This window comes from Rattus rattus, chromosome 2 (genome assembly GCF_011064425.1).
Source record: "Rattus rattus isolate New Zealand chromosome 2, Rrattus_CSIRO_v1, whole genome shotgun sequence".
Taxonomy (NCBI): domain Eukaryota; kingdom Metazoa; phylum Chordata; class Mammalia; order Rodentia; family Muridae; genus Rattus; species Rattus rattus.
The window spans coordinates 185,520,958-185,581,891 of NC_046155.1; the positions used below are offsets into that span (position 1 = coordinate 185,520,958).

Below are 60,934 nucleotides of genomic sequence, written 5' to 3' on the forward strand. Positions count from 1 at the left end.
GGTTCTGCCCACGGGCTCTCCGCGGTGGCAGCAACCGGGAAGATCTGCGCCGCCTCTTCCGGGGGCCTCCGTGCCCAGTTTGCTAGAATTTTATTGAGTATTTTTTCGTCGATATTCAAAGGAGAAATTGGTTTGAAGATCTCTTTCTTTGTTGGGTCTTTGTGTGGTTTAGGTATAAGAGCAATTGTGGCTTCATCGAAGGAATTCGGTAGTGCTCCATCTGTTTCAATTTTGTGGAATAGTTTGGATAGTGTTGATATGAGTTCTTCTATGAAGGTCTGATAGAATTCTGTACTAAACCCATCTGGACCTGGGCTATTTTTGGTTGGGAGACTTCAATGACTGCTTCTATTTCCTTAGGAGTTATGGGGTTGTTTAACTGGTTTATTTGTTCCTGATTTAACTTCGGTACCTGGTATCTGTCTAGGAAATTGTCCATTTCCTGCAGATCTTCAAGTTTTGTTGAATATAGGCTTTTGTAACAGGATCTGATGATTTTTTGAATTTCCTCTGATACTGTAGTTATGTCTCCCTTTTCATTTCTGATTTTGTTAGTTTGTGCACACTCTCAGTGTCCTCTCGTTAGTCTGGCTAAGGGTTTATCTATCTTGTTGATTTTCTCAAAGAACCAACTTTTGGTCCTGTTGATTCTTTCTATAGTCCTTTTTGTTTCTACTTGGTTGATTTCAGCTCTGATTTTGATTATTTCCTGCCTTCTACTCCTCCTGGGTGTATTTGCTTCTTTTTGTTCTAGAGCTTTTAGGTGTGCTGTCAAGCTGCTGACATATGCTCTCTCTTGTTTCTTTATGCAGGCACTCAGAGCTATGAGTTTTCCCCTTAGCATAGCTTTCATTGTGTCCCATAAGTTTGGGTAACTTGTACCTTCATTTTCATTAAATTCTAAGAAGTCTTTAATTTCTTTTTTATTTCTTCCTTGACCAGGTTATCATTGAGTAGAACATTGTTCAACTTCCATTTATATGTGGGTCTTCTTCCCTTATTGTTATTGAAGACTAGCTTTACCCCGTGGTGGTCAGATAGGACGCATGGAATTATTTCTATCTTTCTGTATCTGTTGAGGCCTGTTTCATGACCGATTATATGGTCAATTTTGGAGAAAGTACCATGAGGTCCTGAGAAGAATGTATATCCTTTTGCTTTAGGATAGAATGTTCTATAAATATCTGTTAAATCCATTTGGTTCATGACTTCTCTTAGTCTGTCTATGTCTCTGTTTAATTTCTCTTTCCATGACCTGTCGATTGATGAGAGTGGGGTGTTGAAATCTCCACTATTATTGTGTGAGGTGCAATGTGTGTTTTGAGCTTTAGTATGTAGGTGGCCTTGTGTTTGGAGCATAGATATTTAGAATTGAGAGTTCATCTTGGTGGATTTTTCCTTTGATGGTTATGAAGTGTCCTTCCTTATCTTTTTTGATGACTTTTGGTTGAAAATTGATTTTATTCAATATTAGAATGGCTACTCCAGCTTGCTTCTTCTGACCATTTGCTTGGAAAGTTGTTTTCCAGCCTTTCACTCTGAGGTGGTTTCTGTCTTTGTCTCTGAGGTGTGTTTCCTGTAGGCAGCAGAATGCAGGTTCCTCGTTGCATATCCAGTTTGTTAATCTATGTCTTTTTATTGGGGAGTTGAAGCCATTGATGTTGAGGGATATTAAGGAATAGTGATTATTGCTTCCTGTTATATTCATATTTGGATGTGAGGTTATGTTTGTGTGCTTTTCTTGTCTTTGTTTTGTTGCCAAGACAATTAGTTTTTTGCTTTTTCTAGGGTGTAGTTTGCCTACTTATGTTGTGCTTTACCATTTATTATCCTTTGTAGCGCTGGATTTGTAGAAAGATATTGTGTAAATTTGGTTTTGTCATGGAATATCTTGGTTTCTCCATCTATGTTGAGAGTTTTGCATGATACAGTAACCTGGGCTGGCATTTAGTTCTCTTAGGGTCTGTATGACATCTGTCCAGGATCTTCTGGCTTTCATAGTCTCTGGCAAAAAGTCTGGTGTGATTCTGATAGGTCTGCCTTTATATGTTACTTGACCTTTTCCCCTTACTGCTTTTAATATTCTTTCTTTATTTTTTGCATTTGGTGTTTTGACTATTATGTGATGGGAGGAGTTTTTTTTTCTTGTCCAATCTATTTGGAGTTCTGTAGGCTTCTTGTATGTTTATGGTCATCTCTTTCTTTAGGTTAGGGAAGTTTTCTTCTGTGATTTTGTTGAAGATATTTACTGATCCTTTGAGCTGGGAGTCTTCACTCTCTTCTATCCCTATTATCCTTTGGTTTGATCTTCTCTTTGAGTCCTGGATTTCCTGTATGTTTTGGACCAGTAGCTTTTTCTGCTTTTCATTATCTTTGACAGTTGTGTCGATGATTACTATGGAATCTTCTGCTCGTGAGATTCTCTCTTCTATCTCTTGTATTCTGTTGGTGATGCTTGTATCTACGGCTCCTTGTTTCTTCTTTTGGTTTTCTATATCCAGGGTTGTTTCCCTGTGTTCTTTCTTTATTGATGCTATTTCCATTTTTAATTCCTTCAAGTGTTTGTTTGTGTTGTCCTGGAATTCTTTCAGGGATTTTTGTGATTCTTCTCTATAAGCTTCTACTTGTTTATTTATGTTTTCCTGCATTTCTCTAAGGGAGTTCTTCATGTCTTTCTTGAAGTCCTCCAGCATCATGATCAAATATAATTTTAAATCTAGATCTTGCTTTTCTAGTGTGTTTGGATATTCAGTGTTTGCTTTGGTGAGAGAATTGGGCTCCAGTGATGCCATATATTCTTGGTTTATGTTGCTTGCATTCCTGTCCTTGCCTCTCGCCATCAGTTTCTCTCTGGTGTTACTTTGTTCTGCTATTTCTGACAGTGGCTAGACCATCCTGTAGGTATGTGTGTGAGGAGTGCTGTAGACCTGTTTTCCTGTTTTCCTTCAGCCAGTTATGCTTTCGGGCATGTAGTCTTTCCTGTCTACTGGTTTTCAGCTGTTCCTGTGGGTCTGCGTATCCTGAGTCGACCAGGCAGGTCGCTTGGAGCAGAAAAGTTTGTCTTACCTGTGGTCCTGCAGCTCAAGTTGCTCTTGTGGACTGCTTTTGATCTCTCTGTTAGGGCGGCAACCAGGAGAGCCAGCTCCGCCTTTTCCAGGAGTCCCCATGCACCGGGGTCCCAGATGGCGTGTTTTCCTCTGGAGTCAGAAATGTGGGCAGAGTGTAGTCTCTTCTGGCTTCCCAGGCGTGTCTGCCCCTCTGAAGGTTTAGCTCTCCTTCCCACGGGATTTGGGTGCAGAGAACTGTTGATCTGGTTCCTTCAGGTCCTGGCAGTGTCTGGAGGGCAGGGGACCTGCAGCTCTAGTGCCCCTATCTTTTGGTTCCCATAGCCCGTATACAGTTTCCTACTGGGCCAGGGATGTGGGTACTGGTGGGCACTATTGTTGGTCTCTCCCGCTCTGCAGTCTCAGAAGTGCCCACCTGTCTGGGCAGTGAGCTCTCTCTCCCAAGGGATTTGGGAGCATGAGCTGCGGGCTGGGATCAGCGAAGTTGGGGCTCCAGCTAAAAACCGGAAGTGTCCGGTCCCAGAGGAATTTTGCCTCTGTGTGTCCTTAGACCACCAGGCAGGTCGCTTGGAGCAGAAAAGTTGGTCTTACTTGTGGTCCCGCAGTTCAAGTTTGCTTGTGGGTGGTTGCTTTTGAGCTCTCTGTGAGGGTGGCAACCAGGAGGGCCTGCGCCGCCTTTTCTGGCAGCCCCCTGCACCGGGGTCCCAGATGGCATTAGGTGTTTTCCTCTGGAGTCAGAAATGTGGGGAGAGTGTATCTAGGTGGTCATGTTCCTTATTCCCCACATTGACTTCTGTGTCTCTAATTTTTGATAAGGGACCATTTTTAATATAATTGAGTGACAATGTTTCTAGATTTTTCTTTCTTTTTTTTGGGGGGGGTGGACGATCACATTAGTAACACATAAGGGTATGTAACTGATAGGTGTCCAGGAAAGCTTAAGGAATTTCATCTGGGCCATGTTTCACACCTGCTACCTTAGATATATTAGTGGGATTTCAGGTTGCCTGTTCCATCCCTTCTAAGAGAACCTGGTGGTACTTACTGTGTGACTTTCTGTCACTGTGTTGTAGTCCCATTTGTGGTCTCGATCTTGGCAGAGTGCATCAACTCCCTCTACCCTCTGGCCATAAACCACTCAAGCTATTCCAGGGAGTCCTTCAATTGCTTTTGCAAGAATCTGTTCCCTCTTTGATAGGGAAGACGGTACAAAGAATCTGCTGACAGTTGCCTCCACATAAGTAAATGATTTTAAACATTAGAATCAATTAGGAGAAATTAAGGAATATGAATATGTGCTGAAATGGGTATTGTAGATATCTACAGAGGAGAAAGTATCATTGTCTTAGTTTGGCTTTTATTTTTGTGAAGAGACACCATGACCAAGGGCAACTCTTATAAGAACAACATTTGAGTCTATTTTATACTTTCAGAGGTTAAGTCCATTATCTTCAGGACAGGAAGCATGGCAAAGTCCAAGCAGATATGGTACTGGAGATGTTATTTAGAGTTCTACATCTTGATCCAAAGGCAGCCAGGAGGACTCTCTTCCAGGCAACAAAGAGTAGGGCCTTAAAGCTGACCCCTAGTGACACACTTCCTACCTAAGACACCACCTATTCCAACATACCCCCACAGACATAAAGGTAACAATTGTTAGAAAATGTCTCTAAGGGAGCAAGGACAGAAGGACATGTCACTCCAGAACAAGGATCTGAGGAAAGGTATAGGGTTTTGAAAAGATGATGGGTAGTAGAAAAAGAGCTGGTAGGTTGATTAGATAGAGGGAGGTAGAGAAGACCTAGGTGATAGGACAGGGATAGATGCAGGCATTGTTTAAAAGATGGTTTTGAATTTTGTCCTAATGTATACTGATTTCTAACTATAAATGTAGTACAGCTTGATATTCTCACAGCATACATAGTAAAGTTTTTTTACACCGTAAGGGGTAATAGTAACAATTTAGCATATATTACACGTGTCTGAGTAGTTTTATATCCTAGTACATATACATCTCAGATGGAAAAACCAATGAGTAATAATTTATTTAGTAAATCCATCTTATTTTGCCGGCACTTTGTCAAACCCTCTTTTAAGAGGCATGATTTGTCTGGGTTTCATTATTTGACTTAAGCCGAGAATGCTGTCACTTCAGGGATTTCTTGAAACTATTTTGAGGTATGTACTTGCTGCCTTAATCACAATCCCTTCAGAATAGATCATTTCAGTCTGCAGAAAATTGTTACACAATACCATATTCTGCTGGTTTCTCCATTTTGTCTTCATTATGGTTTATTGGAGGATGAATAAGTTTACTAAAGTTTGAGCAAAGTTCAAAGATTCACTGAAAGTTAGAATATGAAGTTTAACAAGTAAAACATTTTAATAAAAATATTTCCTACATTGTCATTTTCTGATTTTCCCTTAGCATAAACTCTTGACATATTCTTAGATGTGAACATTACCCAAGGTTTTCACAAGTTTATGACCATCATATTTCTCTAGTTGGATGCTCAAATTTCATAAAGAACATGACTTCATAGAGAGACCTTCTCCCACTATGAATTTTCAGATGTTTTCTAAGACATGAGATATGTGTAAAGACTTCTCATAAATTCCATCTGTAAAGTTTCTCTCCTGTCTGGATTCTTTGGTGCATTCTTAGAGATGTGTCAATAGTTAAGGATTTGTATATTCACTAAACGTGTAACATTTCTCTCTTGTTTTCTCTGATGAGGATTCACTGCATTTATAAAGTTTCTTGAATGAAGTCTCTGATGTATTCTAAGATAGCTTTTCTGGTTAAACAATTTATCAAATTCTATACATTTATTTATTTCTTGTATGAAATTTCTAATAAGTTCTAATACAGTTTTTCCTCCTGTCAAGGGATTTGCTACATTCCCTGCATTTAAGGTTTCTCTCCTATATGAATTCTCTGATGAGTTTCACAAGTCAGCGTTTCTGGGTAAAGGATTTTTCACATTTATTACCTTTGTAAGGTTTTTCTCCTTTATGAATTCTCTGATGAATTCTAAGATAGCCTTTCTGGGTAAAAGATTTGTCACATTCACTACATTTGTAAGGTTTCTCTCCTTTATGAATTCTCTGATGTATTCTAAGATATGAGCCACTGGTAAAGGACCTCTCGCAATTACCACATTTGTAAGGTTTTTCTCCTGTATGACTTCTCTGGTGAATTCTCAGACTGCATTTCTGGGTAAAACATTTATCACATTCACCACATTTGTAAGGTTTGTCTCCTGTATGAATTCTTTGATGCATTCTAAGATATGAGCCACTAGTGAAGCATTTGTTACATTCACTACATTTGTAAGGTTTCTCTCCTGAATGAATTCTTTGATGTATTCTAACATATGAGCTGCTAGTAAAGGATTTGTCACATTCACTGCATTTGTAAACTTTCTTTCTTGAGTGAAGTCTCTGATGAATTCTAAGAGAGCCATTGTGGGTAAAGGAATTTTCAAATTCCCTACAATCATAAGGCATCTCTCCTGCATGAATTCTCTCATGAGTTCTAAGATGGTTTCTCCGGTTAAAGGATTTGCCACAAACACTACATTTGTAAGTCTTGTCTCCTGTATGAATTTTCTGATGAATTCTCAGGCTGCTTTTCTGGGTAAAGTATTCATCACATTCACTACATTTGTAAATTCTTTCTCCTGTATGAAATCTCTGATGAGTTCTAAGATGGTCTTTCCGGTTAAAGGATTTGTCACATTCACTGCATTTATAAGGTTCTTCTCCTGTATGAATGATCTGATGAATTACAAGACCATCTTTCTTGGTAAAAGATTTATCACATTTACTACATTTGTAAGGTTTCTCTCCTGTATGAATTCTCTGATGAATTCTAACACTGCCTTTCTGGGTAAAGCATTTGTCGCATTCACTACATTTATATGGTTTCTCTCCTGTATGAACTCTCTGATGAATTCGGAGATGGTCCTTCCGGTTAAAGGATTTTTCACATTCACTACATTTGTAGGGTTTCTTTCCTGAATGAATTCTCTGATGACTTCTAAGATATGAGCTACCAGCAAAGGCTTTGTCACATTCATTACATTTGTAAGGTTTCTCTCCTGAATGAGTTCTCTGGTGAATTCTAAGAAGGCATTTTTGGGTAAAGCATTTGTTACAATCACTGCATTTGAAAGTATTCTCTCCTGTGTGAATTTTCTGATGCATTCTAAGATTGCTTTTCTGGGTAAAGGATTTGTCACATTCAGTACATTTGTAAGGTTTCTCTCCTGTATGAATTCTATGATGTATTTTAAGTCCTGAGGATGTGGAAAGGGTTTTGCCACATTCTTTACATCTGAAACATTTTTCTCTTATACCAGCCCTGTAATGGTATTCACGGTAGGAAAATGTACAGATTGACCTAGCATCTTGGTTACATTCAGAAAGCATCTCTCCTTCATGAATTTTCTGATGTTTTCTAAATTCTGAGCAGTAGATAAAGGATTTGCCACAAAAACTACATTTGTAAGTATTCTCTTCAGTGTGGATTCTGTTATGCCTTTCAAAGTCTGATACATGATAAAAGCACTTACCACATTCTGTACATTTGTAGGGATATCCTCCATAATGGATTTTGTAATGCAGTTTGAGGTGTGACAAATGCAGAAAGGATTTACTACACTTTGTACATTTATAGTGCTTCTCTCTACTATGAGCTCTCTGATGCCTACTCAGGCTTGAGTGCACCTTGAAGAATTTTCCAGACTTCCTGCACTTGTGTGATTTCATTCCACTATTGATTCCTTTTTGCACAATTTTATAGTTAGAGAGAAAAACTTTATCATACTGTGCTTTGTTGTGTTCTCTCATTCCTATGTGCACTGTTTGATTTTGACTAGTGATGGAACACAAGTTTAAGCTGTTCACACAATCTTTATATTTGCATGGTTCTCTGGCATTCTCAGTTTCATGTCTGTTTGATGATTCAATGGAGGTATCTCTGTCGTTAGTTTGACAAGGTGTACTTTTCGAGGACTCATCAATCATTCTGCCACATTCATTCAATTTATTAGACTTCTCTTCAATATTCACATGCTCGGAGGCACTGTACTTTGTTTCTCGATCCAAGACTTCATGATGTTTGATACATACACGATTATTCTCTGAAAAAAAAGTGCAATTAAGGATGACAGTGATTAATGCATGAGTAAGAGATTCAATAATGGATGTTTCTTATACATTTTCTAAGAAAGATGTATTAGCAACTCTCAAGATAAAGCTCTCAACAGAGTTCTTTTGGTTTTCAAAATCATTAACTGGATGCTCAGAAGAAGCTCATATCTGATCTATAGCAAATGAATGGAAATGATAATTCTTATTTAAACATGGTACCTTATAGAAGATATGACAAATAAATGATCATGTAGTAAAAAACATTGAGAAAGGAGCTTTTCGTTGGATCATATAAGCACGGTTTCACTACTTGTTTATGTTTTAAGAGAGAGTATAGCTTTGGTCGCTTAAGAATATACTATATAACTCACATGATCATGGTATTCACCCTATATCCTTGCTTCTGGATTTAAAGTATTGGGATAAAGAATATTCTATACCAGTACTAAACATACAAACATATGGAAAAGGTAAATACATTAGCAAAAACTAAATTATCCTAACCAACAGTTCTTTCTCTATTTAAAATCTGCATTTGACAAAACCATCAATAGGAATCTTAGAGGGCAGCAGCCATCAGGGACCAGCAGCACTGAGTCCTGTCCTGTCCCTTCCCTGCCCTCCATTGCCTCAGCCACAGCTCTGCTCGCATCTCTGGAGGCCTCATGTCACCTGGTACAACCAGGTGAGATCCCCACGTCCCGAGTCTTCGCCTACTGTGATCCCCAGTAAGCCCAGCAGTAGTGAGAACCTCCCCACCTCCACTATGTTTGATGCTCCAGTCCACACCTCTATCTACAACCCCAGAGGCCTGCAACCATCATGGACAACAAGATCTGTCTGCATCCCTGAAGGTCTGCTACCATCTGTGACACCAGTGTCTCCAACCCAAGATGGCCTGCTGTCATGTGGGATTACCAGTTTTGTCTGCATTCCTAAAGGTGTGTTGCCACCTGGGACTAAGAACTCTATCTGCAGTTCCAGATTCTGCTGCAATCAGGGCCTACCAGGCCTGCCATCACCAAGGACAATAAGATGGTGAAAAGCTAGTGTAAGAACATATTCAACAAGAGTTGGGGTTATATGGTACCACCAGAACCCACCTACAACACTAGAGCTATCTCTGGATATTCTAACATACCTGAAGTGCAAGAAAATGACCTGAAATCCGATCTTATAAAGAAAACAGAGGATTCAGAAGAGGAAATGAATAAATCCTTCCAAGAAATTCAGAAAAATCCAATTTGTTTCTGGGAAGAAATGAATAAATACAAAGAAATACAGGAAAATACAATAAAATGATAAAAGTAATGAATAAAACTGTTTAAGAGCTGACAATGACAAAAGAAGCAATAGAGGAAACACCATATGAAGAATCCAGGAGACAGAAAACCTAAGAAAGAGAATAGGAATAGGAACTAATTACACAAGCATATAAAAAATGGAAGAGAGAATCTCAGGTACAGAAGATATAATAGAAGAAATTGATTCGTCGGTCAAAGAGAACAATAAATATAAAAGTATTATGACACAAAACATCCAAGATACTATGAAAGGACCAAACCTATAAAGTAAGGAATAGAAGAAAAAGAAAATTTAAAATATGTCTTTCTAATAATCCAGCTGTATAGAGGGTACTAAAAGGAAAACTCCCACATACAGAGGGTAACTACACTCAAGATGTACAGACACTACTACCATCTACATCAAAATAACAGAAATTAACATTCACTGGTCATTAGTATCTCTCCACATCAATGGTAATCACTTCCCCAATAAAAAGACAAGGCTAACACAATGGATATGAAAACTGGAGCCATCATTCTGCTGCAAACAAGAAACACACTTCAGCAACAGGACTGGAAAAGGTTTTTCAAGCCCCACAAAACAAGCCAGAGTTGCCATTCTAATATTTAATAAAATATAACTTCATAAAAGTAATGAAAAGAGATGGAGAACTACACTTCATACTGATCAAAGGGAAAAGCTACTAAGATGACATCTCAATTTAGAACATCTATGACCCAAATGCAAGGGCACCCATATTCATGAAAGAGACATTACTAAAGCTTAAATTGCATATCAGATCCCACAGATCAATATTGGGAGATTTCAACACCTCAGTCTCACCAATGGAAAGGTCACTGAAACAGAAACTAAACAGAAAAGTAATGAATAAAACATGTTACAAATGAAATTGATTTAACATAGGTATAAAACATTTCACCTAAACACAAGAGAATATAATTTCTCAGCACCTCATAGAACCTTGTCCAAAATTGAGCATATATTCAGCCATAACACAAGCATAAGCAGATACAAGAAAATTGAAATAACCCCTTGCATCTTATTGGAATATCATGGATTAAAACTGCATTTCTCCAATAGAAAGCCTACCAACTCAAGAAAACCAAACAATTCTTTACTCAATGATCATTAATTCAAAAAAGAAATGAAAGACTTTCTAGATTTCAATGAAAATAAAAGCACAGCATACCCAGAGTTATGGGATACAATGAATGCAGTGTTAACACGACAATTCATTAGCTCCTTCATTAAAAAATTGGAGAGATCTCATACTCGCAACTTAATAGCACATCTAAAAGCTCTAGAACAAAAAGAACCAAACATATCCAAGAAGAGTAGAAGGTAGTAAACAATCAAACTCAGGACTGAAACCAATAAAGTAGAAATAAAGGAAACAATAGAAAGTATTAGTGAAATCAAGAACTGGTTCTTTGAGACTATCAAGACAAACCCTTAGCTAAACTAACTAATGGCAGACAGAATATTCAAATTAACACAATCAGAAATGAAAAAGGGAACCTAACAACAAACACTGAGGAAATTAAAAGAATCATTAGGTCTTACTTCAAAAGCCTGTAAAATTAGAAAAATTGGAAATTGGAGAATTTGGAAAAATCTAAAGGGAATGGACTATTTTCTGGATAGATTTAATTTTCTAAAGTTAAACCAAGATCAAGAAAACAACTTAAACAGTCATATAACCCATAAGAAAATAAAAGCAGTCATTAACAGTCTCCCCCTGAAAAAAGACTAGGGCCTGATGGTTATAGCTCAGAATACTACCAGACTTTTTATAATTTTTTAATTGGTTATTTTATTTATGTATATTTCAAATGTTACCCCCTTCTCGTTCCCCCGATCCCTGCAAACACCTATCCCACTATGTCAACCTTCTTCTATGAGGGTGCTCCCAAGCCAATCCCTCCTGTCTCACCACCCTATCATTCCTCTATGCTGGAGCATCATCCCATCCCATTGATACCAGATAAAACAATCCTCTATTTCATATACAGCTGGAGCCATAGGTCCCCCCCCATGTGTTCTCCCTGGTTAGTGCTTGAGTCCTTGGGAGCTCTGAGGGGTCCGTTGTTCTTCCCATGGGGTTGCAGACCCCTTCAGCTCCTTCAGTCCTTCCTCTCACTCTTCCATTCATGTCCCTGTGCTCAGTGTGATGGTTGGCTACAAGCATCCGCATCTGTATTAGTCGGGCTCTGGCAGAGCTTCAGGAGACAGCTATATCAGGCTCCTGTCAGCAAACACTTGAAGAAGACCTCAGAATATGGAAAGATCTCCCACACTCAAGGATCGACAGGATTAACACAGTAAAAAATGGCTATCTTACCAAAAGCAATCTACGGATTCAATTCAATCCCCAACAAAATTCCAACTCAATTCTTCACAGTGATAGAAAGCGCAATTCTCAAACTCATTTGGAAAAAAAAAAAAAAACCCAGGATAGCAAAAACTTCTCAACAATAAGAGAACTTCTGGAGGAATTACAATCCCTGACCTCAAGCTCTACTACAGAGAAAGATAAACAACCGCATAGTATTTGTACAGGAACAAACAGGTAGATCAATATAATAGAATTGAAGACCCAGAATTAAATCCACAGAGTTATGGTCAGCTAATCTTTGACAAAGAAGTCAAAACCATCCAGTGTAAAAAAGACAGCATATCTTACGTGTCAGTCTACCATACTTTTAAAGAAGTCTCAACACCCCTCAAACTATTCCATAAAAAAATACAGAAGAAACAGTGCCAAACTGATTCTATGAGGCCACAGTTATCTTGATACCTAAAGCACAGATAGACTCAAAAAAGAGAATTTCAGACTTATTTTCCTTATGAATACTGATGCAAAAATGCTCAATAAAATACTTGCAAATCAAATCCAAGAACACATTGAAAACATCATCAATCATGATCAAGTAGGCTTAATCCCAGGGATAGAGACGTGCTTCAATATATGTAAATCCATGAATATAAGAAAAAAAATCACATGATCATAACTACGTGCTGAAAGAGCCTTTGAGAAAATCCAACATCCCCTCATGTTAAAAGGCTTGGAGAGATAAGGGATACAAGGCATATACATAAACACAATAAAGGCAAACTAATAACAAATATCTAATTAAATGGAGAGAAACTTAATGCAATCCTACTAATTCCAGGGAGAAGACAAAGCAGTCCATTCGTTCCCTATCTATTCAATATGTACTTGAAGTTTTAGTTATTGTAGTAAGACAACTAAAGAAGATTGAGGAAATACATATTTGGAAAAGAAGAAGTCAAAGTATTGCTATTTGCAGATGATATGATAGCATACTCAAGCCCCCCCCCCCAAATCTTCCAGAGAACTTCTACAGCTTATAAACACCTTCAGCAAAATGGCTGCACACAAACCTAAATCAAAGAAATTAGTGGCCCTCCTTTATATAAACTATAAGTAGACTGAGAAAGCAATCAGGGAAACCACATACGTTAAAATAGTCACGAATAATATAAAATATATTGGTGTTAACTCTAACCAAGTGACCTGTATGTTAGGAACTTCAAGTCTCTGAAGACATACATTGAGGAAGATATCAGAAGATGTAAGATCTTCAATACCCATGGATTGGTATAAGATTAACACAGTAAAAATGGCTATCTTACCAAGAGCAATCTATAGATTCAATGCAATTCCCATCAAAATTCTAATACAATTCTTTATAGACCTTGGAAAACAATTCTGACCTTCATATAGAAAAACAAAACAACCAGGATAGCTAAAACAATCATGTATAACAAAAGAACACGAGAGGTATCACCATCCCTGGTATCCCCATCAAGCTACACTACAGAGCAATAATAATAACAAACAAGTTCATTGTATTAGTATACAAACAAACAGGCTGATTAACAAAATTGAATTGAAAACTGAGAATTCAACCAATACATCTACAGATGCTTGGTATGTATGTATGTATGTATGTATGTATGTATGTATGTATGTATGTATAACAAGGAGGCCAAAATCATATGATGGGGAAAAGGCAGTTTCAACAGACAGTGCTGATGTCTGTTTGTAGAAAAATGCAAGTACATACAAATTTATCACCCTTCACAAAACTCAAGTACAAGTGGATCAAAGACCTCAACATAAAATTGGATACACTTAATCTAATTAATTGAAAGGAAAGTGGAGAATAGCCTTGAACTCATTTGAACAGGAGGCAACTTCCTGAAGAGCAACTTCCTGAACAGAATACTCACAGATCAGGCACTAAGATCAACAATTATTAAACTGGACCTCATGGAACACACTTTTGTAAGGCGAAATGACACTGTCAATAGGACAAAATGGCAGCATGCAGAATGGGAAATGATCTTCACCAACCCGACATCTGACAGATGACTAATATCCAGGCCGGTCTCTCAGTGGAAGGATAAAAACACTATCAGACCCACAAAACCTTTGACTCAAAATCTGTCCTGCCTACAAGAAGTGTAGGGACAAAGATGGAGCAGAGTCTGAGAGAATGGCCAACCAGTAGCTGACCCAAGGTAAAACCCATCCCATGGGCAAGAAGTAATCCCTAACACTATTAATAACACGATGTCATGCTTGCACACAGGAGGCTACCATAAGTGTTCTCTGAGAGGCTTCGACCTAGCAGCTGATGGAAACTAGGCAAAGAACCACAGCCAAATATTACACAGAACTAAGGGAGTATTGTGGAGATTTGGGGGAAGGATTGAGGGACGTGGAAGTTGACAAGTATATCAACAAAGTCAACTACCATCGAACCTTGGGGGTTCTCAGAGATGAAAAATGAGCATATGCAGGCTGGGCAGTGTGCCCTTTCCCCTACATATATAGCAGATATGAAGCTCCATCTTCATGTTGGGCACCTGGACAACTGGAAGGAGTGTTGACATTGACTTTGTCATCTGCATGAGGATCCTGTTTCCCCTAACTGCTACCCTGTCTGGAGAGGATGTGTCATTCTTAGTGATTTGTTGTTTCAGGGTGGGTTGGTAACCAGGGGGGCACCTCCCCCTTCTCAGAGAATATGGTACTGTATGAGGGGGACGATGGGAGGAGAGGGGAAGTTTGCGATCGGGATGTAAAGTGAATAAAAATCTTAAAATATAAATTAGAAAAACCTTAAATAAATGAAGTTCAATGCAATAGTAAATTTAAAATATTTCCATTATTATGTATACAATAATATTATTTCCATTACTGAACATTCAATATCTTTGAAATTTGAAGTTTTGATTAAAAGCTAGATAAGGGATTACACAGAACATAGCACTGGTCACTCTTCCAGAGAATGTAGAGCTATGTAAAGGAAATACCATGAAAAAATTATGTTGCTAAGTTTAACTTCCCTTATTCTAGGAATCTCTAGATATTTTACAGTTTATATTTTCACAAATTAGGTACATTCAAAGGATGAATGTGGAATTCTACAGGAAGAGTATTCTTACCTACAAAAAGTAGATTGTTGTAATTCTCCAACATCACGTCCATGTACAATGTCCTCTGAGCATGGTCAAGACATTCCCATTCCTGCTGTGAGAAGTCCACAGACACATCCTTGAATGTTAACAGATCCTATAATAAAATTACATATTTACCATGCGGTGCTGGACAATAATGCTTTTATAGGAAAAAAAAATCTAAAGAACAAGAGATATTTTGTGATATAGGTGAGACACAGCAAACATTTAAGAACAAAAGGTTTCTATAAGTCCTGCAGAGATGTGTCAGAAGTTAAGCATTGCTACTCTTCCATGGACAATGCATGCAATCACTTATTAGTGTTTACATTCACAAGGTCTCTCTCCTTCATGAATTTTCTGATGATTCCTCAGACCTGAGTAGCAGATAAAGATTTTGCCAAAATTTGAAAAATTTGTTTTTAGTTTGGATTCTATAATGTCTTTTTTTAAAAAAGATTTATTTATCTTATTAATATGAGTATATTGTCACTCTCTTTAGACATACCAGTAAAGGACATTACACATATTACAGATGGTTGTGAGCCACCATGGAGTTGCTAGGAATTGAACTCAGGACCTCTGGAAGAGCAGTCAGTGCTCTTACCTGTGCAGCCATCTCTCCAGACCTTATAATGTCTTTTAAATTTGTTTAAAATGTTGTTTGGTTCCAAACATCCTCATGGCACTAAGCAACAGATTTTAAATCTAGCTCCATGTGATCCAGTCCTCTCTTCTGAACTCTACAGGGTAGAGGCCATCATAGCATACATGCACACATTCAGACAAATATACTGAAATACAAGAAATTAAATTCTAATTTATTTTTAATAAAAGATACTTTCTAAAATACTCATAGGCTTTACTGTATTTTTCTATCTCACTGAAAACAGGAGGGCATAATAGTCATACAATCAGCAAATGTTTAGGGAATATTACAAACACATTTGAGGTCTAGATGCAGGAATGTACCTTTATGAAATATGTGCTAACATCAAACAGCAGGTACCAATGTCATTAATGGTAAAGTTATGGTGAGCAGAATTATGTTTCCAAATTCTCCCAGGGTCAACTTTGGTCAAATATGGACACTAGAACAATACTGTCTTCAGGCGGGTTTAACCTGACTCTATTCTAAAATACTCTTTTGGCATCTTGAGGCTTAGGTACAATACTGCAACCTTTCTAGAACAAACAGACAGTATATGGAATGCAGAATTTCTGGTGAATTAAAAGTCAGAGATTTTTTTTTAAACAGGAATGTAACATCAGTTTACTTATCAAATACTCTAAACAACACATAGAATTAACTATTTGTGAATTTATTTTATGAGACTACATCACAACCACAAAGTAAGTAGAAAAACCAGCATTAGGCAACATTAAAATCATTCAGTTTTCTAAACATTGACATAAAAATATAGATAATAATTTTATAACTTCTGTATGATCTATTACAACAGAATTATTAGCTATGCATCTGGAAATAAATGGTGTATATGGCAATAGGTGCAGATGATGTTATCTTTGATCAAATCAAGTTTTAAATTGAGAATCTTTTATGAATTTTGAATACATTGTTCTGCTCAGGAGATTGAATTGAAATTAGTATCTTACAATTCAACTTTATTTTTTCTTCAGTATTTGATCTCATTTGTATAGCAGGATTGTAAATTACACAGATAAATATTAACTATAATTCTTCCTTTGCTTTTCTAAAACTCGAACATAGAAGGTTATATAGTGATTCTGTGACAAATGTGCATCAGAATGTAAACCTACAGCCTGGAGAAAAGACTAGGAGGCAAAGGCACTTGATGTTTCTCCGTAGAAACCTGATTCAATTCTCTCTACATATATTGCAAGCCACTACAATTCTTGACTTTAGTTTCAAAGGTTTGGTGCTGAATACAGGGATCTAGGGGTATAATGCATCATGCAGTGTACATGAAAAACTGCAGATCAACACTTATACTTAAATAAAGTATTATTGTAAAGAAAAATAGAAACATCATTACATTGCTAAGAATTTTCCTCTACATAATACGTAGATTCCACAAGGGGAAAAACACGAGTGGATGGAGTATTCTTCCTCTTAAAGAAATTAAGAGAATTAAGAAGAACCTAGGTTTATGCTTGAAAATTGATGGCTTATGCACAGCACCAAGTCAATACTCTCTAGAAATTCCTTACTAATATAGTTCACATGATGTATTATAAAGTTGGAGACAGTAGTGCTTATGCCAAATATGAAAAATGAAACAAAGATAATAGAGAAAATACTCATCTGTGTATTAAATATTTACCATTAAACATTGAGCAGAACCTCTCCTACGTCAAACAGATTTCTAGTGTCAACCCAACCATGATTACTTTGTAACAACAAAAAAAAAATCACAAAGAAAGACATCATAATACTGCAACCTTCTTTACCTCACTGACAAATCAATCTTATGAAAGAGCAAGCAACATATTCTTTCGAAATATCACCTGTGTCACTAGGAAGTTGAAATGTTTACTATTAGAATTAAAGACAGAGTTGCTTATCATTCTACTCTTCCAAAAATTCTTTTTTATATATTGTTTAATGATGTCCATATATTTGCAGATCAGCATTCACAAACCTGTTTCAGGAAACATGACCACTCCTGAAAAGCAATTTATGTGGCACAAGAGACATATCTTCCCCACTAACATGCAAGGATACAAGTGTATCCTATGTAGAAATTGCCTGTAAATATATTCTTTGAGAATCATTTAGAATAGATAATTTTCAGAATCCCAGGTATCAAGTCCATGGAAATTTATGTCCTCACAGTATAAAATCCAGTTTAAATATAATGGGAAACTGCTGCAGTATATAAGTGAAAGTTCTAAAGTCATTATTGACTATCAGGAAAAAAACATAGAAAATACACTTTAGATAATATTACCAGATGTAGAGAATGAAACTTTTGAATGGGTTTCATAATAAAAACAACTTTTAGAGAAAGAAGGACAGGACACTGACCTGGGGATCATTTACCAAAGCAGGATTCATTCTTCTTATTGCTCTTCTCCAAGTTTCTGTCTCAGGAACAAACACAGGAATTCTTTCTTCTTAAAACTTCATATAAAAATGTCAAAAATACAAAGCTAAAATTAATGCAACTCTGCCATGAATAATGGCAAGCACAGACATAGGAACCAAAATGATAATAGAAAGCTTAACTATAATGTGAGGCTTTTTTCTGACCTCAGCTGCCACCAGGCTAATACAGAACATCTGGTGCAAAACACAATTACTTAGGATTATTACTGGGAACTTATCTTCCAGGAACTAGAGTCATAGCCAAATGCCTACTGGGCACCTAGGATACATTAACCAACAAACCAGGGAAGAGTATCTGATTTTTCCTTCACATTACATTTCATTCTACCTTGCAGATAGAGTACATTGATTTTACATGTGTGCACTGTTGTCTTGGAATAGAAATAGATCTTTTATCTGCCAAATACCATAATTTTTTTCAAAAAATAATTGTCATAAGATCTAGTTACAGCAATTTTAATCATCAACTACAAAGGGTTTGCAGTCATACCAAGATAAAATGTATCTTTCTAATTTATTCATCCAATCAATGTGGATCTGTTTTCTTTGTCACATGCACATCTTTGGTTGAGAATATTGATCATGTAAAATCCACATCAATGTATTGATAGAATATTACCATTCAGGCCACACATGTCTTTAAATGGACAAGTGTTCATGTGCTGTTTAAGCCAGTGTGATTCTCCGTCTTTCAAATGTTGTTGACTTTTTAACACAGTTATAGGTACTCTTAAATGTATGTATCTGCATGAGAGCAGAGAGTGGAGTATTAGTTCCTGAGACCATAAGAATATTCATTTCATGATGGCTTTAGCAAGGGTCAATTTACCTCCACAGAATCTCAACACACAGGTTGAAAACAACAGGTGAAGTAGCTAATTATCAGCAAGAGAAATAGGATCTGTCTTCTCTGAATGGTGTTCCATGAGAAGGTCAGTGGAAGTCACAAGAACAACACATAACTTGACGGCAGTGAAGACATGAAAATGAAATTGCAGCAAACTTAAAACCTCCCAGGGACTACAGCACATCCAGCCAACTTTCATCAGAGTGTATGTATGACCTTCAGGATCTTTGAAACTCAACTGCAAACCACAGCACTGGAGTGTGACAATGATTATGTCGTTCAATGTGTTTGGTTTCAATGCATTTGATATATGAACAGTATAGAAGAGTTTGCTGGATGTGACTTAGGAGAAAATTAAGATGCAGCAAATAATTGAATTTCTTTTACTACGCAGATGCCTAATCCAGTTTGCTGATCATGAACTATTTAAGAGTGCCAACATGTCCTTTCTACATCATGCCTGACAGATCAGTGAGGAGGTTTGAGATCTGGAGGCCTGTGGTTATATCTTAGAATGAGAAAACTGTGGCATTTAATACAATTCACTTTCCTCTCATGGCAGACTTCTTTGTTGATGGGATGCTGGATAACAGCACTTCTCTGTACTCTTCCACACTTACCGGGGATCCTCATAAAAGTCACTGGTATGTATCTAATTATATATATATCAGCATGATGAAACTTCTTTTGCCACGTTACATTGGGCACAAGACGTTCTCTACCTCTGGACTCCATAAATACAAACAACTTTATCACACAGAGGGATCACCTAACTGTTCCAGTGTTGACATGGGGTGTCAGCATATATAGGATCCATATCACACTGGAAGTGACATGTCTATGTTCTTTCCTGTACTGTTATCTTGAATCCTTAAGGAAAACATCCAGATTAGTTCTAGGGTCTTGTTTTAAAAGTAAGGGTTATTTCTTTAAATTTTATTGGGAGGTGTATTTTTGCCTGCATGTATGTCTGTACACTTGATGCACTCAAAGACTACAGCCTAAGAGGAGCAACAGATACATTGGAACATGAGCTCTGGAAGGATGCAAATTCCCTGGGCAGTGACAGAAAACTGAACCTGGAAACTGCAACAGCAACAAATGTCCTTAACTGTTGAGCCACATCTTCTGCCCTTTAATTGTGTTTTAATTTGCTACTTTGCAGATATAAATAGGTGATCGGTGAGACAGAATTCATAGAGCACCAAGGACAGTTTCTTGGAGTGCCTGGATGAGTGCCAGCTCAGGAAAGACAATCACACAGAAATGGGGTGACAAAGACACATTGGCAGCAAGAGGTTTTTTCTGGCTGTGAAAGATTTCCCAATATTTGTGTGCCTGAGGACTTACAAAGCTGAACACAACTCAATCTGAAATAGGATATAGAAAGATATTAGTCACACCATGGAGAAATTAACACAATTCGAGACTTAAATATAATTCAATGATTCAACAGAGCAGAACTGGTTCTGTGCAAAGATTAAAATCCTGACAAAGCCTTGTGCACTTAGTGGAAACTAAAAGAGTGAGCTTATATGAATTAGAACTACAGACAAAGAGAAGACACTACAATGTAAGACAATGATGGGGCACTGGGCAGATCCTATCTAGATTCAGATTCTTTGGGCTACAGTCCCCATCTGCCAGGCAAGGCAAACCAATGGTGTCATAGTGGCAAGACTATTTTGTGGGTAACAGAAGGCATTCTGGTACAATCTGAGGCCAGTTACAATGGGGGGAAAATACATTGGTTACACTGGAAACCTGGCCAAAACCAACAATAAGAAACGTCACAGGTCCTAGAAAGGAATCCTCTACTGACATTGGCTTCATGTACAAATGGTCTGCATACCCCTGTAGCTGGGTGCTGCTTTCAGTCTGGGTTAAAGTAACATGGTTTTCAATAGGTAACAGTGATTTTAGAGACTGAAAATTATCAATTTCTGAGAACAACTGACTATTCACTGTAAACTCTATAAAGGGAAATCCATTATTACCACATGTAATATTATTCTCAGTGGTAAACTGCCATTTTACCAAAAGCGATCTACAGATTCAATGCAATCCCCATCAAAATACCAATCCAATTCTTCAAAGAGTTAGACAGAACAATTTGCAAATTCATCTGGAATAACAAAAAACCAGGATAGCTAAAACTATCCTCAACAATAAAAGGACTTCAGGGGGAATCACTATCCCTGAACTCAAGCAGTATTACAGAGCAATAGTGATAAAAACTGCATGGTATTGGTACAGAGACAGACAGATAGACCAATGGAACAAAATTGAAGACACAGAAATGAACCCACACACCTATGGGCACTTGATTTTTGACAAAGGAGCCAAAACCATCCAATGGAAAAAAGATAGCATTTTCAGCAAATGGTGCTGGTTCAACTGGAGGTCAGCATGTAGAAGAATGCAGATCGATCCATGCTTATCACCCTGTACAAAGCTTAAGTCCAAGTGGATCAAGGACCTCCACATCAAACCAGATACACTCAAACTAATAGAAGAAAAACTAGGGAAGCATCTGGAACACATGGGCACTGGAAAAAATTTCCTGAACAAAACACCAATGGCTTATGCTCTAAGATCAAGAATCGACAAATGGGATCTCATAAAACTGCAAAGCTTCTGTAAGGCAAAGGACACTGTGGTTAGGACAAAACGACACCAACAGATTGGGAAAAGATCTTTACCAATCCTACAACAGATAGAGGCCTTATATCCAAAATATACAAAGAACTCAAGAAGTTAGACCGCAGGGAGACAAATAACCCTATTAAAAAATGGGGTTCAGAGCTAAACAAAGAATTCACAGCTGAGGAATGTTGAATGGCTGAGAAACACCTAAAGAAATGTTCAACATCTTTAGTCATCAGGGAAATGCAAATCAAAACAACCCTGAGATTTCACCTCACACCAGTGAGAATGGCTAAGATCAAAACCTCAGGTGACAGCAGATGCTGGCGAGAATGCGGAGAAAGAGGAACACTCCTCCATTGTTGGTGGGATTGCAGACTGGTACAACCATTCTGGAAATCAGTCTGGAGGTTCCTCAGAAAATTGGACATTGAACTGCCTGAGGATTCAGCTATACCTCTCTTGGGTATATACCCAAAAGATGCCCCAACATATAAAAAAAGACACGTGCTCCACTATGTTCATCGCAGCCTTATTTATAATAGCCAGAAGCTGGAAAGAACCCAGATGCCCTTCAACAGAGGAATGGATACAGAAAATGTGGTACATATACACAATGGAATATTACTCAGCTATCAAAAACAATGACTTTATGAAATTTGTAGGCAAATGGTCGGAACTGGAAAATATCATCCTGAGTGAGGTAACCCAATCACAGAAAAACACACATGGTATGCACTCATTGATAAGTGGCTATTAGCCCAAATGCTTGAATTACCCTAGATGCCTAGAACAAATGAAACTCAAGACGGATGATCAAAATGTGAATGCTTCACTCCTTCTTTAAAAGGGGAACAAGAATACCATTGGCAGGGAAGAGAGAGGCAAAGATTAAAACAGAGACTGAAGGAACACCCATTCAGAGCCTGCCCCACATGTGGCCCATACATATACAGCCACCCAATTAGACAAGATGGATGAAGCAAAGAAGTGCAGACCGACAGGAGCCGGATGTAGATCGATCCTGAGAGACACAGCCAGAATACAGCAAACACAGAGGCGTATGCCAGCAGCAAACCACTGAATTGAGAATAGGACCCCCGTTGAAGGAATCAGAGAAAGAACTGGAAGAGCTTGAAGGGGCTCAAGACCCCATATGTACAACAATGCCAAGCAACCAGAGCTTCCAGGGACTAAGCCACTACCTAAAGACTATACATGGACTGACCCTGGACTCTGACCTCATAGGTAGCAATGAATATCCTAGTAAGAGCACCATTGGAAGGGGAAGCCCTGGGTCCTGCTAAGACTGAACCCCAGTGAACTAGATTGTTGGGGGAGGGCGGCAATGGGGGAGGATGGGAGGGAACACCCATAAAGAAGGGAGGGGGAGGGGATGTTTGCCCTTAAACCGGGAAAGGGAATAACACTCGAAATGTATATAAGAAATACTCAAGTTAATAAAAAAAATTATTCTCAGTGAAAATTTCCAAAATCATTAGTGAAATAAGACTCTGGCAAAACCAATTTCCTCTTTACACTGTCAATTGAGATGCACCTCACCCTTTGCTCAATCCTTCTAACATCTTTTGCTACAGTCTCCTCTGTCTTTACCACTTAGGGCTCTTAGCTGATTCACCAGTGAGCAGATCTGGCTGAGCAGGGGTAAACCTGCATATGGAAAGAAGATTCTTCAGAAAGCACCTGGAACTTTTCCAGAATAAAATGAAAGATGCTAAAACCTCCAAAATGGTAAACATGAAGGAAAGAGGAAATATCATGAAAAATGTCCTTCTCTCTGAAGATTTCACTTTCTTTTATGATATTTGAGGCTCATTTAACCACAGTTCACACACATGTAGAGTTATTTTTCCCAGGAACCCTGAGGAAGAATGAAGAACACTGAACAAAACCTGTTCTGACCCATAGAATCCAGACTGCTGCACTTCTCCAAAAGGAGGTCTCTGAACAAAAGCTCTGAGTGCTGGGTTTAGGCATTCCCAAACCTGCAAGAAGTCCACAGTCACAAACTCAATGTCAATAAACCATGACATAGAAAACAACAACAACAACAACAACACCCCAACAAACCAACCAATCAACCAAATAAACCAAGACCCAAAAAAGCCAAAAGCCTAACATCAGTTTGGAAACAGTGTTTTTCTTCTACCAAGGATACATTTTTTTCCTGATGTAAGTCAGCAATCTTAATTATTCAAAATATGCTTTCTAATTTTGCTCAATTTATAGTGATTTTGTATCTATAAAATTACATGGCTTGATATCATTCTCTTTTAGCATGCATACTAAGCTGGGCTTGTCCTTGTTAGGTCTCAAAAACCTCAGGACAAATGGCTGAGGTGCTTACTGCTATATTAAATTAGACATCTTTGGCTAGGTGCTTGCTCCTGGTTCCTCTCCTGGCCTTCTCCTCTCCCCTCCTTTCTCCATATATCCCTCTACCTATCTTCTCATAGTTCAGTTCAGTCCGAACCCTTGCAGCTGCCTCTTGCTGTATTCTCCCTCATACTGTAAAGCCCAAAATTAACCTGTTAAGTACTATCTCCTCAAGAACGAATAACTTCCTTGAATGCTGGGAGTTTTAGTTCTTGGAAAATTAACAAACCTGCATGGGAAAGTAGGGTGGCCAATAAATTAGTCTTCATAAACTCGTATAGCACATGCAGAAGTTTCTCTCTTAGTCAGGATTTAATATTTAATAACACTTACCCAAATGATAGTATTAGTTTTTCCAAGGCAAATCTAAGGATTAACATAATATACAATAAACCTTCTCTTCAACCATAACTTTGGAGCAGTCATGAATTCAGTTTTCATTCAGACCTAAGGTTTAAGACTGATAACTCAGCATATGAAGACCCATTTCTGAATGCTGTATTCATATCAAAGAGTATACATATGTCATATGGTCAATAAATGGGGAGTAAACTGTGTTGAGTAAATGTTAATATTTACAGCCATAACTATGGTGCTTCGTAAGGTATATTTTCTGATTCACTCAAACCTGTACTGGTTCCTCAAATGACTCATTATCTATAAAGTTCTCTGGGGATACCTATTTCTTTGGTCCAAGGACACTCTCTTGAAAAGGCAAGCAGTATATCAGGGGCATATCCTGCTGATACTGGGATATTTTTATGGGTGGGGAGCAAAAGCTAGAATGTTCCCCAAGTCTGGGCAAAGCGAGCACTTTTTACTTGTGTGGTAATTTAAACAGGTTTGTTCCTTAGAGACTTGTGTGTTTGAATGCTTAAGCCATGGTGAGTAGCCACTCTTAGGAGATGTGGCCTTGCTGGAACTGGTGGGTGCTTGCTTGCTGAAGGAAGTATGTCACTCTGGGGTGGGTTTTGATGCTACCTATGCTCAGGCTCAGCATAGGATGCAAAGAGACCACCCTCCTGGCTACCTTTGAAGCAAGATGTAGAACTCTCAGCACCTCCTCCCGCATGCGGCCATGCATCTACCAGGATGATAATGGACTAGATCCCAGTTAATTGCTTTCATTTATAAGAGAACTTTTGGTTATGATGTCTCTTCATAGCAATCAAACCCTAATTAAGACAGAAGAAAGAAACTGAGGAAGATCTCAGAAGTTGGAAAGATCTCCCATGCTCATGGATAGGCAGGATTAATATAGTAAAAGATGGCCATTTTGCCAAAAGCAATCTACAGATTCAATGCAATCCCCATTAAAATTCCTACTCAATTCTTTATAGAGATAGAAAAAGCAATTTGCAAATTCATTTGGAATAACAAAAAACCAAGGATAGCAAAAGCTATACTCAACAATAAAATAACTTCTGGGGGAATCACTATCCCTGACTTCAAGCAGTACTACAGAGCAATATTGGCACAGAGACAGTCAGATAGATCAGTAGAATAGAATTGAAGACCCAGAAATAAACCCACACACCTATGGTCACTTGATCTTTGACAAAGGAGCTAAAACCATCCAATGAAAGAAAGATAGCATTTTCAGCAAATGGTGCTGGTTCAACTGTAGGTCAGCATGTAGAAGAATGCAAATCGATCCATTCTTATCACCATGTACAAAGCTAAAGTTCAAGCGGATCAAGGACCTCCGCATCAAACCAGATACACTCAAACTAATAGAAGGAAAAGTGGGGCAGAGTCTGGAACACATGGGCACTGGGGAAAATTTCTAGAGCAAAACACCAATGGCTTATGCTCTAAGATCAAGAATTGACAAATGGGACCTCATAAAACTGCAAATCTTCTGTAAGGCAAAGGACACTGTCATTAGGACAAAACGGCAACCAACAGATTGGGCAAAGATCTTTACCAATCCTAGAGCTGATAGAGGGCTAATATCCAATATATACAAAGAACTCAAGAAGTTAGATTCCAGAGAGCCAAACAACCCTATTAAATATGGGTACAGAGCTAAACAAAACATTCTCAGCTGAGGATTATCTAATGGCCAAAAGGCACCTAAAGAAATGTTCAACATCCTTAGTCATCAGGGAAATGCAAATCAAAACAACCCTGAGATTCTACATCACACCAGTCAGAATGGCTAAGATAAAAAAACTCAGGTGATAACAGATCCTGGCGAGAATGGGGAGAAAGAGGAACACACTCCTCCATTGCTGGTGGCATTGCAAACTGGTACAATAACTCTGGAAATCAGTCTGGAGGTTCCTCAGAAAATTGGACATTACACTACCTAAGGACCCACCTATACCTCTCTTGGGCATATACCCAAAAGATGCTCCAACATATAACAAAGACACGTGCTCCACTATGTTCATAGCAGCCTTATTTATAATAGCCAGAAGCTGGAAAGAACCTAGATGCCCTTCAACAGAGGAATGGATTAAAAAATGTGGTACATCTACACAATAGAGTACTACTCAGCTATCAAAAACAATGACTTCATGAAATTCATAGGCAAATGGATGGAACTAGAAAATATCATCCTGAGTGAGGTAACTCAATCACAGAAAAAACACATTTGGGATGCACTCATTGATAAGTGGATATTAGCCCAAAAGCTGAAATCACCCAAGACGCAATCCACAGATCACAGTAAGCTCAAGAAGGATGACCAAAATGCAGATGCTCCCACTCCTTCTTAAAAGGGGGAAAATATCAATAGGAGGGGATATGGAAGCAAAATTTAGAGAAATAACTCGAGGAATGGCCATTTAGAGCCTGCCCCACATGTGGTCCATATATATACAGTCACCAAAACTAGATAAGATTGATGAAGCTAAAAAATGCATGCTGAAAGGGACTGGATATAGATGTCTCCTGAGAGACACATCCAGAGCATGTCCAATACAGATGTCAATGGTAGCAGCAAACCACTGAACTGAGAATAGGAACCCCTTGGGGGAAATTAGAGGAAATACTGAAAGAGGTAAAGGAGATTGCAACCCCATAAAAACAACAATGCCAACCAACCAGAGCTTCTAGGGACTAAACTACTACCGAAAGATTATACATGCCCTGACCCAGGGCTCCAAGTGCATATGTAGCAGAGAATAGCCTTGTTGGGGCACCAGTGGAAGGGGAAGTCCTTGGTCCTGCCAAGTTTGGACCCCCAGTGCAGGGGAATATGGGGGGGGCAATAAGGGGGATGTATAGGGGGAATACCTGTATGGGGGGAGGGGAGGGAATGGGGCCTTAAGGACAGGAAACTGGGAAGGGGAATAACATTTGAAATGTAAGTAAAGAAATACGTCTAATAAAAAAATTAATCTAAAAAATAAATAAGTTTAAATCTCAAAAAACAAAACAAAACAAAACAAAAAAATCCAACCATTCATTCTAGGTCAGGTCCAAAGGCGAGGCCACAGTTATGCACCATGATTAAAGCAAATTCCTATGCAACTGTTGCTTTAAACTTATAATGAGCTTATAAAATGAAATATTTCTTGGATCTTATTATCAACACCTTGCTATACTCCTTTTTTTGTAACATTTTATCTGTGAGGTAATTTTATAAAGAATTTTTGTCTAAGAAGCTATGAAAAGTCTGAGACAAAAATAAGCATGGCTTTTGGGTTCTGTTCCATCCACCAAATGTGTATTATGTCAGTCAGTCACTCAGTCAGTCTGTCTGTATGTATGTACTTAGGTATAGGTATATGCGTATAAGTATGCATATGCACTTGTGAAATTTATGAAGCAGGTGGTAATTACAAGTTAATTTTGTACACAATTGTGTCTATGTGTGTTTGTGTGTGTGCATATTCATGACTTTCTATCCCTTTATTGCTGGCCTCTTAAGAGTTAAAAGATTCAGAGTTTCTTGACAGGGACTCTTGCTCACCCCAAGGAGTTAAGTTTCTTTTTGTAATCTGCTACTGCTATCAGTAAGAGTTAATTGTCAGAAGAGAAACTGAGTTGCCAGAGGATATAAGCCCTGGCCCCAGGAGAGCAAAAGAGAATCAAATTGCCAGAATCTAATAGTTTTTGTCCCCCACCCCCATATTCCTGACCCTCCTGAGGCCACACCTAATCCCTTTCCCCAGTTTACTTGTGAAAGTCAAAGCTGGTTTTTGACATTCTAGCACAGCATGGGCTGTGTAAATGGGAACTTTTCATTTTTCTCTTTAATTTTTTATAACATAATGTGTATACATCACAGATGAAAAATTAATGGAAGGCATTATGTAGTAAATGTTACTAATTATAGCCATATCCATGAAGCTTGCAAAAGGACATGTAGTGATCCAATAGCATCTCCAGTTGATTTTTATGTGATTTATAACTAAAACTTTTTTAGCACTACCTTTCACAGAGTCTAGATATCATTTTATTGAATAAGTTAGTATACAGCACAGAAGATGGAAAGGAAGAGTTAATTTAAATGACATATGCTTTGTTGTACCCAAAATAGAAAAGAAAACACTGTTCGAAACATCAATACATAAATACAATGCAAGATTATGTTTGAGAGAAAATTCTTGCAAGCAGAAGATAAATGATAAAAATAAATTGAGATGTCTCAGATTATAAATCTCAATCTTCCTAAGACTGTAAGATATCCACAGGAAAATGTGTGTCATCAATATGAGCAGCAGAGAATCTGCTCACAATTCTGCTCCATTTCTGCATGTCTACCAGCACCACAGCTCCTGTGATGTGGGCAGTTCTAGAGCCACAGATTTATAGTAATTACCTCTGCACTGATGAGTGGTGACTTTCCCAAGACATGCCACATATCTCCTACAACTGTGGAGAGTGTTCAAGTCCCGAAAGTCACAAGTCTGTTCCCTCCATCCCACAGAATGAGAGAGAATACTGGAGATTCCTCAGGAGAGGTCTTTTTTCAATCCCTCAAAGTCCTTGGGGCTTCCCCAAGTCCAACCTACAATGACTGTGTTTAAAGTTATATTTCAGCTTTTCCTCTGTCCAGGCCAAGCAATTCCTCTAACCCTAACCCAAATTTTTCATTATACATCCTGACTTATCTCTCCCACTCTGTCTCAGGCAGACGTTCACATAGTTGTCAAGATTCTCTGGACCTGCTTGACACAGTCCCAGCTACCCCACAAGCATGCTACCTGCCTAGAACACGCTGGATCTAGTAGGATGCTGTACCCCAGTACCTGGCCTCCAATCCTAGATTCTTACTTAGCCTTTAAGTATAACATCTCACATTGAGATGACAGTCTCCTGACCTAAAACCCCACAGCAAAAGACAACTGACTGGCTGGATGCAAAACAAATGACAAACATTGGTAGAATATCCCCACTCTAAATCAGTAATGTAATCCTAGTGCTCTCTATATAATGCAATTGGAATGAAATTCAAGATGCATAACATAAAACATAATTTGAAGACTAAGGAGGCTAAAGGACATAAAGATGAAGTAAGGACCTGAATTCAGGGAGGACAGGAATAAACTTATTGGAGGGTAACAGAACACCAGTAAATGGCTGAGGAAAGTGAGAAAATGAAAACAATGCAAGATATGAACAGAGGTAGCAATCTAAGGAATCCTCAACCTGAAATGAAACGAGAAATAAAGAACTCTGTAAGCCTGATGGTAACTCAACAGAGAGCCTGTCCACCATGATATAGAACATAGAAGACAAACATCAGAGTTCCAATACAAGCCTAGAGGACTTAACCAAAGAAATCATAGGTGAAACAATTGAACAAAATTCTTGCTGCATACTTGCAGCAATATTAAAAAAGTGTAATCGAAGCCCGACACAGTAGGTAGGTCTTTCATCCTACCTCTCAGGACAGAGAGGCAAGCAGGTCTATGTGGATTGGAAGCAAGCCTGGTCTCCATATGAGCTTATGGTACAGTCAGGCCTACAGAGTGAGAGAGACTCTTTCAGAAATAAACAGAAAACCCAAATAAGATATTAAAGATATGTTTTCTACAGTGACATTAAAAGCCTCTAAACTGTGTCTTCTGGCACAATAATAGCATGGATATTAAAAGATTGATTATGTTGGTTTAAATGAGAATGTCTCCCACTGGCTTAAGTATTTGAAGTTAACTTTCCATCTGGTCACAGTGTTTTAGGAAATTTAGTTATTGCAACATTACTGAATAAAGGATGACACTGGGGCTAGACTCTGAGAAAAAATATCCAGAATCCATTTAGTTTTCTCTTTCCCTCCTTACTTAACTGTGGGTGAGGATGTAGCCTCTCAGCTTTCTACCTCACCAACATGGCTACTTGCTGTTAGGCTGTTAGGCCTCCCTACCACGATGGATTCTTATCCTTTGGAAGCATTCCCCAAAGTAACCTCATTCTTCAACAAGTTGGTTACGTTGCTTTATGAAAGCAGCAGACAAAAGAAAACAAATAAAGAAATAAAAAAAAAACCTTAAAACACTTATCGCAAACCATTTTTTGATTGGATTCAAGGTCCCCTTTCAGAAGGAGAATTCACGTCATGTTTTGAAACTTAATCATGACCGGTTAGCAACATAGGTCATGAGTACCAGGGAGCCTGTGGGGCAGTGGACCTTGCCAGGTAGAGAGGGTCTGAATCCCCAGAAACTCAGGGTACACACCTGAGAAGGCAGGTGGCTCCCTGCTTCCGGCCAGGAAACTATTAAGAAACAACAGGAGAGGTGCTGGAGAGATAGCTTAGTGGGTAAGAGCACTGACTGCTCTTCCAGAGGTCCTGAATTCAATTCCCAGCAACCACATGGTGGCTCACAACCATCTGTAATGGGATCCTAAGTCCTCTTGATCATGTGTCTGAAAACAGGTAAAATGTACTCATATACATGAAATAAATAAATCTTAAAAGAAAAGAGAAATCAATGGGAAGGGCACATACAGTTTAATATTCTGCAGAGATACTAGACAATTCCTATCAAAGTCTATTGTCTTTCTATCAGGAAATGGGAAAACTGATCACAAAAGGAAAAGAATATAAAGGAACAACTGAAGGCTTCAAAGTAAAAAGATTATGATAAACATTATGCAGTACTTTTCCTAATTTCACAGTATGCTTAAACGTAGTAATGATATTTATATAATATTGATATGAACCCCCCAAAATGATACAAATGAAATAAGGATGTCATCATACACAAATACTAATAAACTATATTTTGTTCTAGTAATATTACATAGGAAGTCAGTAATGTGTACAACAGGCTAATCATGAAGTGATTTACAGTAGAATAGTCCAGAACCATTTCTATAGGACCAGAATGTAGAAAAAAAACAATCTCATGTGTCTTTTATTTTTACTGCTTTTAAAATCTTTAGTATGTTTTTATTTTAGCTTATGCGTAGTAGTGCTCTGCATCATGTATATATGTGCTCTCTTTGTGCATGGTTCCTGCTGAGATCCAAAGAAGGTATCGGATCTCCTGGAACTGAAGGCACACGTAGTTTCCAAACATCCTGGGGATGCTAAGAACTGCACACAAGTCTCTTTAAGACAAGCAAGTACTATTCAACACTGGGGCATCTCTGCAATGCTCCTCCCATCCCATTTCCACCATCCCTGGAACTGCTCATTAATCTTACCTCAATTCCTCCAAAAGATACATGGTCCTTTCGCTACAGTTTTTCTCTACCTTACAGAATTCTGTTTTGGTTCACAGAGGAGCAGGTTTGGCTTATCAGTTAGACAACCATACAAGAAAAGCATTCTTCAGAATTAATTAGAATTTCTAACACATTACAGTGTCAGTAGAGAAAGAGGAATCTACAAATGAATCTCCAATGGCTGTACAGTAGAAGAATATTGAAAATGTCTGTAAGCATTTTCAGTTAGCACTGACTTGAGTTCCACCACTTCCAATTACAGATCAAGCAAACTTAGCAAGCTGAAATGGAACTCAATGATGGGGATGACAATATTTTACACTTCTGAATTTCTTAATCTATTATGGAAGGAAGCTTTACACCTCCCAAAAGCACAAACATGAAGAACACAATGCACATTTTTCCCTCTGAGGATTTGATGTTACCTTGTGACAGGTAAGACTCATTCACACAGAGTTCAGAAACTTGCACAGTAGAATTCACGGGACTCCTGAGGAGGAGATATGACACTGTAAAGGATCCTCACACAGAACCAGGCTGCTGGGATCATGCAACATTCAGTCTCTGTACAAAATGCACTAAGCAGGCTCTTTACTTTGCCCCTTTCATTGAGAAAAGTATAGAGCCACAAAAGTGTCATTAAATACTGTGAGTTTATGAGTCAGCAGTTTCACTCCTGTAATCTTTGCATACAGGTGGTAGAGTCAGGCAGATCTCCTGTGTCTTAGGGATCCTATTGCTCTGATGAAACACCATGGCTAAATAGCAAGCTGGAGGGAAGTGTTTATTTGGCTGACTTACTTACACAACACTTTTCATCACTGAAGAAAGTCAGGACAGGAACTCTAACAGGGCAAAATCTGGGAGGAAGGAGCTGACACATAAGCCATGGAAAGGTGCTATTGATTGGTCTTGTTTCTCATGACTTGCTCAGGCTGCTTTCTTATACAACACAGGACTACTAGCCCAAGGACGACACAATCCACAATGGACTGGGCCCTTTCAAATCAATCCTAAATTAAGAAAATGCCTATAGCTAGATAATATGGAGGAGTTTTCCCAATTGAACTTTCCTCCTTTCAGATAACTCTAGTTTGTACGTCAAGTTAACATAAAACTAGCCAGCATAGCAGCTGGGCTGTCTCTATTACTCACACCACTTGTCTCCAGAACTGCTGCATCTAGTGTGGTTACACAGTGTTACTACTACCACTTTCCTTAGGGATAAAATAAGATAGCAGAGAGAACATGCAGAATATAACACTGGTCACACTTCCAGAGAACACAGAAAAATATAAAGCAAGCACCCTGATAGGATTATGTTCATAACCAGAATTTCCCTCATCTCTAGGAGTTTCTAGACAGTGCAGAGAGTTCACACATATACACAAAGCAGATAAATACAAAGGATGTATCAGGAAGTCTATAAGAAGAGCATCCTTACCAACAAAGAATAGATAGCTGCAATTCTCCAACATCACATTTTTGAACAATGCCCTCTGAGCACAGTCTAAACATCCCCATTCTTCCTGTAAGAATTCCACAGCCTCATTCCTGAACATTAACAGGCACTGTCATGGAAAATTACTCATTTATTATGTGTTGCTGGAATTGCCCTATCACTGCAGTTTTACGTTTTTTCTCTAGTTCAGATTCTGCAGTGTATATTAAAGTGCAGTTTGGTTCCTAGAACCCTCGTAGCACTACACATCAGATATTCCTCTTTTCTTTCTTAATATTTTAAGACAGGATTTTGTTTAGTAGCACTGGTTGTCCTGGAACTCTCTTTGTAGACCAAGCTGGCCTGGAGTTCACAGAGATCTGACTGCCTCTGACTCCTCTGTGCTGGGATTAAAGGTGTGTGTCCACCATTCCCAGCTACATAATAGATTTTGTCTGTTCCATGGGATCCAATCCTCTAATCTTAACTTTACAGGATGGAGGCCTACATAGCACACATGTATACATTCAGCCAAATATACTAACACTCAAATAAATAAAAGGGAAATATAATTTTAGTAAAATTTATTTTCTAAAATATGTATATGTTGTATCTTCTTTTCTCTGTAAAACACAGGATGACATGATGGTCTCACAATCAGCAAAGATTCAGGGAATATAAGGTAAACATTTGAGGTCTAGATGCAGGTATGTACATCTTAGAATTCTATGTTGATCTCAAACAGATCCCAATGTCACATGTTAGATGGAAAATTATGATGAGTAAAACCGTGCTTCCAAATTCTATAGCTGTTGGCCTTGTTCAACTGTCTACACCTAGGACTCACCTGCCTGATTATTTTAACATGATCAGTTGAGATCCTGAGGCCTAGATATAAGGCTGTACCTTTTCTAGAAAGGAGGTAAAGTATGAAATGAAGAATGCATGGATGAATTACAAGCCAGAGATTTTTTGAAACAATAAGGAGTGTAACATCAATGCATACACAGAACATTACAAAGAACACATAGAATCAAATATATTGTGACGTTATTTTATAACAGTATCTGACAACCATGAAGTAAACAGAAAAGTTAGCATTATGTAGCATTAATATTATCTACAGTTTCCAAAAGGAGATACAGACAATACAGATAGATAATAATAATTTCAGTAATTCCATGAGGTTTTACCACAAAATAGTTAGAAATACATATCTAAATAGATGCATGTGTGACAATGCATTCTGAGGAAGGAAAAAGAGTTCCTGTGATCGAAACAAATGTGCTAAGTTACAAAAGAATTCTATTAACTCTTGATTAGTTATGAATATATTACTGCTCAACTGGAAACTTGAACCTTTTGATTTCAGCTCTATTCTTTTCATCAATATCTGAGCTCAATCATCTAACATATTTTAGGTTGCTCAGGTAAATCATTTAAGATTCTTCCTTCATTTTTCAAAAAATAAAACTCAGGGTTATAGTCTGGCTCCATCATGAAAGTGCACCGGAAATGTAAATGTAGGGGTTGGAGTAGTATCTCCAGGGCAAAAGGGCGCTCACTGTTTCTGAATAGAAAGTCTAATTCTCCCTACACTCAAGGAAACTTAGGATTTGGTGTGTCTTCTGTGCCATGGGTTTAGTGACTGTATCAGGGCTCAATGGGACTCATACATGAATACAATGCACATAAAAATGCAGATGTGCACTCCCATACTTTAATAACATTTTAAAGAAACAAAGGGAAGTCTGTCTAATATAACCTCTCTCAAAAATCTCTACTTGTAGAAAACATAGCTACACGGAAAGGACAAACATGGAGTGGGGAGACTTCCTCCTCCAAAGGATAAGAGAAGAAAGCCATTAGAAGGGACATTAATCAATGATTTCAAATAGATATCAAGCAGTATCTCTAGAAAATTCTTATAATCCACATGACACAATATATGTGGGAATGCCAGTATTGCCTTATGCAGGGCTATGGAAAGTCATACATGAATGAATCAGAACTGAAGAAGAAATGGTAAGTTCCTACAAACAAGAGAATAAATCAACCTCCTACAGTATAAAACTCGAACATACATCAAGCAAGTGCTAAGACTGAAGCAGGGAGTTTTCTCTAACAGCATCTGAGGACTGGACTGAGTACGGAATTTTCCTTTCCTTTAACAAACTTTAGGAGATTTGACTAAAGGAGATTAATACCTAGAATACAAAGAAGAGGAACACTAGAAAGTCATCACGCAAAGCTGGCTTTTATCTTATTGCCCAAAGCAGGGGAGCTTAAACCGCTGTATGCAAAGAAAAATGAAAGATCAGTTACCAGGATCTACACAGACACAGTTTCTATATTACACAGAAATGGAAGCAAAGTTAAGTTTACACCAAGAATGCAAAAGTATTTTAACACCTACAAACTAATCAATGTCACACACCAAAGATGAAGAGTCAGTAAGAGAAGAAAAATGACTATGTCAATAGATAAATGAACGTTCTCTGATAAAATATGGTATTTTCTGAGTATAAAAACCCTCAAGAATGTGAGAACAGACCAAAGATGTCAGGATTATAAAAACAAGCAGAAGCACAGCTAATGCAAACAGTTTTAAAAAAAATAGGACAAGTGGAATTACAGTGCTCTAATCAGAATTAATTCAGAGTATATCAGTGAGTACACAATTCAAGGTCAGGTAAAATCTTAATGGGGACAATATAGGATATGCATAAAAGTGGACCTTCTTGAGAGAAAAAACAGAACAAACACCTACCTCAGATTAGACTATTCATATTGTCTAGGAATATCTTGGACGGCCTGGTGGTAGCATTCATAGTGTCAAAAACTGCTATGCAGACTGGAGCTGGAGATAGTGGTATCAATGTCCACACCCAGCTACAATTGTGAACTACAATCTTAATCTGCTACGTGAGGCATGTCCACCGATGCCATAGTGCCAAGGCAATTTGTGGGTAACAGAAGGTTTTCTGGTTCAATCTGAGGCCAGCACCACATTGGAAGTGTGTGTGAAATACATGGGTTATAATGGAAACCTGGCCAAAATAAAGGTCACAGGCCCTAGAAGGAAATCCACTTCTAACGTTTGCTACATGTTCTAATGGCTTGATTCACATAGAAAGCTTGGTGCTTCTATCAGTCTATGTCAAAGAAACTTTGTTTTCAATGGGCAACAGTTATTTCAGAGACCTAAAACTAATCAAATACTGAAAAAAAACCTGACTGTTTTCTGTACAACATATAATGGGAAATTCATTTTACCACATCTAACATTATTCTCTGTGAAATTTTGCAGAATGATTTATGAAATAGAGTGTGGGAAAACCAACTTCATATTCTCCTTTTCTGTCACTTGAGCCCTACGTCACCCCTTGTTCAATTCCTCTAACATACCTTGAGTCTTTACTCTTTCTTCACCATCCGGGGTTCTTAGTTGATTCACAGGTGAGTAGATCTGTCTGGGCAGTGGGAGACCTGCATATGGGAAGGAGATGCTTCAAAAAGTATTGGGAACTTTTTATGGAACAAAAATGAAAGAAGCTTACATCTGCCAAAAAGATAAACATGAAGCAAATACAAAATAACATGGCAAATATCTTTTTGTCTGATGATTTCACTTTCCCACATAAAATGTGAAACTTAATCATACAGAGTTCACACACATGCAGAGTTGTTTTCCCAGTAACTCTGAGGAGGAGCAAGGAAGGCTGTAAGATAACTATGCTGACCAACAGAATCCAAACCGATGTACTTTTCCAAAAGGGGGTCTCTGGAAAACAGCCCAGACTACAGGGTCTAGGCAAGAAACCCACAGTCACAGAATTCAATGTCAACAAACCATGAAATAACTAACACTTTGCCCACATGTGATTTTCTTGAACTAAGGAGACATCTTTCTGATATAAGTGAGCAATCATAATTATTCAAAAAGTGCTTTCTATTTTTATTTAATCTATAGTGAGTTTTCTATTGATAAAATAGGGGGGGTCTGACATTGCCCTCCCACAGCATACATACTGGTCTGGCCTTGTGAGGTATCAAAGAAACTTTTAGGAAAAATGGCTAACGGAGGTGCTTATTAATATATCACAGTGGATATCTTTGGTTAGGTGTTGTTTTAGTACCTGGTTCCTCTCTTGTGAGCCTCCTATCCACTAACTCCCCCCCACTCCCACCCTCCAACTCATGGCCAGTTTAAGTCTGGATCCTTCCAGATACCTCTGGCTGTTTTTTCTCTCATACTGCAAAGCCCAAAGCTAACGCATAAGCACTACCTGCCCAAGAAACAAAAAAAAAAAAAAAAAAAAAAACTTCCTAAAATGCTAGGAGTTGTAGTTCTCGGAAAAATAACAAACTCTTAGGGTAATGTATATAGGTTTGTCCTTAGAAATCCCTGTAACATGAGACCCAAGTCCAAAGCTTGATCAGTATTTAATATTTAATGATGATTGCCCAAAAGGTGGTATGGATTTTTCTCAGGCAAACCTCAAGTTAACATAACCTACAATAAATCTTCTACTCAACCACACCTTAGAGCAGTCATGTCCTCAGTTTTCATTCAGACCTAAGGCTTAATAACAGTTGTAACTCAAATTGTAAAGACACCTTTCTGACTGCTATATTTACATCAAAGAGTGCATACAGCTAAGATGGAAAATAAATGAGTAAAGCTTTGCACCACAAAATTTAAAGTTTACAGGTGTATAACTATGGTGCTTTATAACATATTTTTGACTCAATTAAATATGAACTAATGCTTGATATGACTAATATCTGCAAAACTCTCTGAGGAGGCCTATTCTCCGGACTAGTGTGATGGAACTGGGGAGTTAAGAAAGCATGGATGAATTTGAATTCGAGCTTTGTAACTGCCAAAGCAAAGAGAACTAAGCATGCAAACTACAGATACTGCAAATGCTCTACGAGATTATTTTAGGGAAATATTCTGGCAACCATAAAATAAGTGAAAACATCAGGATAATACCCAGTTTGTAGGATCTCAAACTTCCTGATACTGCTAAGATATCCGCAACAGAATTGTAAGAGCAGCATCTTTAAGAGCGGCTGTGCAAAATACACTGCCGCTGGGCTCCCGCCCATTTCCCAAGTCCCCAAGCTCCTCTGACCTGGGAGGTTCCCCCTGCTGTGCTGCTGACCCTTTGAGAATGAGCCCCCAAGGCAACTGAGGCTTAATGGAGTTTTCAGGTAACCCAATAAAAGCCGGGGTCTTCCACCCCCACTTCCAGACCCTGCAGCTCCCCGAGTCCTTCAGGGAAAGGTGGAATTTCCTGTCACTCAAGCTTGCTTTCTTAGAGAGGCTCCTCCTGTACCCGCCCAACATAGTCCACTTCCGGTTAAGCGATTCCTTTTAATCACCTTACTAAAGGCTTTTTATACTTAATTAGCTTCCAATACTTCCCAGTTGGCTTTATTTTTTTAACCCCCTAAAGCCATCTGATCAGGCAGGGGTGTCCACCCATTAGTAACAGCTCCTCCCTCTCAGTATTGTGCATCCCGCCACACAGCTCTGGCTGCCAAGCTGAACTGAACTTGCGCTTTGCTCTGCCCAGCCTCCCCTATACTAGATGCCAGGATAGACCAGATTTGGATCAAATAGGATGATGCACTCGGTATCTGCCCTCCAACTTGGGTTCTGATCCCTTCCCACCTCGGAATACCAGCACCCTGGGCTGAAGGAAGGAATGGAGGAACTAAAGAGCAAATGAAGGAACTCTGATCTCTTTCACTCCCTCCCTCCCTCCCTCCCTCCCACCACTTCTCCCTCTTTCTCTCCTGATGCTCAGATCCTATTCTCCAAAGTAAAACAAAGATCGAACATCATTGCCTGTAAGCACTAATCTTATCTGTATCCCCTAAGAAAAGCAGTTTAAATATTCAATATAGAGAACTAAAAAAAAAAAAAAAAAAAAAAAAAAAAACAAAACAGAGTCATGTTCAAGGAGTTCAAAGCTTGTAAAGTATGTTAATAAACTCAAAATAGCAACAAAATGATTCATGGGCAAGAAAATAAAAGCCAATACCTGAAGGAAGTAAGATCAATGTAGAATATGAAAAAACAAAACAAAACAAAACAAAAAACCCCAAACTCAAATGAAAAAGATAAGAATGCAGTAAGCTAAATAATAATAACTCAAAGAGATTAAATGGGACACAGACTGACTTCAAGAGAAGGTAGAGGCACTGAATAACTCAAAGAAAATGATGAATGAATTAAAATAGAAGGCTACATGTGAATAGGCCTACTTAAAGGTAAAAATGAAATGCCAGCTGCACATTCATTATGAAATATTCTAAGTTTTAGACACAGTAATTCACCCTGGAAAGTTTGCTGGGGGCTGGATAATCATTACCATCATTATGTAAATGAAGCGACACTAAAAAATCATTTATATCCTTCCCACACAGACATTCACTACTACCAGTCAGATAATCTGGAAATATAATCTTAGCAATATTGAACTGGGAAAAGACATTTGAAGAATTCAGGATTTTGGCAGGAAATAGGGATCTCAATTGGTCAGTCTTCCCATTAACAGCCTAGTGCTGAATTCATTCTGAGTTATACAACTGTCACCACTAGATGGGGAAATTGTCCTTTAGTTAATTCAGAAAAAAAATTACAGGGGTTGGGGATTTATAAAGCTCAGTGTAGAGCACTTGCCTAGCAAGCTCAAGACCCTGGGTTCGGTCCTCAGCTCCAGAAAAAAAAAAAAAAAAAAGGAAAAAATTTACTCTTCTGGGATGATGCTAAACATGTTTTTATTTAAATGACACAAATTCCTTAAGAAAATTCAGTGATAATGCAGAAAGGTGGGGATGTCAGAGATGCAGAAAATAAGCAATGTTTATGGGCACTGTCATGAACAAGTCAGTTAGTTACACTATGCCATCTATAGCTCTGGGAATGTTAAGGAAGAGCAGGGAGAATGGAGTAAGAAGAAAAGGTCAGATGGGCATGACATGCCATTCTCCAGATTCCATACAACTATTGTAATCAGTAACTCACAGTAACTGTACTTCCTGAACTGACCTCATTCAAGACCAACCCTAGCCACTATCAGTCTCAGAAGGGGAGAGGGACACAGGGCCCTCACACTGACTGTAGCTATAGGTAGATTTTAGGAGATGGCGAATCACTGTGCTTAGTTGTGTCTCACCTGCTGAGACAACCAGCTTTCAACACATAGTTCCAAAGCCACAGTCTCACCGATGGTCCTGATAAATCATGATGTGTCACAAAACAAAATGAATAGAAATGAATATGAGAGTGAGAGAAAGGGAGAGGAAAGGTTAGTTGGAAGTATGGACCAGAATTGTAGTGAGTAAAGAATTACAGTGTGCACTACAAGAGTTATTCCATGCAAAATGACAACTAACAATAATTGATAATAATAACCACAATAATCTGTAATTTCATTTTTAATGTTTTTATCTGACATGGAATCAGGTAATATTATCTATATTAGTAGTCTGGAAGCCTTCCTTCAATTTTACATCCAGGAATATTTTAAGCAGCTTCAGGATTAGCCATTTTCTGAGTATTGACAGAATTCTGTGATGAGTTATTAAACTGCTTCCCAGATTTTTGAATGAGTGTGCATTTATTACTGCTTTAATGTTGTTGCTGTTAATTATCCATTTGTTGTATGTTGGTGTAATTTTGGTATGTGGTATGAATCAGGGTATTTGCCCTTTTAGAGTCTCCAATGTAGTAGTAGAGGTCCTTAACATCAGTAGGTGACAGATGTCTTTGTACATTTATGTCTACTGAATGGGTTGTGCAGTTAGCTTGGTTATTTCTCAAGTCAGTGGTGACAAAAAAGTCCAGTATAAATACTATTTGGGAGATGCAGGCAATATCTTTTGTAAGTTCCATCTCACCCCAATCAGAACGGCCATTACTAAATAAATTAGCTTTGACATGATTGTTAGGAAAGGGACACTATTATATGCTACTTATGGGAGTGTAAACTAGAGTAGGCACTTTGGAAAATTGTCTAGATTTTAAAAAAAATATAAAAACTGAACTACCACAGACACTACAATGTTTAGCAATTTGTAGATGTTTTCCTGATTGTTCTTTATAATTCTCTGTGTACACTGATACATGCCTGCATAGGCTTGGGAAAAGATATTACAGAATTACCATAGTCTTTTTACAGAGTCTAGCTAAGAAATAGATTTTTCATGATTATAATGAGGACCAGATTTCTCTGGTGTGTTCTGAGGTTCAAGCTGTGTTGTCATGATCATGACAGGTTAAGAGGCATCTCAGCTCTGCAAGGAGGTGGGAGCTCAGAAACACAAACCCAGAGCTAAGGTTTGTTCTGAAAGCTCAGGGTTCTGAGTCCATACCTTCCAAATGACAGGGCTAATTGTTTCACACTGTGGTGAGTTTTATGTTTCCCAGCTTGTATTTATGCACAACAAACAAGCAAACAAACAATATCACCAGCTAGTAGTTTCTGCATATGTGAGTGGATTAAATGCATTAGTGATTAATAAAGCATCTGAGATGAATTAAGGAAAGAAATGAAAGCCTTTTCCCTTGGAGTCATTTAACTGAGTGAGTCCACATTTGAATTCTCTACTTCATGCTCTCTGTTCATTCCATACTCTATCTATTGCATGAGTTTGAACCTTTGCCTTCCTGAAAGCTGTCTTGTGAATGAATCCCTCTGTCTTCTGTCTCTGTGTATGTGTCTTTTTGTTATCTCTATGTGTCTGTCCTTAACAAAGAGCTTCGCTGTCTTTATTGAACAGCAATGAAAGCATCACATGGGGGAAGGAATGGGATACTTTACAGAAATCTTAAAGGGAGTTTTTTTACAAGGGATTAAGTCACTGACTCCAACTGACCTTAACTGATCAAGATAACAAACTGTATTACAAGCATCACTGTTTATCAACCAATATTCATAAAGGCATATTCATTTTAGAAGTTTGCTTTCAGCCTCTATATTTGATGTTTTCAGTAAAAGATATACATCCTCATAGAATATAAGATATATTCTTATAATATTGCATTGCCACACTTATGGTTCTGCCAATAGGTAAGAAAACTACAGAGCAATACTCCTGGAATTCCTGTTATCTGTACTTTCTTGCAACATGTTTGTAAGAAAAATAAACATTAAAAAGGGCTATCTTATAAACATATGAAGACAATCTTAATGAATTCTCTAAATTATGGGAGAGGTAGAATCCCATTTGGATATCTCTTATCCAGAAAATAAGTTTCATGTACAAGAAAGGACTGAGTTTCATCCAATTGACTTCTTGGCAAAAGGAATCTAATGGAAATACCTAAACAATCCAGACTGTTGCTACCAAATAGGTTGCTCTCTACAAACTGATGGCAAGCCCACAATGCTGAAGATGAGACACACACAACTCACTGAATATGGAGAGGTCAAGCTGATGCCTGCATAACTCCTATGTTCTAATATCCTTGATTTGGGAAGGTATTTTGCAGACTACATAAAAGAAATGTGAACCCCAAGGCAATTAAAAAGCCTTTGATCTATAATCTGTTCTTACTGCAAAATATTCTATGGCAATGGTGGTACAAAGCTTTTGGGCGTAAACAATCAGTGTCTGGTTTGGTTTGAATCAAACACAAAAGACACAATTTATAAATGATGTATATCTGTATGTAATGTGTGTATGGACATGAGCAGTGCTCATGTAGCTCAAAGGGGAAACGGGAGCCCATGATTTGGAATGACAACTCGATGTAGACTAGTCCGGCCTCAAATACACAGGGATATACCTGCCCCACTGTTCTGAGAGCTGAGATTATAGGCATGCACTACGACACCAGCATCATTTGCCTACTTATAACTATACAATCATGCAATGTAATCACACTTATCTCTAAACAACATAATTTATATTCCAGAAAACACCTTTTGACTACATTTCCATTTATATAACATAACAGTAGCATCTTAATAACCAGAAATATCCAAAGCTATTTCTTATCTATAGGGTAAAGGGGGTCCTTATGGTCACAGATACGCTCTAGGGAAACTAAAAATGTAAACCACTCAGGGTTTTCTCTTCAATGGAAGTGATGTTTTCTGACCGAAAAAGAAGTAAAAAGGATGGAGTTAGCTACTTGGCGACCCGTGTGATATAAGTAGGGCCAGGCAGCATATGAATCTCCCAGAATATTATGCTTATTCCAGACTCTACACTGTTAAGGCATTGTTTCTCAGTCAATAGAATCCAACCTTAGGGGACATGTCACATGTACTTTATAGCATGGTGACCTGTGTTTATCCCGGGGACTTCTATGCTCTTTAGCTATAGAACTCACATTTGTTGAATAGTCACATGTACTTTACAATACTTTCAATGTAGTCATACCTTAAGTTTTATTGTGCACAGAGGATTGAGGTAATTGTTATCAGGAAAAATTTTCCCAAAATTATACTACACATATAAATATGCCTAAAATAAATCACCCTGGACTCTGAATCTAAAAGTTTGAACCAACACTGGCTACTGAGTCTGTAGAGTTTACTTTTGAGTTTTGTAAAAATGTCAATCCATGAGCTCACCCAAGTTCCAGACCTAAAATCCTACCAATCTCTCCCTGAGAAATTTCCACTCTGGAAAATTCTACCCTCATATAAACCTGCCTTCCACTCAGGTCTCTCCTGCCTCTCATCTGAGCAGATGCAGCCACCTTCCTATCCTTTTACCAATAAATCTCTTCTGTGTGGTTTGTTGTGTGCTGTACTCTTGTGATATATCTTGGCTCCTGACTGCTAGGATACCTTTCCCATCAGAGCTGTAACATCTACATTAGATGTCTCTCCTCCCCACTCCCTGGAGCTAAAATATTTGTATTGGAGATACCTTTTTCTTCAGAGCTGCAACACTTTCATAAAGTGTAATGCACAACCTAACCTCTGTCAGCACCATAATATTTAAAGAGTGCTGTTGAACTAGATTTCTTTCTTGTTTCACCTGATTATCACTCTACCACACTTAGACAAAGAACCATCTAGCCTAAACCTCAAACATAGTCCTTCCTTCTAAACAACACATTCAGACTTACACACAATCTTTCCTCTATTTTGATATTATAGCTTCGTGGTTTCTTTATCCATAAGGGACCCATATAGAATATTCTTTATTACCATTCAGAAAAATGTTTCATAGAAAATTGCAGTAAAACCCACCAGAAACTTGAGACTAGAACTTGTGGGACCCAAACACTAACTCCTGCAATACACCATTAAGAAGCAGCAATAACTTGAGCTGTCAGAGTGACTCAGTGGCCAACAGGCTCTGTCTGAGAAACAACTGTCAGCAGTTTTCAGAATCTAATATGTATAGTAAACACATTGATAGGCTATGCAGCTCTGTTTAGTAAAATGTTTGAAAAAGAGGAATAGAGGGAAATGGGTTCTACATGTCAGACAATAAAATATTTAGAAATAAAGGAAGCAGACCCATATATCTTCAGTAACAGCAAAAATCTGGGTAAGACAGAATGGAGACAGGTTGTGCCACACAAGAGCCACATAATTAAAGGCTACAGTATGGCTATCAGAAAAAGAGTATGGCTAAGAAACACTCTAGATAAGAGTTTATTTTTTATATATATATTTAGTTAATTAGGCTTTTTTAAAGGCAGGGTTTCTCAGTGTATCCGTGGCTGTTCTAGAACTCACTCTATAAATGAGTCCAGCCTTGAATTCAGAGATCCAACTGCCTCTGCCTCATAATTCTTGAAAGTGAAAGTGTGTACTGCTATTGCCTGGCTAAAGATTTATTTATTTTTATGTGTATAACAGTTTTGGCTGCATATATCCATGTTCCAAAAGTTTGTACATAGTACTATGCAAAGTCAGAAGAGGTCATTAAATCCTCTAGAACTAGACTCATGGACGGTTGTGAGCCACCATGTGGGTGCTATAAACCAAATCTCAGTCTTTCGCAAGAGCATCAAGTGCTTTTCACTGCTGTGCCATCTCCCCAGTCCCTAGATAACATTTTGGAAAAAGGGAAATAACACATTGCGTATTCTAAATATATAACATTCCTAGAAAAAATAGACATTACACTGATCTTGAATGTATTTACTAGAGAAGCAGACATTTTTTTTCGAATATTTAGCCTTCTTTCTTCAGATATTAAGGATGCAAAGGGCGTGAAGGAAGGCTTTAAAAGCTACACCAATGAGTATGAACAGCAATAAAGAAGACAGGTGGCTGAAGTAGCTGAAGGTAACAGACAATCAAACGCAAGACTATCAAACACAAAATGGAGAATACTGACCAATGATAAACAATGTCATCTGCTACAATGTTATTACACAAGTTTCCAAGCATGTGATGAAATCATTGAAAGAATGGTAGGGGAAAAATGGCAATGCTGAGGAATTTCCCCAACTAACATTTAGTGATGGATAATGAAGCCAAACAAAATATTTTTTACTTTTTGACATATTTTAGACATTAGCTCACTGCCATAGAAAGACCAATGAAGTTATTCCTTCTCTAGTCTCCCTTTTCACTCTAAGGATTTCCATTTATTTGTAGTTTATTTTATTTTTACCACTTTGTACTTTAGCAATCCTGTATAGGTCTTTGAGAAAATGCAAATGGTTTATTTTTATAGTGAATTGTTTACGTTAAAAGATATTTTCAAATTTATTTTTTTCTATTTTATGTATATCATGGTTCTACATGTATGTACATATGTGTATGAGACACATGAGTGAGTGTTAACCAGAGAGGTCACAAAAAATCATTTGAAACCCTAGATCTGGAGTTACTGATAGTTGTCAGCCATAATAGGTTCTGGGAAGCAAACCTGTGTCCTCTGGAAGAGGAACAATTTTCTCTTAACCACTGTTACCTTTCAAGCCCATGACAACAAATTTGGGCTTCCTTTTTCTAAACCTGATTGGTCCTAATGACTTCTGCACCTGCCCTGAGCCAGCTTCCTTTTTCACATCTGTCTAACAAAGGCTTTGTGGCTTTTCAGCACCTGGACATTCTATTCCAGCCTCTCCATAATTGTACTATTCCAGTTAGTAATTCATAAACTGTTATTCTTTATTCCTTACATGTGATCTTGTTATCATGTTCTACTAGGTAAAGGTGGGCTTTTCTGCTTTAGAGATATCAGAGAAGAAAGTTGCCAATGAATTTTGATTTTCGTGTCTGTACATTCTGCCAGCAGAAGTCTGTGAAGTTTTCTGTCCCTTCCCCTTGCTGGTACCTCGGACTGTTACATATTATGAATCTAATGTCAATCAATGATGTAGGAAAATTATCTAATTTCCTTTGTTGCAGATATGCTTTTCTATTATAACTGTCAACATTTTTCATGGGAGAAGACACATCTTTCCATAACATCATCTCAGTAATTGGTTAAAGAAGAAGCATTACGAATTTCCATTTAAAGAAAAAATGGGGCTTCTGATTTCTGCCTGCGCCTGGAATTCACTCTGTGCCACAACTCTCTGCATCCAGATCCCCCGGGGAGAAAGCATGTAATATTGTAAAAATGGCCTTCTTGCTCAAAGCAATCTACATCATTCAATGCATCATTCAATACAATCCCCATCATAATTCCAACTCAATTCTTCATAGAGTTAGAAAGAGCAATTTGCAAATTCATTTGGAATAACAAAAAATTAAAAAAAACATAAAAAACCCAGGACAGCAAAACCTATCCTCAACAATAAAAGGACTTCTGGGGGAATCACTATCCCTGAACTCAAGCAGTATTACAGAGCAAGCGTGATAAAAACTGCATGGTATTGGTACAGAGACAGACAGATAGACCAATGGAACAGAATTGAAGACCCAGAAATGAACCCACACACCTATGATCAAATGTTTTGACCTATGTTTTGACAAAGGAGTTAAAACCATCCAATGGGGAAAAAAAAGGTTAGTATTTTCAGCCAATGATGCTGGTTCAACTGGAGGTCTGCATGTAGAAGAATGGTAATCAATCCACTTTTATTGCCCTGTACAAAGCTCAAGTCCAAGTGGGTTAAGGACATACACATAAAACTGTACTCAAACTATTAGAAAAAAATGATGGGAAGGGCCCTGAACTCAGGCACACTGGGGAAAATTTCCTCAACAGAACATCAATGGCTTATGTTCTAATATTAAGAATGGACAAATGGGACTTCACAAAATTTCAAAGCTTCTGTAAGGCAAAGGACACTGTTATTAGAACAAAACAGCAACCAATAGATTTGGAATAGGTATTTACCAAACCTACATCGAATAGAGGGCTAATATGCAATATATATAAAAACTCAAGAAGTTAGTCTCCGGAGAATCAAATAACGCTATTAAAAATGGGGTACAGAGCTAAACAAAGAATTCTCAACTGAGGAATATTGAATGGCTGAGAAACACCTAAAGAAATGTTCGACATCCTTAGTTATCAGGGAAATGCAAATCAAAACAACCCTGAGATTCCACCTCACGCCAGTCAGATTGGCTAAGATCCAAACTTCAGGCTAAGATCTAAACTTCAGGTGACAACGGATGTAGAAAAAGATGAGCACTCCACCATTGGTGGGATTGCAAGCTAGTACAACCCCTCTGGAAATCAGTTTGGAGGTTCTTCAGAAAATTGGACATATTACTACCTGAGGACCCAGCTATACTACTCCTGGGTCAGATGGTAAGATGTTCCACTATCTTCATAGCAGACGTATTTATCATAACCAGAAGCTGGAAAGGACCCAGATGTCCTTCAACAGAGGATTGGATACAAAAAAATGTGGTAGATTTATACAATGGTACTACTCATCTATTAAAATAATGAGTTCATGAAATTCATAGACAAGTAGATGGAACTGGAATATATCATTCTGAGTGAGGTAACCCATTCACAAAAGAACACACATGACATGTACTCAATGATAAGTGGATATTAGTCCAAGAGGTCAGATTACTCAGCACACAATCCACAGAACACATGAAGAGGAATGACCAAAGTGGGGAAGCTTCACTATTTCTTAGAAGGTGGAACAAAAATATTCATAGGTGGAAATATGGAGACAAAGTTTAGAGAATAGAGTGAAGGAAAGGTCATCCAGAGACTGTCCCACCTGGTCATACAGCCCATATACATGCAGCCACCAAACTCTGACAATATTGCTGATGCCAAGAAGTACATGCTAATAGGACCCTGATATAGTTGTCTCCTGAAATCCTCTGCCAGAGCATGACAAATACAGAGGTAGGTGCTGCCAGTCAACCATCTCTTAGAAGGTGGAACAAAAATATTCATAGGTGGAAATATGGAGACAAAGTTTAGAGAATAGAGTGAAGGAAAGGGGGAAAATGTAGAATAGAAAGGGGGAAAGTAGAGAATAGAAGGATGGAGAATAGGGTCCCAATTGGAGGAGTTAAAGTATTGAAGGAGCTTAAGGTGTCTGCAACTCCATAAGAACAATAATACCAACCAACCCAAGCTCCCAGAGACTAAACCACCATCCAAAGTGTACACATGGACAGACCCATGGCTCCAGCTGCATATGTAGCAGAGGATGGCCTTGTTGGGCACCAATGGGAAAAAATTTGGTCCTGCCAAGTCTGGATCCCCTAGTGTAAGGGAATGTCAGGGCGGGGACGTAGATAGGGGTGGGCCTGTGGGTAGGGAACACCCTAATAGAATAAGGGGGAGGTCAGATGTGATAGGGGGTTTAAGGACAGTAAACCGGGGAAGGAAATAACATTTAAAATGTAAATAAAAGTATCTTATAAAAAAAGAAAAAATTGAAAACAGAAAAGTGCTATACTAAAAACTGCAAAACAAAATGGGGAATACACAGGTGTCTGTGTGTATAAAAGTCACACAATATAGAGCTAGAAATCTGCACTATAAAGAACCACCATGATACCCCTTCCTCATAAGATTCAGAACATGTGATATTTAGAAAAAATATTGTTTTTCTGTCTATTACTTTTAATGCACCTAATGTGTGGACAAGAAAAAAATTCCTAGGGGTGGGAAAGATGTAGCAGTATTTAAAAGTACTTGCTGTTCTTATAGAAAATATCAGTTCAGTTTTCAATAGCTACTTAGTGATTCACAAGGTTTCTTAGGCACATATATAATTCAAATATATACATGTCAGCAAAACATTCATACACATAACTTAAAATAGGTCTAAGATCTTTGTTAAAAATTATAAAAAGGCTTTGATCTTAAAATAAATTTGAGTATTCTGAGCAAAGATGTTCATTGTAGAACACTTAGGGAGATACCTTGCATTTAAAATTGGACCAAACTTTCTTTCAAATTTTCTGAAAAAAAAAATTAAAAATAGAGAAACATATTCTAAATATTGACAGTCAGACTGCTCTTTTCCTAAATTCTTTATTGCCTCATTATCTATTTGTCCTACCTTCTGCATGGAGTGCAGTTTAGGTAAGCTGCTGTCAGTCCCTGTAAGGCCATAGTTATTAGAGTGTGGCTTCTTCTGAACAAAGAGTGATCTCCATTCATATGATGTTAGTAAAACACAAAAGGCCTCCAATATTAGTGTTATCCAAAAGATTTGCTAGTTTACTTGTCTTACAGTACTTCAGAAGATGTCTCCTGAGAGGCTCTGCGAGAGCCCTACTGATACAGATGAGGATGCTTGCAGTTAACCATTGGACCAAACAAGGAGACTCCAATGGAGTTGTTAAAGAAAAGACTGAAGAAGCCGAAGGGGTCTGCAACCCCATAGGAAGAACAACAATATCAACCAACCAGACCCCACCAGAGCTCCCAGGGACTAAACCACCAACCACTGAGTACACATGGAGGGATCCATGACCCCAGCCACATATGTGCTGAGGAGAGTATTGTTCAGTCAATAGGAGGAAAAGCCTTGGTCCTGTGAAGGCTTGTTTCCCCAAGGAAGGAGAATGCTAGGGTGTTGAGGTAGGAGTGGGTAGATGGGTGTGGGATCATCCTCACAGAAGCAGAGGGAGGGGGAGGAGGTATGGGAGAGAGGGAGGAAGGGGATAACATTTGAAATATAAATATATAAAATGTCCAAGAAAAATAAAATAAAAAAAAATGGAAAAAAAGATGTCAGCTATTGGATCATCATCACTTATGCATAAGTGTTGGTATTTGTGCTTATTTCAGAGAACCATTATCTATGGTAATTATGAGAAGTTTGTATTAAGAACAAGTAGGTTTGAACATACCTTTAATCCGAACACTCAAGAAGTATATGCAGATACACCTCTGTGAATTAAAGGTTTTTCTGGTCTACACAGGGACTTGCAGAACAGTAATGTCTACATAATAAGACCCTGTCTCCAAAACAAAACAAAACTCAAAAAACAACAAGACTTAATATTTTTTTAAATTATAAATGTACAGAAAATCTTCAGTAAAAATATTTGCATATAAATTACCAAATATGAAAGAAAAAAGACTATGAGTTTAAAAGAGAGCATGTGGGTGAGGATTCATCTGAGAGTTCATGTGGAGGAAGGGAGGGAAAGAAAGGAAGTGAGGAAATGATATAATTCTAATTTCAAAAAATATTTAAAAAATAACAATGAATATTTTTCTAGTTCAATAATCAAATATAATGATGGAGACAAAATGTAGAAATCTGAAGAATGTGACCAGGCTCTGTGATGATCCTTCAGTTCTTAATACTTCAGAAAATACTTGTTGCAAAGAAATCATATAGTTGTACACCACTATGTTATCTTTTTGTCCTTTTGTAAACTGGAAATTCCACTTTACAGAATTTTAAAAAGTGCCTTGAATTTGTCAAATCTTTTATCTAGCACTCAAATTGTAGACACAGCAGAATTTTCATCCTAAAGGAAAAAAAATACAAGACAATTTTTTAATCAAGGCTCACCTTTTATTTACATTCAAAACAGTCATCCTCAAGTTAAACTCTACAACTAGCAAAAATGTGAAAAGCTTTATATAGATAACTTGTGGATGTCAAAGCACATGCCTGCTCATGTGCAGCTAGCAAATTCCCAAATCTATGCAGGAAAATCATTTTTCTATATTCAATAAATTGGAGTAGTAGCAAAACTCTAGAGTATTATGATAGACCGATTATTAAGATAAAAGATTTGAACATTAAGCAAGCTGGTACATTATAGCAAGCAAATTAAAACCAATACATGGATTTGACATATATTTTGGTAGAGGGAGTAAGAATTTTGGAGTAAATATGAAAATATTATTTGGAACAATTTCTGTAATCCAGTATTCATGTTTGTTGATATGCAAAACAGCTGGTTAGCTAGATCTGGAATAAATTGTTTCTGTGTTTTATCCAAGTGATTTTATGCTAACTTTTATCTATTTATTATTGCCACATCCACACTGATGAACCCAAGACAGGAGACAAGTAGTTATGGACTGTTCCCGGACTGGGACATCAACCATCTTGAGAAAGTTCTTATTTACTTCATGAATGAAAGCCTCTTTGCTTGATAATTTTGGTTATCATTATTGTTATTGTTTTTGTTGTTGTTGGTGGTGGCATGTGTATGAATGCTTTGCCTGAATGTATGTATGTACGCCAGACCTTACAGAGTCTAAAGAAGAGTGTCATATTCTCTTGAGACTACAGTTACAGATGGTTGTGATCTTCTATGTTGTTGTTGGGCATCCATCCTTGGTCCCTTGATGAACTACCACTCCGTCTCATGATTGATGGTTTCTCTTTTTTGAGATAAATTCTTTCCCTGTATACTTGGAAATCCTGGAATTTACTATGTAAACCAGTCAAGACTTAAGAAACACAGAGATATAAATGCCTTTGCATTCTGAGAACTGGGATTAAAGTCATGGTGTCTGTTCGAAGCAGTAAAACCCTAGAGAAGACAAGTGTTTACTTTTAAATCTTCCACCAGTGTTTTGCCTTGCTTCAAACCCCACTAATCCAGGGATGAAAATTATTTGTGAGACATTTTTAAGGCACCATAACTGTATCTTGTGTTTGTCTTAAAAATGGATCATAAAATAGAGAATTAAAAATGTAAATTCACAATTGGTGTTGCTTTTTTTTTCTCTCACTTTTCATTTTATTGAATTGAGCAAGTAAAAACAATTTGTTCTTCTACCCACCTATTCTGTTTCCATATTTCCTTCAAGCTCCCGTATATGTACATATATGTAGGGTTTTTTTTTATTAACTTGAGTATTTCTTATATACATTTTAAAGTTATTCCCTTTCGGTTTCGGGCAAACATCCCCTAATCCCTCCCTCCTTCTATATGGGTGTTCCCCCTCCCCATCCTCCCCCATTGCCACCCCTCCCCCAACAATCTAGTTCACTGGGAGTTCAGTCTTAGCAGGACCCAGGGCTTCCCCTTCCACTGGTGCTCTTACTAGGATATAATTGGTGTTTCTTTAATGAGCTTTCTTTTGTTTGAGAAAGCAATTTAAAAAATTATCTAAAGAAAGGAAGATAATTCCTGTTCCAGAAATTTAGCCCCAAATCATATGGTTTCATTAATATGGCATAAAGAGAGGGAGAATATAACAACTGCAGAGCCTGCAGAAGACAGGATGGAATGGTGGTACAAACTTACATATCAGTGACAGACATTCTCCAAACGAGTGTATCAGTGAACGACACTGAGCTCAAGGCTAGAATCTCATGATTCACTGTCTAGGAAACATTCATTTTTCTACACAAAAATGTTACCCTTTATTAGAAAACAAAAATGAAACAAAATGAAAAACCTCAAAAATGAACATGAAAGATTACTTTTCCCTGCAATGTATGTTATGTCATTTCTAAAGTTCCATATCCCAGGCTGTAGCTTTATATAGTTCAGGCTGAATCCTTGGCTAGTTTCAGGGAGGTGTTCTAATCCAATCAGGGCCCAGAATTTCAATATCTCCACATTTCAGTCCTTTCTAGTGCAAAGTCTGTAGTGTTTGCTCACATGTCACACAGAACAAGCACAAGACCCAAATCCCTGGTCAGAAATAGGATTTCTATGATCAATCAAGAATATTCAGTAATGGTTTGATTCCATGTTTAGGAATGATAGTCTATTGAGAACTTGCTAAAGTAAACATTGCTTAGAGGACAGAAAAATGTGTTTCCTCCCAGGTTGAGTAAAACTCGGTTATTTTTTCTTTGAGTATTTTCATTTTAAATTTATTAATTTTCTAAGACAGCCCTTTGTAATTCTGTTTTTCCTTAGACTTATTGGAGAATGACAACAATAGTACATAGAATGGTGCTCTGAAAACTCTTTTTGGCCCATCACCAGAACCAAATATATAGCAATACAACATCATGGAAATACTTATTGTAATGTAAGAGACTGAAACTTTTGTTGCAACTTACAGTCAAAGTTCATAACACACCTTGAGGTCATTTAAAACTGCCATCCTACTGTATACTTAGTTTGCTTGTTTGACCATTTTAAGAGACCACTATGTTCATAGCAGTCTTATTTATACTAGTCAGAAGATGGAAAGAACCCAGATTCCTTCAATGAGGAGTGGATACAAAAAATGTGGTACATTTACAAAATGGAATTCTACTCAGCTATTAAAAACATGACTTCATGAAATTCTTAGGCAAATGGATGGAATGTGAAAAATCATCCTAAGTGAGGTAACCCAATCACAAAAGAACACACATGGTATGTACTCACTGATAATTGGAAATTAGCCCAAAAGTTTGGAATATGTAAGATACAATTCACAGAACACATGAAGCTCAAGCAAAAAAACAACCAATGTGTGCATTCTTCAGACCTTTTTAGAAGGGGGAACAAAAATACTCACAGGAGGAAACATGGAGACAAAGTGTGGAGTAGAGACTGAAAGGCCATCCAGAGACTGCCTGACATGGGGATGCATCCAATATACACCCACCAAACCCAGACAATATTGCTGATGCCAAGAAGTATATGCTGACAGAAGCCTGATATAGCTATCTGCTGAAAGGCTCTGACAGAGCATGACAAATACAGAGACAGATGCTCACAGCCAACCACTGAACTGAGAACAGGTTCCCCAGAGGAGATAGAGAAAAGATTGAAGGAGCTGAAGGGGCTTACGACACCATTAGAAGAACGCAATATCAACCAACTAGACCCCTACAGAGCTCCCAGGAGAACACTGGGATGGACCTATAGCTCCAGCTGCATATATAGCAGACGATGGACTTGTCAGGCATCAATCGGAGAAGAGGCCCTTGGTCCTGTGAAGCCTAGATGCCCCAGTGTAGGGGAACGTCAGGGTGGGAAGATGGGAGGGAGTTGGGTGGGTGGGTGCACCCTCATAGAAGAAGTGGGATAGCAGGTTTCTGGAGGGGGAACTGGGAAAGGGGATAACATCTAAAGTGTAAATAAAAATGCAATAACATAATAATGATAAAAGAAAAAAACAACAACCAAACCAAAAAGAAACCACTGTAACAATACATATCACTTCCCTTGGACCTCCCACAGAACTAACTTTTACAATCTAGGGTAATGCATAGGTGAAATCTTAAAATTCATACTTTTCTATGCCTTTGATTCAGATTATGCACATGTTTCATTTGCTGAAACCCTCAAATACAGGGTCTAAAAGCCACCTCCTAAAATAAATATGCCTTTGTAGATACTATTTGATAAAGAGAAGTTTGTAATATTGTTCGTTATCTTGACCAGTTGAGGTCAGTTGGAGCCAGTGATTTAATCCTTTGTCTGTAAAGTATCCCATTCCTTACACACACACACACACACACACACACACACACACACACACACACACACACACACACACACAAACTCCGCCTCCATGTGATGCTAACCTTGCTGTTCAATAAAGACAGAAAAGTTTTTGGTAGGAACAGACAGACACACACGTGCACACATGCACACACACACACAGACAACAGACAGAAATACACAAACCACGTAGACACACACACACATACAGAGACAGAAACACTAGACAGCCTTCAGGCAAGAACAGATTTAAACTTGTGCAATAGACAAAAGTTAGAAGGCAGAGAGAATATGAAATAGAGAATATAAATTTGGACTCACTCTTAGGTAATTAAACGACTCCAAGGGAAAAGGCTTCCTTTTCATTCTTTAACACAACTCAGATGCATTACTCACCAATGTGTTTGATTCATTTACATATGCAGAATCTATTAGCTGGTATCATTTTTTTTCATAAGCATAAGCTGGGAAACGATAAAACTCCCCACCAAGTAGAACAAGTAGCTCTGTCATCTGAAAGTGTCCTTGGACTCAGAACCCTGTGCTTTCAGGACAGACTCTTAGAACTATCATGATCATGGCAACACAGTTTCCAGAACACACCAGCCAAACCTGATCCTCATTATATTCATGAAAAATCTATTTCTTAGCTAGAATCTCTAAAGAGAGTTGGGTACTACTGGTGCTTCTTTTTCCCAGCCTATGCAGAGTTGCAATGATGTACACAGAGAACTGTAGTGACCAATCAGGAAACCATCTATGAAGAAATGGCTAAGCAGTGTGGTATATATGCTAGTTCTATTTCGTGGTGTTTTTTTTTTTCCTTTAGAGAAAAATCTAGACTGTTTTCCAAAGTGGCGGCTCTAATTTACATTCCCAGAAGCACTGCATAATAGTGTCCTTTTCCTAACATTCATATCAGAATTATTTATTTTGGTAATGGACATTCTGACTAGGGTGAGATAGAATCTTAAAAGAGATTCTCCAATAGCTATTTAGAGTGAACATTTTTTTTTGTCAACATGACTTGAGAAGAACCCAGATTAACTGCATAGCTGAATCAGCAGACATGAATGTACAAGCATATCTGTTGCGTGTTGACTTTACAGACCTCTAGGCAACTACACAATACCCTGATTCTTACCACATACCGAAATTACACCAACATGAAATAAATGGACAGTTAAACAGCAACAAGAGTGCATCAAGAATAAAAGAACCCCCCCCCATTAAAAAAAAAAACCCAAGAAGCAGATGAACTCATCCCAGAATTCTATCAAACTCACAAAATAACTGATAGTAAAGCTACTTAAAATATTCCGTGATGGAAAAATGAAGCAAGGCTTCCAGACTCTTTATCAACCTAGTACTATCTGATACCATGTCAGATAAAAAACATAAACATGAAATCACACTCTTTTGTGGCAATATTATTATCATCACCATTGCTATTTGACATTTTACATAAAATACCTCTTGTAGTGTATACTCTCATTTCCTACTCCTACAGCCCTAGTTTCCTAGTTCATACTTTCAATTAATGTCCCTCTCTCCTTCCTTTCCCTCCCTCTCCTCTCTCCTCCTCCTCCCTCCTCCTCCCTCCCTCCCTCCCTCCCTCCCGTTTTTTATTCATCTTGTGTTGTGACCCACCAAATTTAACCAGGTCCATCTGGTGAGCCTGGTGAGCACAGCAGACACCGAACTAAAGACGGTGATTCCCCTTTTCCTAAAATCTAACCATAGCCACAGTGTAGATTAAAAGGCGGGACCTTGTGAGTCTGTCCCCTTCTGAGACTGATTAGGGATAGGGCTGGTTTTTGAGAGCAACCAGAGCGGGTATGTGCAGTTCCTATGGGTTATTGATTACCACAGTTCTATGGAGTCTGGAGAATTTGCATACCATGTACATTTCACCTTTCTTCTTCTTTGTTTCTTTCCCCCTACTCTTCATCAATATTTCCAAAGCCATAGATGGGATGGTATAACCGACTTGTTTATAACTGCACTGGTATTATTTTCTGCCTCTTGGACAGCCTCACCTTTCCGCATTCATCACTGAGATTTCTTTGCTTTTCCTCATTCTTTTAACCATTTATTGATTCTTTGTGAATTTCATTCATATCATGCAATCCCACTCATTTCCTTGTCCCTTCATATCTGGCCAGAGACTTACGGATAAAAATGAGGGTGCTTGCAGCTAACCATCAGACCAAGCACAGGGACCCCAAAGGAGGAGTTAGAGAAAGGATTGAAGGAGCTGAAGGGTTTGCAAGCCTATAGGAAGAACAACAATATCAACCAACCAGACCCCCCCAGAGCTCCCAGGGACCAAACCACCAACCAAAGAGTACATATGGAGGGAGCCATGGCTCCAGCTGCATATGTAGCAGAGGATGCATTGTCTGGTATCAATAGGAGGAGAAGCCCTTGGTCCTGTGAAGGCTTGATTCCTCAGTGTAGGGGAATACCAGGACATTAAGGTGGGAGCGTGGGAGCGTGGGAGCGGGAGCAGCCTCATAGAAGAGGGTGAAATCTGGAAAGGGGATAACATTTGAAATGTAAATACATAAAACATCCAATAAAAAAGTACCTTTAGCATGCCTCCCAGAAAGACGTGAGCATCCTAATTTAGGGTTTTTACTGTCTTTTGCTGTTGTTTTTTTTTTTTTTTTTCCCAGAAGACTGGTATCCCAAGGCAGGATAACTTGTATCTGAAGGGTTCAAAACCTAGGGTCGAGGGAAAGATACCTGGTTTACTGTCTTACCAGATCTAGTTCTGGTCTTGGCTAGCGGCAAGCTCCGGAGAAGTCTGGGCACCGAGAGGGTCCAGGGCAGCCTAGCAGCTCCGTGGAAGGCAGCTTGAGATGGATTCTGAGAGGCGGTTCCTGAAGGGGAGAGTGGGCACAGCTGCCTGATCCGAAGCCATTGGGAGGCTGGGAGGAGAGGGTTGGGGAGCGTTGATAATGGCTGGGAGGAATTGGGAAGCTAATTAAGTAAAAGAGCCCACAGTCCGCGGGTTTGGAGAGAACGCGTAGAAGGAAGCGGATGTCTGTTGGGCGGGTCATGGAGGAGTCTTTCCAACCAACCAGACCACAGTGACAGGAAATTCCTCCATTCCCTGAAGGACTCCGGGTGCCCCGGTCCTGAAGTGGAAGGCGGGCCTCGTATTCCGGGACTTGAAAAATCCCCTAGAGTTAGCAATCACCCGCCCAGCGGTGAGAACCGCAGCCCTGAGGCCCTGGAACCTCCCAGGTCAGAGGAGTTGCTGGGCTGGGGAACTATCAGAAAGGACCGGGAGAGTGGTTTGGCTGCTGCCTAAGGACGCCACTCTCACAATTCTGTTGTGGATATCTTGCCATATCCTGGAAGTTTGAGATTCTGTGAATAGGGGCTTGTCGTGATTTTTTTTTCCTATTCATTTTACAATATTCAGGAATCTGGCAGAACATATGCGTTATCTGTTGTTTGCAAACAGGGTTCTCTTTGCCATTGTGGAAATTACAAAACTCCTGGACTTTAATTCATCCATGCTTTCTCACTCTCTTGTCTTACCACTTGCTTACTCAAGAGGTTTGTAGATAATAATCACGCGAGGAACCAGTATAGGTTTAGCTGAATCGGAAAATATACTTTATCGGGTGCCACAGTTATACCTGTAAATATTAACATTTACTAAGCAAACTTTTTACTACCCATTAATTTTCTGTCTGAGGTATATTCAGTTTAGGATATAAATATAGTATTCATAAATGTCTTCATATGCTTTGTTCTAATTTTACACCTTAGGCAAGCCCAGTATTGCTGTGAGAGTGTATCAGGCCGCAGTATTTGTATAATTAGGAAACCGACTATAGATTAAACAGAATTAGCAAGCATCTTTTGAATAATTATGGTCACTCACCTGTATCAGAAAAATGCCTTCTTTGTTCAAGAACAGCGCTCTGCCCCTAGACATCTGCCCAGTTGTTGTTTTATATTTCATGGTTTGTTGACATTGCGTGACTGTGAACTTCTTGGAGGAATGGGAATGCCTAGACCCTGCTCTCAGGGCTCTTTATAGAGACCTCCTGTTCCAGAATTGCAGCAGGGTGGTTTCTGTGAGTGAGCAGCAACCTCCCTAACTCCTCCTCACAGTTCCCAGGACTATGCATGGGCATAAGCTGTGTGTGAATGAGTATCTTATTTCAGAGTAAAATGAAGTCCTTAGAGGACACAAGACTTTTTTTTTCAATACCTTTTCTTTTCTTCGCTTGTATCCTTTTGGAGGGCGTTAACCTCTTTTATTTTCAGTCCATGGAAAGTTCCAGGGTGCTTTCTGAAGAATCTTTTCTCCTATGCAGGTGTCACACTCCTTAGCCAGATCCTCTCACCTGTGAAGTAGAGCAAAAAGCATTGGATGTGAAGAGTGAGGAGATGCTAGACAAGCATCCAGGTATATTAGAGCGATTGAGGGGGGACTAGGGAAGGACTAAAGTGATAGTAATTAGAAACAGGATATTCAACTGGTTTTGCAAGATTTTATTTCATTCAAAATGTTTCTAGAGAATTCCACTGAAAATAATATTAGAATATCTTTATTGTAGGTATTAGAAGACTATGTAACAATACTCGGAGGCAAGTGCAGTCTTTTTTTTTTTAATTAGATTTTATTATTGGATATTTTTTATTTTCATTTACCCCATTCCTGGTTTTCTGTCATTAATCCCATATCCAACCCCCGCCCCCCCACCTTCTTCTCTGAGGGTATTCCTTGTCCTCAACCACTGACCTGTTTCACCTACTTGCCCTGACACTCCCCTACACTGGGGGGTGGGTCCAGCCTTGGCAGAAACAAGGGCTTCTCCTGCCATTGGTGCCCAACAAGGCCATCCTCTTCTACATATGGAGGTAGAGTCATGGGTCTGTCCATGTTTAGTCTCTAGGTAGTGGTTTAGTCCCTGGGAGCTCTGATTGGTTGGTATTGTTCTTCTGGGTTGCAAACCCCTTCAGCTCCTTCAATCCTTTCTCCAACTGCTCCTACAAGGACCCCATTCTCAGTTCAATGGTTTGCTGCTAGCATTTGCCTCTGTAGGCTCTGGTAGAGCCTCTTAGGAGACAACTGTATCAGGCTCCTGTCAGCATGCACTTCTTGTCTTCATTAATATTGTCTAGTTTTGGTATATATATCAGGGATCCCCAGGTAGGGAAGACGCTGAATGGCCATTCCTTCAGTCTCTGCTCCAAATTTTGTCTCCATATCCCTTGCCATGAATATTTTTGTTCCCCCTTTTAAGAAGGACTGAAATATATGCACTCTGGTCATCCTTCTTAGAGCTTCCTGTGGTCTGTGGATTTTCTCTTGAGTAATTCAAGCTTTTGGGCTAATATACAGTTATAAGTGAGTGCATACCACTTGTGATTTGGTTACCTCACTCAGGATGGTATTTTCTAGTTCCATCCATTTGCCTATGAATTTCATGAAGTCGTTGCTTTTAATAACTGAGTAGTACGCCATTGTGTAGATGTACAACATGTTCTGTATCCATTCCTATGTTCAAGGACATCTGTGTTCATTCCTGCTTCTGGCTATTATAAATAAGGCCGTTGTGAACATAGTGGATTATGTGTATTTATTATACATTGGAGCATCATTTGGGTATATGCCCAAAAGTGGTATAGCTGGGCCTCAGGCAGTACAATGTGGAATCTCAGGGTTGTTTTGATTTGCATTTTCCTGATGACTAAGGATGTTGAGCATGTCTTTAGGTATGTCTCAGCCATTTGACATTCCTCAGCTGAGAATTCTTTGTTTAACTCTGTACCCCATTTTTTATTAGGATTATTTGGCTCTCAGGAGTTTAACTTCTTGAGTCCTTTGTATATTTTGGATGTTAGCCCTCTATTAGATGTAGAATCGGTAAAGATCTTTTCCCAATCTGTTGGTTGCAGTTTTGTCCTAATGACAGTGTCCTTTGCCTTACAGAAGCTTTGGAATTTTGTGAGGTACCATTTGTCGATTCTTGATCTTAGAGCATAAGCCATTGGTGTTTTGTTCAGGAAATTTTCTCCAGTGCCCATGTGATTAAGACTCTTCCCTACTTTTTCTTCTATTAGTTTAAGTGTATCTGG

The 60,934-nt window shown here is 38.4% G+C and overlaps 1 protein-coding gene across 1 annotated transcript; it reads right to left on the reverse strand.

The window, feature by feature from the left end:
- Positions 1-5,809: 5,809 nt before the first annotated feature.
- On the reverse strand, positions 5,810-57,811 carry LOC116892786 (zinc finger protein 420-like). Its single transcript, XM_032894659.1, is given in 6 exon segments — positions 5,810-6,070; positions 6,072-8,212; positions 15,009-15,135; positions 18,031-18,086; positions 36,480-36,560; positions 57,592-57,811. Coding segments are annotated over 4 exon segments (2,355 nt in total). The 5' UTR covers positions 18,061-18,086; positions 36,480-36,560; positions 57,592-57,811; the 3' UTR covers positions 5,810-6,013.
- Between the last annotated feature and the right edge of the window lie 3,123 nt (positions 57,812-60,934).